We start from the raw sequence: 56,597 nt of genomic DNA, 5'->3' as shown, positions 1-56,597 counted from the left end.
AATTTGGTGATTTTCCAAATGGAATAAAGTGATTGTTTTTCAGATATTTTACAGACACGCTGCCTCCATGGAATAAAAACACTGGTTGATAGACGCAGCAACATGTAACTCGCTACTTGTAACTCAACATCATCATTAATGCCAAAAATTATGTTAAATGTAATGTGATAGTGGTATAAATGTTATATTTTTAAGAATTTGTAAATGTTTAATCAAATTAATAAATATCTAAACAAACGTGTTTTACTCGACCACAATGAATCTTTTACAACTATCTTAAAATGCACTTTTTCTGATTGTTTGGAGGGTCCCTTATTCCCTGCCAGCATTTCAAGGTTTGTTTTCATCGCTATCCTTTTCACGGACGCCCAACAGAAACGTTTGTCAAGATAATTCGCGATAATTCGAAAATTACAAAAACAAAATGTTTACAATCGTAATGGCGACTCATGTATGTATGTTTTCAGCACTGTCATTCCAGTAACTGTTATGTTCCCATTAATGTAATAAAGTATTTGGTTAGTGTTTCGATTTCATAGTGCACGATTTCTTTTATAAACGATTTATTTTATAAACCAAAACCAACTGTAAGTATATTGTGAATATTGAAGTGTTTATTTTATACAAGTATAAGCAAAGAAAGCAATCTGGTGATATTTTAAACTAAAATTACAAAATTTGTGGTGTGCGTGTTCCAAAGAATAAAATTAAAAGAAATATCTTCCAGATGGAATTTACCTTTTCACCGTATTGTGTTGAAAGGTATTTTATTAAGTGCCAATTGTTCATGGAAACAAAAGTTATAAAAAGTAAAAGACTAAAAATACAGCTTATAACATGAACTGATACACATCCAATACTTTCCCTTGTTTTATAAGTTAACACAAATTAAAAAGTTTGCATATTTCTTGTTGTTGTTATTAATAATAATACGCTTTGGTACATCAGCTTGTAGCCAGATCAAGGAGCTCTGTGACTAAGGTGGATGCGTCCAGAGCGATCTGGCGGTAAGTCGGGTTGGTTTAGCAGGACAAGAGAAAAGAAAACCTGCCAGCGTTCTGGCAGGTTTTTTGTTATTCCACTGCGTATCACTAGTTTGCGGTGTCCACACTGGCGCTGTATAGTTTACCACTGACCGGCCAATTGCCTTATAGGTAGCATAGTAAATTCAGTCTCTCTTTTGTTGGAGGTTTGGTCAATGGTGTGGCAGTAAGGACCTAAGGTTAATTTCATTTACATTTGACTTGACCCATAACAAGTTGTAGTAATCACACTTAATACTAGCCATGATAAAATTTAAAAGATATCAGTTTATCATAACATACCTGATCCCTCACCAACCTTTTTTAATAGTCCCATAGAAAAGGACCTATAACCTAAAATTTTGTAAATTAATAGTAATTTTGTTTTACTTAGAGCATGTGTTAAACCCTTTTCGTTTTAGGGCTTTCGTTGTTGTTAATAAAGTCAATAGATGGACAAAATTTCTAGTTTTTAAAATGTTTAAAAACCTAAAAACTAACTATATTGCAGTTCTCTAATATAATTAAAATACTCTGAATGCGACTAGCCAACAAAATGTTTGCAAAAATTTTGCTTGCTGTTATAACTTAATTTGAGAAAGTTTTTAACAAATTGTTTTCTTATATTACAGATTAAGTTGTTCGCTTCATCCAAACTAAAGCATATTTTAGCGCAATTTCCTTGTTGTCATAACTTTATTAAAATATTAAATTCGAAAGCCGTTAATTTTACACAATTGGTAAGTACGATGTTTTTCATTTAGATTTTGTAAAGACTTAAGGTGTGTATTAAGGTCGAATTTAGCCGCTAAAAGCAAAAATAAATCTATAAAACAGAATAACATAACTTGTTTTTCAAATTTGATAATAACTTCAAGGTGAATGATATGAGGAAAAATTGATTTAGCGCGATAAAGCGAACTTAATACCTGCCTTTAAGTTGAACATGTTTGTATTCATGTATGTATGTATATATACATACCTATGAATATTGACAGTGGCAGCGAGAAGATATCAAATTTTTTTGCCCAAAATGCAAGAGTTTGGCAAGCATGGCATGTGGTTTAAACAAGACGTTATATATATAACAAGACGATATATATATATCGTCTTGTTTAAACCACATGTCATGCTTGTTAAGCTCTTGCATTTTGGGTAAAAAAATTGGATATCTTCTCGCTGCCACTGCCAATATTCATAGGTATGTCCTGGCATTTGTAGCTTTTGCAATATGTCTGGTATTGTTTTCACTCCAAAATCGAAAATTTACATGTTCGTTGACGAAAAATGAGCTTTGTGCTGAACACAAATTTGAACTTCCTTACTTACTTTAATGAAGGTCGACATATAAAAAGTTAGTAAATTAATTTTCCATTTATACATATATATTAAAAAATGATAAGTTTCATAAAACACGTGAAATTTGTTATTTTGCAAGTTGCGGTAGCTTGGATTACCAAATACTATTTACAAAGTAATACATTAAAGCATCAACATTGGGATTCGTATTTAGGTAAGGTGTGTGTGTGTGTAAAGTACATTATATATAATTTAACAGAGATATATCAACTTAAAAAGTATAGAAAATATAAGGTGTATAATTAAGGAAGCATTTCGATTAATAAACGAATAACTAAAATCTATATAATTTATTATTATTATTATTATGCATTAAAGTTCAAGTTTTCAATTCCGCCAAAATTAATCTATCAAAATAAGCAATGAAGCAAGAAACCAACATAAAACTATTCATTAGCCTGGTTGGATCTAATACGCCAATTATATTCGACCAATTATACAATTATATTGTGCCCTTATTTTACTAGGCTATGCCATCAAATGCATACTTGAACAAAGTAAATAAAAATAGGATTTGCGAAAGATTCGAGGCATCCAAAGAGTGAGAGTTACGATGTATGACCGTAGCCGCTGGGGGATTGTTTGTTGCAATTGTTGGCCACATTTGTTAGGCATAACATTCGATTGCTGTTGTATGTGATTAGCATTGGGGGTGTTTTGCAAAATTTGACTGGGACAAGAGCCGGACCTGAAGATGTAACAAAAAGAAAAATTAAAGATTGTAATATTAACTTTATATGGGTAGAGAAAGATACCTAACATGCACTGGAGTAATTGTTGATGTGAGTTGTTGTGTTCCGCTTTGTGATTGTTGGTGTTGCTGCTGCGTAGGTTTACCTGTGTTTGCTGTGGAATGCTGAAGCAGCCACTATTGCTGCCCCTGGCGAGTTTGATCTTGATTTTATGTGCGTTAAAAGTTTTTTTCAATCCCGCCGAAGCGGATGATGTTGATGTCGATGATGATGATGAGGATGAAATACAACCTGTAGTTGTTGGCTTCTCTTTGAGGGCTTCTTTATCCGTGTTTCCTTTGAAGACAAATTTTGTTGTGGAATGTTTGAATTTCCAGTGCTTGCCGCCATATGATGTGGTGGTAGATCAGGCGGCAATGCTTGGGGAGGTGTTAAATTTGCCAAGGTAAGACGGGCGTTTATATTCTCCAAATCGTGACGCATTGAAGATGAATAATTTGATTGTTGTTGTAGTGTTGGATTACCGCTAAATGTGTGATTACTCATTTGCATATGGCTCGATATGGTGGCACAATTTGCATGTGGAATTAACTTCCAACTATGCATTAGGTGCTGTTGATCCCTGGCTCTTAAGGGTGTCACATAGTTTCCCGGAAATATTCCACTCACATCTTTCCAATTATTGCCTTTAAAGCAGCCATCCAAACATCTTTCAGTTACCATATAAACACAACCTTTTTTCAATTCCAATTCATCGTTCTTTCGTGGTTTGTATGGGTACAAAGCCAAATAGCCCCAAGGCAAAGAAGGTGGGATGTTCTGTTGCACACACAAAACATTATGGCGCGGTGTTGATGCCGCAGTGTTTGATGCCTGCTGAGATTGATTTTGTTGCGGCGAAGTGTTTTGACTAATGTTAGCAGCTGATAAATGATGTTGTTGCTCTTGGGCTGCTGTAGTTTGACCTGTAGCCATTGAAGTACTTGGTCCCATTTCGGGTTCAAAGTCATTTGGAACACTTAAGATTTCAGCTGAATGTCGATTTGTGCTTTGCATAATATTTAAGGCACTGCCATTATTTAATAAAGCATTTAGTGAACCTAATGAAAGAAATGGAAGCTTGTTAGATAAAATTTCTTCTAAGCCTTGGTGTCAACTTACCTGTACATAATTGATGGGAAAATTTCCTTCCACACCAACTTTCAATTGACCAACATTTTAACCGCATACATTGGGGAACAGACCTACTTATTAAATTTAACCATCGACAAATTTTCATAACTTTTGCTTCCTCCTTTCTTTCGTAAATATCATACCGAAATCCAAATAAATACTTTCATACATGTTTGAACCAAACATAATCAAAGAAGAAGACGTGAAATGGGCATGTTGTTATTCTTTTTTCTCAAGAACCAGAGATTAGCCCCATACATGTTCGATAAGTAGTTACAACTTTTTTTCGGTTTCTCTTTTAATTTTGCATTCGTAACAAAATCTAATTCGCTTATTTTAGCAATTTGTTTAACTTTTAAAAGAACCAAAACACTTTATGAAACATTTTATTAATAATTTAGTGCAATCAACACAGAAATTTTCGGGAACTTTCGAGAAAATAGCAAAATAAAAATTGTCTACATCAAACCAGTAAGTTCGAAGTGCTTCTCCTACAAGTATGGGGCTAATCTCTGGTTCTTGTCACTAACACTATCAAAGCCCAATTCATGTCTTCCTCTTTGATTGTCTTTGGTTTGAACATGAACTCATGCACCTATCGGCAAGAAAGAACAAGCGATATGTACTTCTTGGGAAATAGATAATCTTTGGGCAACACCGCCAGTGAAACAAAACACGAAACGTACGTCAGTTGTTTAAATCAACACAGATACTCCAAATGGGATTTGGAGTATGCCTATTTCCCTATAAACACGGGAATTCCAACTCCAAAGGGCTACAACAACAACACAGATGGGTAAAAATCACATTTTAAATAGAAACAGTCGTTTTCAACTGACATGTCCACAATTTATTTATTAACGGCAAGATTCTCATCCTCCGATTAATATTTAATCGGAAGATAGACCACTGGTTACTATTTTTTTTTTTGTATGGGATTTTATCGACACGATAAATAATAATAAGACATTGAGAAACTGGACCTAAGTATTTATTATACCCTCCACCATAGGATGGGGGTACATTAACTTTGTCATTCCGTTTGTAACACATCGAAATATTGCTCTAAGACCTCATAAAGTATATATATTCTGGGTCGAGGTGAAATTCTGAGTCGATCTGATCATGTCCGTCCGTCTGTTGAAATCACGCTAACTTCCGAACGAAACAAGCTATCGACTTGAAACTTGGCACAAGTAGTTGTTATTGATGTAGGTCGGATGTTATTGAAAATGGGCCATAGCGCACCACGTTTACGTATAGCCCACATACAAACGGACCCCTAAATTTGGCTTTCGGAGCATCTACGAGAAGCAAATTTCATCCGATCCGGCTGAAATTTGGTACTTTACTTTTAGTTAATTTTTTCTTCTATGAGAGGATGTAATTTCGTCAATTGCAGTTAAAAAGTACAACAGGCCATTAAAATTTCCTGGTTTTAACAACGCTTTGTGGAAATTTCAAAAAGTGGAGTAAAATTTAGTTCAATTTTCGTGCGAGGTAGTTCATTCTTCCTATAAAACAACTCACTTTTTTTTCTGTGTAGTAAATTTTGTCAATATGTTATTTCTATAGAAAATTTTGTCAAAATGTTATTTCTATAGAAAATTTTGTCAACACTTTATTTCTATAACAAATTTTATCAAAATTTTATTTCTATAGAAAATTTTGTCAAAATTTTATTTCTATAGAAAATTTTATGAACATTTTTTTTTCTATAGAGAATTTTGTAGGTCCGTATAAATGCATATCGGGCGAAAGATATATATGGGAGCTATATCTAAATCTGAACCGATTTCAATCAAATTTTGCACTCGTGACTATACTACCAATTGTACTCCTAGTGCAAATTTCAACCAAATTGGGGTAAAACACTGGCTTTAATGGCCGTATAAGTTCATATGGGACGAAAGATATATATGGGAGTTATATCTAACTCTGAACCGATTTAAAAAAAAATTGGCACACTAGACTATACTACCAATTGTACTCCTAGTGCAAAATTTCAACCAAATTGGGGTAAAACTCTGGCTTCTAAGCCGCATAAGTTCATATCGGACGAAATATATATATGGGAGTTATATCTAAATCTGAACCGATTTCAAAAAAAATTGGCACACTAGACTATACTACCAATTGTACTCCTAGTGCAAAATTTCAACCAAATTGGGGTAAAACTCTGTCTTCTAAGCCGCATAAGTTCATATCGGACGAAATATATATATATATATGGGAGCTATATCTAAATCTGAACCGATTTCAATAAAATTTTGCACATTTCACTATACTACCGATTGTACTCCTAGTGCAAAATTTCAACCAAATTGGGGTAAAACTCTGGCTTCTAGGGCCGTATAAGTGCATATCGGGCGAAATATATATATGGGAGCTATATCTAAATCTGAACCGATTCCTTCCAAAATCAATAGGGTTCTATTCTGACCAAAAACACATACTTGTGCCAAATTTGAAGTCGATTGGGCTTAAACTGCGACCTAATCCTTTGATTACAAAAATGTGTTCACGGATAGACGGACATGGCTATATCGACTCAGAAGCCCACCCTAAGCATTTTTGTCAACGACGCCATGTGTCTATCTCGTCTCCTTCTGGGTGTTGCAAACATATGCACTAACTTATAATACCCTGTTCCACAGTGTGGCGCAGGGTATAAAAATTTAAATTTGTTTAATCATATCATGTGGAATTGCTAAAATATTTTAGTAAAACTTTTCTACTATAAACCTACATTCTCTTTTTAGGTGTAGTTTTTGTAGCGATAATATTAATTTATTTAATATTTATGCATTTTCAGAAAAATTTAATACAACGTGTTGGGGGAAGTGATATGCCTTCCTTTATGCGAGCCGCAATTAAATCTGTGATAAGCGACAAACTAGCAGTAAATCTAACATGGCGTGGAACGCCAACTAAACCAAGTATACAAAATTTCGTTTCATTCAAAATAATTAAAGGTTTGTTGATTACTCTTTTTACTTAAAAACGTACTAATGTTTTGCTTTCTTACTTAGATATCTGCAACTTAAAATATACACATTGTACAATCACGGACATCAACAGAGTATGTCAGCAGCATGTTCTTCATGCGAGAGATCGCTTAATTAGCCGTAAAAACAAAAATTAAAGCAAATTTTTCAAAACGTCAAATCATGGTCCATTTCGATTCGTATATTTAGCAGCATCAATACAACGATAAATTCGTTTTTAAAAATTATATACATTTTAAAAAAAATCTCATTATCATATTATATGCTACAGCCTTAACGTGAGTATTAAGTTCGAGTTTAGCCGTTCTGCCATTAGCCATTTTGTCAAATGACTTTTCTTTAATAACCAATTTTAAAGAATATAAACTTTACGAAAAGTTGTTTTGGACTGTTCCCCATCAAGTTATAATAAGATTTGCATCTAATAGTTATAACTTTATTATTTTTTACTGATTTGCTTTTGATTTTAGCGGCTAAACTTGAACTTAATACCCATATTTAGAAGAAATCTAGCAGTACAAATAATATTTAATTTAAGTACTGGTACACCGTTATGTTCAATGTGAGTTTATTCGTATAAATTGCAATAAATCTATTTTTATTCAAATTAATAAAAATCAAAACAATCGTTTTACTTGACCATAACGACTCCTTTTCAATTCCCCTAAAATTCACTTTTTAGACCCTTTTTAAACTCACCTAAACGATCCTTTCTAGCGGACCTTGTCTAACACTTTGAAGGGGCTCCTGTTGGCGTCGTTATAAATTGATTAAAAAAGACACCTAATAATTGCACTCATGCGAAACCTTTTTGTAGTAACTTTTACGTGGAACAACTTCTCAATAGTGACGGCGCTTTTCCGACGAGTTTTTGATATCGTATACGATTGTTTTCGACGTGGTGGAGATTCCCAGAAGTGTCGTCAAATTCCAAAAATGTTGGCAGGGTTGGCGTCGTTCTAAATTGATCTATAAAGGCACCTAATAATTGCACTCATGCGAAACATTTTTGTAGTAACTTGGCGTGGTACAACTTCTCAATAGTGACGGCGCTTTTCCGACGAGTTTTTGATGTCGTATATGATTGTTTTCGACGTAGTGGGGATTCTCAAAAGAGTCCCCAAATTCAAAAAATGTTGGCAGGGAAGGAAGGTATAGACATCTCAAGTGAAGTCACAGCGCTGTAGTTTGTCTGCACACCGTAGATGGCTCTTTTTCGTCTGCAATTGAGTGATTCTTTAATTTGGCTTTAATTTGTTTTCTTTCCTTTGTTCTCTCGTTGAAACACCAAATATTGTAAAAGCATATAAAATTCTATACATCCACAACTTTTTTGTAATGCAAATTCACTGATTTGTACGGTAATTCTCGTTTTTAAAAAAGAAATTGAGTCACTTGACTGCGCAATTGAGTGGAATGACTGCGCACTGCAAATAAACAAAATCATGGTGAATTATCAAGGTATGTCTCTATATTTTCTTGGTCTATGGCCATACGATTCTTTTATCAGCTGATTTTGACTTCTTACCATAGACCAAGAAAATATAGAGACATACCTTGATAATTCACCATGGTTTTGTTTATTTGCAGTGCGCAGTCATTCCACTCAATTGCGCAGTCAAGTGACTCAATTTCTTTTTGGAAAACGAGAATTACCGTACAAATCAGTCAATTTGCATTACAAAAAAGGTGTGGATGTATAGAATTTTATATGCTTTTAGAATATTTGGTGTTTCATCAAAAGAACAAAGGAAAGAAAACAAATTAAAGCCAAATTAAAAAATCACTCAATTGCAGACGCAAAAGAGCCATCTACGGTGTGCAGACAAACTACAGCACTGTGAATTGACTTGAGATGTCTATACCTTCCTTGGTCTATGCTTCTTACATAGACCAATTAAATATAAGACATCTCAAATGAATTCACAGAGCTGTAGTTTGTCTGCACACCGTAGAGGGCTCTTTTTCGTCTGCAATTGAGTGATTTTTTAATTTGGCTTTATTTTTGTTTTCTTTCCTTTGTTCTCTTGATGAAACACAAAATATTGTAAAAGCTTATAAAATTTTATCCATTCACACCTTTTTTGTAATGCAAATTGGCTGATTTGTACGGTAATTCTCGTTTTCCAAAAAGAAATTGAGTCACTTGACTGCGCAATTGAGTGGAATGACTGCGCTCTGCAAATAAACAAAACCATGGTGAATTCACTTGAGATGTCTATACCTTCCTTGGTCTGGTCTATGGTTTTATCATAGACCAAGAAAATATAGAGACATACCTTGATAATTCACCATGGTTTTGTTTATTTGCAGTGCGCAGTCATTCCACTCAATTGCGCAGTCAAGTGACTCAATTTCTTTTTGGAAAACGAGAATTACCGTACAAATCAGTCAATTTGCATTACAAAAAAGGTGTGGATGTATAGAATTTTATATGCTTTTAGAATATTTGGTGTTTCATCAAAAGAACAAAGGAAAGAAAACAAATTAAAGCCAAATTAAAAAATCACTCAATTGCAAACGCAAAAGAGCCATCTACGGTGTGCAGACAAACTACAGCACTGTGAATTGACTTGAGATGTCTATACCTTCCTTGGTCTATGGTTTTATGATGTCTATTGTGAATACATTTCGAACAGCTGGTCCACTTTTCTGCCGGAGAATTCAACATCATCAATTATTGCCTTCTTGTAAACATCTATATTAAATTATGGCTTCAAAGGAAATAAAAAATTTATTAAAGGAAATACGAGAAGCTATTAAAGCGGGTACATACGACGAAGCCATTAAAAAATGTGAAGTATGAACTTTGGGAATAGATTTGATTTCATATACAATATTTTGCCTATTGGCTTTCAGGATGTTCTAAATATTGATCCCAAACATTATATGGGTCATATATTAATGGGAGCTTCATATCAAAACTCCAATAAACAAGAGGCTGCAAAATATTTACGCAAAGCTGTGGAATACTCATCACCACAACCACCAACTGTTGCTCTTCAAGGTTTGGCGAATTGTGCACCATATGATGAATTACCCAAAATCTATGAACAGTTGATACAGCTGGTTCCGTAAGTAGTGATGATGAATTTAATTGGAAATATAAGTGGCGTTGGTTTAAATTGAGAAGTATTAAGCATCAGGTAACTTTTCCAAGTATTCAAGACGTAGAAGTTCAAGAGCTAATGTAGAAAGGATTCTTGTCTTGGAATCCAATAGGAAGAGTTTTCATATATTTAAAATTATGACTCTAACGGCCCAAAGAGAGGAACTTAGAAAAATTCTGCTAATTGGTGATAGAAAGAAAAATTCAGAAAAATAGGGCCTAAATTTGCCCTTGCGAATAAAATGGGGTTTTTTGTCAAAGGGCGTACTGACTTGAATAACGTCCTTTTACCGACTAAATATTTATCTTTTTAGGGATAAGCAATTGGATTATTTCGAAAAGCTTTATAATGTATCCACATCGCATGCTAAAATCGCTCCTAAATGCTTCAATATTTTCAAGAGCCTCTTAAAAAATCCAGAGTTCGAAACTCATAAATCTGTTCTTTTGCGATATTATGGTAGAATATTAATACAGCAAGACTTGCAAGTTGAAGCAGATAGTGAAGATGTGGTAAGTATGCAAAATGTTTTTATGTATAACACAAAAATTATCTCTATGGTACCTTCAAATTTATTTCTAGTATAAATTATGTCTGGAAGAGCTAATCAATGATAATACCATAGATGTATATCTCTCAGCTTACAAGCGTTATCTAAAGCTTTTGTACAAACAAAAGAGCTTGTCCGAATGCTTGGAATATGCCTGCAAACTAGTTGATTTTTATCCTGATGATATTTATGCTTACGAATGGATTTGTAAAATTTATTGCGAAAATTACGATACCGAAAATAATAGTATTTTGGAAAAGCTTAAGCAACCCATTGAAGTTTATGCATCACAACTTTCAGTATTAAATCCTCAATCTGGTCTGGTTTTATTAATTCAAGCAATTGATAAATATAAACTCGAGCAATATGTAGCTGCACGTGATTGTTTGTACAAAGCTCTGGCGATACAACCCAATTACTCTATTGCTATTCATAAGTTAGCTCGCACTGAAATGCACTTGGAAGCCTATGGCTTGGCTGATTCGTTGTGGCAGCAGTTGAGTGATAAAACTAGTATGGAGTATGCAATTTGCATGTCTTATGGAGATGATCCGGAGAAGTTAAAAGTTGCCGTTGATATTTTAAATGCCCTGGAAAAGTCTGAAGAAGTTGTAAGAGCTTTAGCAAGGTTAGTTTTTATAACATCATGATTTATGGCTCTATGAAATAACTACCAATGGAATGAATCTCACATAATCGAGCAATGTAGAGAAAAAAGTGGAAAGGTCCAACTTTTTTACAATATTTTGGAATAGTTTTTACCCACGATTTGTCAAAAATTAACAAAGAAATAAGTACCACATATGAGGGTATTCCGATAAGTGTATAGCCTAACGCCTCGCGTAAGAAAGCACCAGGGTCTAAGGATTATAGAAGGGAGAAAAAGAGGAATACAGATAGCTTATTCGATATTTTTAAGAAGGTAAATCACGCAGCAGTATTAAACTGCTTTTGTGTGGTGTGTACGGTGCTTTTCGGTGGCTATCTTCAAAAAATTGTTTAAGGAGTCGAAAGCAGATCCCATGTTGGGTTTTGATAGGTAACGTCCATGTGCTCAATATCAACTATATGCATTAGAAAGCGCAGAAAATCCACGATTCCGTATTGACAAACCGCTGATGGTTGCGTGAGACAGCTGAGACAGAGGCGGATTTGGTCACTGGGTACAAAAAGCGTTTGGTTTCTGAGTATTCTTCCTCGGTGGTTGCTGTTAAAAATTGGATTAACAAACTTCAACTTGGTCAAACATAAGTTTTTAGTGAAACACTTTAACTCGGGTATCGCATTGCCGGACCGCCGTGCGATCCACTTAATCCAAAAAATTAAGTGGATGTGAGAATGCTGTCGGCGCATTGTTCTCCCACCATCTATCAAAATTTGAAGTAAATTGCACCAAAAAACTACCAAACAAACAAATCTTATTTTTCAAAATTTTAATTATATTTGTAGAAAATGTCAAAATTTTATTTCTTTAGAAAATGTTGTCAACATTTTGTTTCTATAGAAAATATTGTCAAAATTTTATTTCTATAAAAGATTTTGTCAAAATTTTATTTCTATAGGTTGGTATTAAGTTCGAGTTTATCCGCTAATTTTCACTAAAGTGAAAACTAAATGAGTAAAAAACGTCATAAAATTATACATATTATACAAATTTTCACAAAGTTTATATTCCTTAAAATGGATTATTAAAGAAAAGTAATCGTGAAAAAATGACGATTTTAGCGGCTAAACTCGATCTTAATACCCACCTTATAGGAAAATTTGTCAAAATTTTATTTCTATTGATAATTTTGTCATAATTTTATTTCTATAGGAAAATTTGTCAAAATTTTATTTCTATTGAAAATTTTGTCAAAATTTTATTTCTATAGACAATTTTGTAAACATTTGATTTCTATAGAAAATTTTGTAAAAATTTTATTTGTATAGAAAATGTTGTCAAAATTTTATTTCTATAGAAAATTTTGTCAAAATTTTACTTCTATAGAAAATTTTGTCAAAATTTTATTTCTATAGAAAATTTTGTCAAAATTTTATTTCTATAGAAAATTTTGTCATAATTTTATTTCTATAGGAAAATTTGTCAAAATTTTATTTCTATAGAAAATTTTGTCAAAATTTTATTTCTATAGACAATTTTGTCAACATTTTATTTCTATAGAAAATTCTGTCAAAATTTTATTTCTATAGAAAATTTTGTCAACAGTTTATTTCTTTAGAAAATGTTGTCAAAATTTTATTTAGAAAATTTTGTCAAAATTTTATTTCTATAAGAAAATTGTCAAAATTTTATTTCTATAGAAAATTTTGTCAACATTTTATTTCTATAGAAAATTTTGTCAAAATTTTATTTCTATAGAAAATTTTGCCAAATTTTATTTGCATAGAAAATTTTGTCAAAATTTTATTTGCATAGAAAATTTTGTCAAAATTTTATTTGTATAGACAATTTTGTCAAAATTTTATTTGTATAGACAATTTTGTCAAATTTTTATTTCTATAGAAAATTTTGTCAACATTTTATTTCTATAGAAAATTTTGTCAAAATTTTATATCTATAGAAAATTTTGTCAAAGCTTTATTTCTTTAGAATTTTTTTTTCGATTTATGAATTGCCTTTTAGTTATAGAGAAAAATTTTGCAAAATCTACGAAAACATTAAAAATTCTTCCAATCTACCAAACAGCACAATATGTGCCATTTTGCGTAAAATTTTACCAACTGTGGCAACCACAAAACTTATTGGACTACACTCGTAATTGTTTTTGGAATTTATTTAATTTTTCTACTATTTATTTTAAATACTTTGGTTTAATGTCGACCTAACAGGTTGGCTGATAAGTCCCCGGTCTAACAAAGAAAAACACATTTTTTGTCAAAATTGGTTTTTATTATTCAACATAATTCACTTCAAGAGCGATATAACGATTATAACGACCTTCCAATTTTTTGATACCATTTTGATAGTAATCCTTCGGTTTTGCCTCAAAATAGGCCTCAGTTTCGGCGATCACCTCTTCATTGCAGCCAAATTTTTTCCCTGCGAACATCCTTTTGATGTCTGAGAACAAGAAAAAGTCGCTGGGGGCCAGATCTGGAGAATATGGTGGGTGGGGAAGCAATTCGAAGCCCAATTCATAAATTTTTGCCATCGTTCTCAATGACTTGTGGCACGGTGCGTTGTCTTGGTGGAACAACACTTTTTTCTTCTTCGTATGGGCCGTTTTGCCGCGATTTCGACCTTCAAACGCTCAAATAACGCAATATAATAGTCACTGTTGGTTTTTCCCTTCTCAAGATAATCAATAAAAATTATTCCATGCGCATCCCAAAAAGCAGAGGCCATTACTTTGTCAGCGGACTTTTGAGTCTTTCCACGCTTCGGAGACGGTTCACCGGTCGCTGTCCACTCAGCCGACTGTCGATTGGACTCAGGAGTTTAGTGATGGAACCATGTTTCATCCATTGTCACATATCGACGGAAAAACTCGGATGTATTACGAGTTAACAGCTGCAAACACCGCTCAGAATAATCAACACGTTGTTGTTTTTGGTCAAATGTGAGCTCGCGCGGCACCCATTTTGCACAGAGCTTCCGCATATCCAAATATTGATGAATGATATGACCAACACGTTCCTTTGATATCTTTAAGGCCTCTGCTATCTCGATCAACTTCATTTTACGGTCATTCAAAATCATTTTGTGGATTTTTTTGATGTTTTCGTCGGTAACCACCTCTTTCGGGCGTCCACTGCGTTCACCCGTGCTCATTTCACCACGCTTGAATTTTGCATACAAATCAATTATTGTTGATTTCCCTGGGGCAGAGTCCGGAAACTCATTATCAAGCCAAGTTTTTGCTTCCACAGAATTTATTCCCTTCAGAAAACAGTATTTTATCAAAACACGAAATTCCTTTTTTCCATTTTTTTCACAATAACAAAAGTTGCTTCACAAAAGACGCTCTACCTCACAAACTAATTGACTTACAGACGTCAAATTTTGACACGAATCATTTGAAGGTTGGTACTATATAAAAATAATATGCATTTAATACTAGCGACGCCATCTATATGTCAGACCGGGGACTTATCAGCCAACCTGTTATTTTGAGGGTTTATTTTCATTGGAATTTATTTCATTGGTAATTATTTCAAAGAACCCTGGTTTAACATAACTTCAACCTGTCTATTTATGTCTAGGTGCTACTTCAAATTAAGTGACGCCCGTAAACTCAATAGTTTGCAAATGAGTGACTTGTGTAAAGCTGAATTTCTTTAGTAAGTTCCATAAAAATATTCAAATCCTGATATTCTACTAACGCCTCTTTTCGTAGTTATGATTCTCCTGATGAAGCTATACAATTCTTGTCCTCCACTTGGGAAGATTTAGAAACTTTTCCAGCGCTTGTTATTAGGGGCAACTATTACTATCAATTACAAGACTACAGTACAGCTTTAATGTGTATTTTGAAAGCTACCCGCCTTCGACCATATAGTTCTGAATGTTTTTATCATTTGGGTAGAATATATTTGGCCACAAATGACTTGGTGCGTTCTCGTAAATGTTTTGAGAAATGTGTTACATTAAATCCTTTGAATGAGTATGCTGTAGAAAATCTATCGGCTATTTATCAACAATTAGGTGAAGAGGTTTGTCTATTGATGAGTTTCTAATGTGAGATTTATGATTTTTATGAAATCATTGTATTTTCAGGAATTGAATGTAGCGTTACTTTTGAATACCTTGAAACGCGTTAAAACACCATCGAAATTTAAGCACATCCACTATAAATTGGGTTTACACTATCTAAATGTGAAGAACTGTGATGAGGTAAGTTTGGAAATTATTTGATAAAAAAAATTAGAGGATAAAAAGGTAAGGAGCCATCGTGTATTTCCACAAAAAGGGTTCTAGGCTTAACCACAGTTTCTACCGAAACGTATCTTTTTTCAGAAATACTTGTTACATTTCTGAGTGTTTCTAAGTTTCTCTACGTGAGACACGTCAAAATTTTCTAAAAAAAATTTTGACGAAATTTTCTATAGAAAAAAAATGTTGACAAAATTTTCTATAGAAAAGTTTTGACAAAAAAAAAAATGTTGACAAAATTAGCTATAGAAAAAAATTTTGACAAAATTTTCTACAGAAAAAAAATTTGACAAAATGTTCTATAGAAAAAAATTTTGACAAACTTTTCTATAGACAAAAATTTTGACAAAATTTTCGGAAGAAAAAAATTTTAACAAAAGTTTTCTTTAGAAAAAATTTTGACAAAATTTTCTATAGAGAAAAAATTTGACAAAATTTTCTATAGAAAAGTTTTGACAAAAAAAAATTGACAAAATTTTCTATAGAAAAAAAATCTGACAAAATTTTCTATAGAGAAAAAATTTGACAAAATTTTCTATAGAGAAAAAATTTGACAAATTTTTCTATAGAAAAAAATGATAAAGTTTTCTATAGAAAAAACTTTTGACAAAATTCTCTATAGAAACAATTTTGGGAAATTTTTTTTCTATAAAAAAAAATTGACAATTTTCTAAAGAAACAATTTTTGATTTTTGATTTTCTATAGAAAAAAAAAATTTTGACAAAATTTTCTATAGAAAAGTTTTGACAAAATTTTCTATAGAAACAATTTTGGCAATTTTTTTTTATAGAAAAAAAATTTGACAAAATTTTCTATAGAAACAATTTTTGATTTTTGATTTTCTATAGAAAATAAAATTTTGACAAATTTTTCTATAGAAAAAAATTTTGACAAAATTTTCTATAGAAACAATATTTTACAAAATTTTCTATATAAAACAATTTTGACAAAATTTTCTATAGACAAAAATTTTACCAAAATTTTCTATAGACAAAAATTTTGACAAAATTTTCTGAAGAAAAAAATTTTAAAAAATGTTTGACAAAATTTTCTATAGAAAAAATTTTGGCAATTTTTTTTCTATAGAAAAAAAATTTGACAAAATTTTCTATAGAAACAATTTTTGATTTTTGATTTGTTATAGAAAAAAAATTGACAAAATTTTCTATAGAAAAAAAATTGACAAAATTTTCTATAAAAACAATTTTTTACAAAATTTTGTATAGAAAAAAATGTTTTCTATAGAAAAAAATGATAAAGTTTTCTATAGAAAAAACTTTTGACAAAATTTTCTATAGAAACAATTTTGGGAAATTTTTTTTCTATAAAAAAAAATTGAAAAAATTTTCTAAAGAAACAATTTTTGATTTTTGATTTTCTATAGAAAAAAAAATTTTGACAAAATTTTCTATAGAAAAGTTTTGACAAAAAAATTTGACAAAATTTCCTATAGAAAAAAATTCTAACAAAATTTTCTATAGAGAAAAAATTTGACAAAATTTTCTATAAAAAAAATTGACAAAATTTTCTATAGAAAAAAATTTTGACAAAATTTTCTATAGAAAAACAATTGATAAAGTTCTATAGAAAAAAATTTTGACAAAATTTTCTATAGAAACAATTTTGGCATTTTTTTTTCTATAGAAAAAAAATTTGACAAAATTTTCTATAGAAACAATTTTTGATTTTCTATAGAAAATAAAATTTTGACAAATTTTTCTATAGAAAAAAATTTTGACAAAATTTTCTATAGAAACAATTTTTTAAAAAATTTTCTATAGAAAAAAATTTTGACAAAATTTTCTATAGACAAAAATTTTACCAAAATTTTCTTAGACAAAAATTTTGACAAAATTTTCTGAAGAAAAAAATTTTAAAAAATGTTTGGCAAAATTTTCTATAGAAACAATTTTGGCAATTTTTTTTTTCTATAGAAAAAAAATTTGACAAAATTTTCTATAGACACAATTTTTGATTTTTGATTTGTTATAGAAAAAAAATTTGACAAAATTTTCTATAGAAAAAAAAATTGACAAAATTTTCTATAGAAACAATTTTTTACAAAATTTTGTATAGAAAAAAATGTTGACAAAATTTTTTATAGACAAAAATTTTGACAAAATTTTCTGAAGAAAAAAATTTTAACAAAAATTTTCTTTAGAAAAAAATTTGACAAAATTTTCTATAGAAAAAAATTCTGACAAAATTTTCTATAGAGAAAAAATTTGACAAAATTTTCTATAAAAAAAATTGACAAAATTTTCTATAGAAAAAATTGATAGTTTTCTATAGAAAAAAATTTTGACAAAATTTTCTATAGAAACAATTTTGGCAAAGTTTTTTTTTCTATAGAAAAAAAATTTGACAAAATTTTCTATAGAAACAATTTTTGATTTTCTATAGAAAACAAAAATTTTGACAAAATTTTCTATAGAAACAATTTGATACAAAATTTTCTGTGGAAAAAATTCTATAGAAAAAAATGTTGACACAATTTTCTATAGAAAAAAAATGTTCTAATTGATTACAACTTTTTATAGAAAATAATTTTGACAAAATTTTCTATAGAAAAAAATTTTGACAAAATTTTCTATAGACAAAAATTTTGACAAAATTTTCTATAAAAAAAATTGACAAAATTTTCTATAGAAAAAAATTTTGACAAAATTTTCTATAAAAAAAATTGACAAAATTTTCTATAGGAAAAAATTTTGGCAAAATTTTCTATAGAAACAAATTTTGACAACATTTTCTATAGAAAAGTTTTGACAAACAACAAATGTTCTATAGAAACAATTTTGGCAAAACTTTTTTTCTATAGAAAAAAAAACTTTGCCAAAATTGTTTCTATAGAAAATTTTGTCAATTTTTTTTATAGAAAATTTTGTAAAATTTTTTCTCTATAGAAAATTTTGTCAAAATTTTTTTTTCTATAGAAAATCAAAAATCAAAAATTGTTTCTTTAGAAAATTTTGTAAAATTTTTTTTATAGAAAAAAAAAAATTTCCCAAAATTGTTTCTATAGAAAATTTTGTCAAAAGTTTTTTCTATAGAAAACTTTATCATTTTTTTTTCTATAGAAAATTTTGTCAAATTTTTTCTCTATAGAAAATTTTGTCAGAATTTTTTTCTATAGAAAATTTTGTCAATTTTTTTTTGTCAAAACTTTTCTATAGAAAATGTTGTCAAAATTTTTTTTCTATAGAAAATCAAAAATCAAAAATTGTTTCAATTTTTGACAATTTTTGACAAAATTTTCTATAGAAACAATTTTTGACAAGATTTTGTATAAAAAAAAATGTTGACAAAATTTTCTATAGACAAAAATTTTGACAAAATTTTCTATAGACAAAAATTTTGATAAAATTTTCTGAAAAAAAAAATTTAACAAAAATTTTCTTTAGAAAAAAATTTGACAAAATTTTCTATAGAAAAAAATTCTGACAAAATTTTCTATAGAGAAAAAATTTGACAAAATTTTCTATAAAAAAAAATTGACAAAATTTTCTATAGAAAAAAAATTTGACAAAATTTTCTATAGAAAAAAAATTGATAGTTTTCTATAGAAAAAAAATTTTGACAAAATTTTCTATAGAAACAATTTTGGCAAGGTTTTTTTTCTGTAGAAAAAAAAATTTGACAAAATTTTCTATAGAAACAATTTTTGATTTTTGATTTTCTATAGAAAACAAAACTTTTGACAAAATTTTCTATAGAAAAACAAAAATTTTGACAAAATTTTCTATAGAAAAAAATTTTGACAAAATTTTCTATAGAAACAATTTGATACAAAATTTTCTGTGGAAAAAATTCTATAGAAAAAATGTTGACACAATTTTCTATACAAAAAAATGTTCTAATTGATTACAACTTTTTATAGAAAATAATTTTGACAAAATTTTCTATAGAAAAAAATTTTGACAAAATTTTCTATAAAAAAATTGGCAAAATTTTCTATAGGAAAAATGTTGACAAAATTTTCTATAGAAACAAAAAAAGAAAGTTTTCTATAGAATAAAGATTTTGATAAAATTTTCTATAGAAAAAATGTTGACAAAGTTTTCTATGGAAATATTTTGACAACATTTTCTATAGAAAAGTTTGGAAAAAAATTTCTGACAAAATTTTCTAAAGAAAAAAATTTTGACAAACAAAACAAAATTTTGACAACGACGTTGTGTCCGGATCTATGGTGTTAGGAAGGCTAAAGTTAAAAAAAAAACTAAAGTATTTAGTACTGCCGGACGACCATCGATTGAAGTCCGATCGGGGGACAAAATTTTTTATAGAAAAAATTTTGACAAAATTTTTTATAGAAAAAAATTTTGACAACAACGACGGTGTCCGGATCTATGGTTTTAGGAAGGTTAAAGTTAAAAAAAACTAAAGTATTTAGTACTGCCGGACCATCGATTAAAATCCGATCGAAGGAGTTTCTGACTTGTTTCGTGATCAAAAATAAAAAAATTATAGGCTGGCTGGCACTTTCGCAAAGAGTCGTGTATAGGGGTCAGAATTGATCTTTTTCAAATTAACATAATAATTTGAAATTTCCTATGGGGTAAATTCGAAAACCTATTGAATACTCCATTTTGTTTATTTCTTAGGCGATACAGTTTTTCCGCAATGCCATCAAACAAGATGTAAGCTGCATGATATATTGGGAATCGTTGGGCGATGCTTATGCTTTTAGGGGATCATATAATTCGGCTATAAGAGTTTTTGAGAAAATTTTAGAAATGGAACCAAAAAATTTGTATGCCAAATTGCAAATAGCAGTAATGAAAACCACTATACGAATGTATTCGGATGCCATAGAAGATTTCGAAAATTTACTGAAGGACCATGAAGATTATTTGCCAGCTCTAAAGGGCAAAGCTGAAGCTCATATTGGTTTGGCAAATTATCTAATTCAAGAACATCGTTATGGACGAGCTAAAGATCATTTTCAAATGGCTGTCAATATGTTACAGAGGTAATAGGTGTGAGGTTTGATTGAAAAAAAAAAAATGAAATAATAATTTTGTTCCCCCCTCCAAAGATGTTTTTTGAATCCAGAAAATTTGAATATGATATGGTTGTGGCGTTTAACTGCAAATGTATTTGTTGCTACTGCTCAAATGCCAGAAACATTAGCAAATTTAGATGTTTCTGGAAAGCTGGCTAAAAGAGAAACAGATATAGCGTTCTTAACACGCAAGGACTTGCTGGCATTAGCTTTGAGGTATGAAGGTACATTTTTACATAGTTTATTTTTTGAAACACTTGTAGTCTCATTCATATAGATTTTATACATGTGCCCTGAAGATAAAACAAAATACCTTCTTGTGGTATGAGCTAGCTCTATGTTCCTACTATTGTGCAAATATCTTAATTGAAGAGGCTGAATCTCATTTGGATATGGCCATCAAAGCATGTCAAATGGCTATTAAGGAAGATCCAAATAGATGGCAAAACTGGAATTTATTTGGCGTTATACATATGCATAACAGTAAGCAATTTGCTCTATATATTTTGGAAGACTTTTAAAGAAGATTTTTTTTGCTAGTTCGAAACAATTTACCTATGGCCCAGCATTGTTTTATTCAAGCCTTGAACTTGGAACGCAAGTCCTATACCACTTGGACCAACTTAGGGGTTTTATATTTGAAATTAAATGAAATTAAGATTGCCAATCAAGCTTTCCAAAGAGCTCAACAATCGTCACCTGTGTATGGCAATGCTTGGATTGGCCAAGCCATGATCGCTGAGTGCATCAACGTAGAGGAAGAAGCTGTTGATTTATTCCGCCATTGTCAACAATTTGACTATCATCCGGAATCGTCTTTGGGTTATGCCCATTGGATATGTCATATTTTATCGGACAAGGAGAAATGTAAATTGCCTCATTACAAACATGCCATAGAATCCATGTATGCTGATGTTGTAGCCTTCGATGCAATCAATTGGTATACCATAAACGAGGAAAATGAAGCACCATCCTGTGCATGGTCATTTTTGGGTTTCTTGTGTTATCATCATAGACTTTATAGGTTGGCCACAAAAGCCTATAGTAAAGCTGTGGAAAAGTCCAGTGGCAATGAACGCGATTTAATGTATACAAATTTAGGTTATACCCATTTACGGTTGGATGAACCCAATCAAGCTATATCGGCCTTTAACAAAATTGCCCATGCATCGTTTAAACCCATGATTGGATTAGCTTTGGCATATTATAAAGCTGGACAACATCAGGAATCGTATTCGGTTTATAAGTCCGTATTGAATACTGTGGCTGGTATAGAGGATGATAAGGCTTCAAGAATCCTAGTGGCAATGGCTTCAATGGTCTATGCGTTTCAGGGCGAAGCGGATACAAAGACAATATTGTATCAATGGTAATTTTTAGGTTTTCCCCTAACATATTTTGGAATTATACTAAAATTTTTATCTTTTAGTATTCTTCTAAAGGATTCACCCATTCAAGCTTTATTTTCTGCCTGTGCTCTGGGCATATTACATCAGGACAATCAATTATCCGAAACTATATTATCCGAGTTAAAGAAACGAGAAAATTCGGAAAAGCATGTTGCGGATATTGCCTATTTAACAGCCCAATATTATGTGGCGAATGTAAGTTTGTGTTACAACTTATTGTGAAATCTTGAACGTAAACCAATACTATGTTTTTTTTTTATTCCACAGAAACAACCTCGCAAGGCCTTATCCTATTTGATGACACGTGTACATGTATTTCCCAATTGTTCACAATTACGTAAGGTCCTAGCCAATTTTCTTTTGGATAATTATGGTGGTAATCGTCAATATCATAGCGCAACAAGTCAAATAGCATTGAGTGCTATATCTTTGGTACACTCGAATAAAACAAAGAAGTAAATAAACATTTTAAAAAGGATTTTATAATATTTTAAGTTTACACATACATAAATTATTTTGCCATTTCAGAAGCAACGCTATGGACGATTCTCAAACATTATTGGTAGCAAGCAAAGCTTTGGAGCCCATCGATAAAACTCGATCATTGAAATTAATACAAAAGGCAATATTGTTGCATCCTAGAAATGTAAATGCATGGAATGCTTTATTGGCAGTTCACTAATTAATTATTTGTATCAATGCTGAATGTGATTATTATGTTCGAAGGGAAATTAATAAAGTTTTACATTTTTATACAATGCCATTTTTAGACTTTAATAATTAGGTTACTAATCTCAAAGAAATTTGATAGAGGATACATCAGAAAATTCTGTTAAAACAGCAAAATATAATATAAAAGTGGAAAGCAGTAACTGTTTGCTATGTTCTATTTCCCTAACAGCCTATTTCTGATATCCGAACGAAAGCAATTGCGAACGAACGGTAGTCATAACGTTAGTGGTAACGTTACGTTTTCGTTCGCATTGATTTTCGTCTCACTTGTCGTTAAGATAGATCTTAGACTATATTTCTTGGGCTTCTAGAATTAGTAGTTTTTTACCCAATTTGTCTGAAATTGGAATTCTAGAGGTATTTGAGGACCATTAAGAGGTGTGTTGAAAATGGTGAGTATTGGTCCATGTTTTGGTATAGCCCCCATATAGACCTACCTCCCGAATTTATTTCTAGAACTTCTAGAATCCGGCTGACCACAAAAAGGTCAACCAAAAAAGGTCAACGAGCCAAAACATGGTTCGACACACACACCATAAACCGATCTCCCGATTTAACTCCTTGGGCTTCTAGAAACCGTAGTTTTTATCCGATTTGCTCGAAAATGTAAATATACTAGTATTGTAGACCCTCAAAAATCCGTATCGCATTTATTTTTACCGGTCCATTTGGTAAGGCATCGATATAGACCGATTTCTCTTCTTGACGGTACACCAAATAAAAAATATTTTGCTCCGGAATGAACTTTTAGACAAACGATGTTCCCCTTTTGGATTTGTTTTTTTATTGGATTTGTTTTTTTATCAATGACATATCAGATGTTCTTCTATATGAACAGCTTCCTGTCGCCTCTTTTTCCAAACGTGACTTAATCTTCCTCACTTACAATGTACCAATGTTGCATAGTGAACATATAACTTCATACAGGGATTACAGTAGGTTGAATTATGATGTTCTACAAAGTCAATTCGATCAAATCGACTGGAGTAACATATATCGATTGGAAGGGGTAGACGATCAAGTGTCATTTTTGCGGGACAATATAAGGGATTTGTACGATTTATGTATTCCGGTGAGGATCAGGAGAACCACGACAAGAACAAGACCTTGGTTTAGTACTGCGATTAAGGAAGCTATTCTTGAACGGGATCTTATTTATTCGAGGTGGAAGCGTTTTAAAATGGAGACGCTAAGGGACGAGTTTCGAGCGGCTAGGAGACACGTGAATTCGTTGATTAGTAGTGCTAAGATAGAGTATTACTCTAATCGTTTTAACGCGGTTTTAGGAGCTAAGGAGAAGTGGAAGACAATTCGTGATATTGGTGTTGGCAGAACTAGCGGGAGGGATTGTCACTTGGATGCCAATTCATTAAGTCAAATTTTTACGGATCTGCCACGGGCTACAGTGGACTCTGATTTTTACACCGGTCCTAACGCTTTGCCATGCTTTGATAGCGGGGATGTCTTTGAGTTTCGATGCATTACTCAATCTGATGTTTTACTCGCCTTTGCCAAGGTTAAGTCGAACTCAATTGGATATGATGGCCTAGATCCTAAGTTTGTCAGAATTATTCTTCCTCTATTATTACCATTTGTCACTTTTATTTTTAATACAATTTTGACTACTACTTCCTTCCCGAGGCCTTGGAGACATGCTAAAGTCATCCCCATCCCAAAGAACAACTCTGAATATCGTCCCATATCACTACTTCCATTTCTTTCGAAGGTATTTGAAAATATAGTACATGCACGCTCACAAAAAATCGCTTCTGTAACATATACTCCCAAACATATTTTGCTTCAAGCATACATATTTTTGGGTATTGCCCAAACATTTATATGTTTGATCTCTTCCAATATATAATATGTTTGAAAGCATATTGGTCTAAACAATATATGTTTGGGTAGTCTAAGTTCCAAACATTTTGTATTTTTGCATCCAAATTCAATAATGTTGTCTTCCAAAAAACAATATGTTATGTTTGGAAGCATTTTGCACCCAAAAATATTATATGCTTAAAAAAATTCTCCCAAACAATATTGTGCTCAAAATTTTATTTATTTATTTATATATTTACAATCATAATGAATTATGAAAATAAACAGGTAATATAGGTGCTAACATGCTCAAAATTTTGTTTCTGCCCAATTGTATATTCGCCGACATCTTTCTCACTTCCACGAGATTTTTTAGTTCTTAGCACCTTTTTCTGTAATACAAACATTGTAGAAGAAATTATTCAATTTTATGATTTTTTTTATTTTAATTTTACCTTTTGCCGGACGGGGATTCGAACAGCGGACCACACAGTTTGTAAGGATCAAAGAAGTAGCTGATCAATTGCCCAAGGAAAAATAAAATGTTAATTTTGTAATAACAAGCAACAACCACCAACTTAATTCAATATCGCTCCCTGTTAAATAGCGCTCCAAGCTACTAAACACATATATGTTTATAGGCTATTTCTAAATTAATATATGTTTGCATCCAAGCATATTATATTTACAAACATTTTATGTCCCAAACATAATATGTTCTAACATATTAACATATATGTCCCAAACATGTTATGCTAGTTTATGAACTTTATATGCTTGCACTCAAAAATATTGTGTTTAAAAATTTGTGTTCCAAACATATAATGTTTATAGCCAAACATATGAAAAACAGTCTTTTTCATCCGTGTGTACAGATATCTGATTTCTTGAACGTTAAATCACTTCTTTCATCAAGTCAATCGGGGTTTCGTCCTGGTTATTGTTGTATTAGTGCGCTAGCTGATGTCTGTGAAGATCTTAGAATAGAAACTGATCTTGGTAAGGTTAGCTTTCTTGTTCTATTGGATCATTCGAAGGCATTTGACACTGTCGATCATTCATTGCTGTGCTTCAAGTTACGCAAATTTTTTAATTTTTCTCCTAGCTCTGTTAGTCTTTCCTATCTGAGTGAAAGAACGCACACTGAAAAAACAGTGAACCCACCAGGAAGAAAAGTTTCGGTTAATTTTAGAAAATTTTGAATATTTGTAGAAAATTTTAACTAAACGTTGGCATCACGCCGATGTCATAAAAATAAGTAAATATTTTTCGACAAATTCAAGAAAATTTATTAGACATAACTAAGTTTTTTCACTTGTTAAAGAAAATTTTGTTGTTTGAAGGAAAAACTTGGAGTTCAAAATTGCAAGAATGTCTTTAGTGACATACGAAGTTCATGATGGACGCATTTTTGGTAAAATTTACAAATTTAAAGAAATTCTGAACTATTTTGTGGAAGGTACGAATTTAGTTAATCATTATGCTTCATTTGAGTTCATTTTTATCTTCGGTTTTAGTTAATTTAACTAACGTAAACAAAAAATTATTAGTGTAAAGGAAACTTTCTCCAAACATAATAATTCCATGAACTAAAATAAAGTTAAATTGGCTTTAGTGAAATAGAGAGTTCAATTTTTTTTGAGTGCAGTCTGTATACACACGTAATGGGATATCTGAGCCTGTACGTTTACGAAAAGGAGTTCCTCAGGGATCCACACTTGGCCCTATTCTTTTTTCTATTTAAAGGGTGATACGGTCAAAATTTGGTCAATATAAACTTGACGTATTTCTTTCAATTTTGCATTTAAAAAACCTGAACACCCCTTATTTTGAAGGGGTGTGTGTGTAGAATGTTGCTCCTATTTTGATTTTGGAATTCACTCTTCAGTTGTTAAAATGCCGTCCAAGCAAGAAGAGCAGCGTATCAAAATTTTGCTCGCGCATCGCGAAAATCCGAGCTACTCGCACGCAAAGCTGGCAAAATCGCTAAAATTTGCCAAATCAACAGTTACAAATGTAATTAAAGTGTTTGGGGAACGTTTATCGACAGCCAGGAAGTCTGGATCGGGGGGAAATCGAAAACCGGAAGCCGCTGAGACGACAAAGAGAGTTGCCTGTAGTTTCAATCGAAACCCTAACCTCTCTCTCCGAGATGCCGCAAATAAGCTGGGTGTATCGTCTACAACCGTGCATCGAGCCAAAAAGCGAGCCGGACTATCGACTTACAAGAAGGTAGTGACTCCAAATGGCGATGATAAACACAATACGATGGCCAAAGCGCGATCCCGGAGGCTGTACACGAAAATGCTGGCGAAGTTTGACTGCGTGGTAATGGACGACGAAACCTACGTCAAAGCCGACTACAAGCAGCTTCCGGGACAGGAGTTTTATACGGCAAAAGGAAGGGGAAAGGTAGCAGATATTTTCAAGCACATAAAACTGTCAAAGTTCGCAAAGAAATATCTGGTTTGGCAAGTCACCTGTACCTGTGGCTTGAAAATCAGCATTTTCATAGCTTCCGGGACTGTCAACCAAGAAATTTACGTGAAAGAGTGTTTGAATAAACGTCTGCTGTCTTTCCTGAAGAAACACGGTTGATCCGTACTGTTTTGGCCGGATTTGGCATCTTGCCATTACGGTAAAAAGGCCATGGAGTGGTACGCCGCCAACAACGTGCAGTGGTTCCCAAGGACAAGAACCCTCCCAACACGCCAGAGCTCCGCCCAATTGAGAAATACTGGGCCATTGTCAAGCGGAACCCAAAAGAAGACCAAAAAAATTGCTAAGGACGAGCAGCAGTTCAAGGCAAACTGGCTTTCTGCGGCGAAGAAGGTGGACAAGGTGGCTGTACAAAATCTGATGGCAGGTGTCAAGCGTGAGGCCCGGCAATTTGGATTTGGAAAAGCGAAAGCCTAACTGAATATTTTTCCTGAATTTTATACTAATTGAACTTGGAAAAGAAATTTAATTTGATTTTTTAAATAAAGGATTTCACCGATTTACACGCGTTTTGCCTTGACCAAATTTTGACCGTATCACCGACCGATTTGATCATGTATCTCAGTTCCGCAGGCTTTTATATGGGATGGATCTTGACGGTTTGCTTGATTTTAGGCTTATGTTGTTTCTCCATCGGATAATTTATTCACACGAACCATTTTATTTATATGATAGGATACGGTTTGCTAGGTCTAACAGAGGAAACATTATTGTTCCAATTCGGTGTCAAAGTCATGTTTCAGATTGGCATTTCTACATAAATGCAGTACGCCTCTGGAATATATTACCTCATGACATTCAACTGACAAGCAACACAATGCAATTTAAAAAACGTTTATTTGATCATTATTGAAATGTACAATAAATATAGTAAATTAAAATCAGTTTCATTTATATTTTTTAATAGTTGTTATCTATCTTCATTTTTCTATTTATATATTATTTTTTTTTTTGATATTAATTAATTAATTAATTTTTCACTCATTTAATTTATTACTTTAATTTATATTTTTAATTTTTTTTAAATTTATTTATACACTTTATTTGTCATTTTTATTTTTTTTTACTCAAACAAACAATTGTTGTAGTTAATTTCATTTCTGTTTTTTTATGTTCAAATTATTTTATTTTAAATTGTATAATATAAGGATGTTATTGTTGGACACTAAATGCCTGTACTGTAATTATAAGAATTAATTCTTGTTGTGCAGGTTATTAAAATACACAAAATACGCAAAAAAATCCCCTTTCGTATAAAGAATTTTCGTTTAAAGCAAATAATCCGAATTTTTGAAAAGCGATTCAACGATTGTCTCAAAAAATGTGTGTCAAAAGGAAACTTTGCTTGTCTAAAATTCGTTCCGCAGAAAATAAAATTTTTCTTTCAGTGTATAGCAGGCGCACTGCTCATGAAAATTGCTTGAAACTGAAAGTACAATTTCCAGATTTTACTACTCGCAATCATTTAAATAATGACAGTAAAAATCTACAGATTTAAAATTTCAAATCAAGGCGTTATTCAAAAAATATGTAAAATTTGAAAAAAAAAAATCTGACTGGTGAATATGTTAAGGATTGTTTTTACTTTTTATTCCACAGTCTAACACCTCCTTAATATTGGGCTCGAAATCTACTAAAATTAAATTTTCCAAAAAAAAAAAAAAAAAAAAACAAGTGAGTAAAGCAGAAAGTCGGGCGGGGCCGACTATATCATACCATAGACCAATTAAAATAGAGACATACCTTGATAATTCACCATGGTTTTGTTTATTTGCAGTGCGCAGTCACTCCACTCAATTGCGCAGTCAAGTGACTCAATTTATTTTTGGAAAACGAGAATAACCGTATAAATTAGTCAATTTGCATTACAAAAAAGGTGTGGATGAATAGTATTTTATAAACTTTAACAATATTTGGTGTTTCAACGAGAGAATAAAGGAAAGAAAACTAATTAAAGCCAAATTAAAAAATAACTCAATTGCAGACGAAAAAGAGCCATCTACGGTGTGCAGACAAACTACAGCGCTGTGAATTCACTTGAGATGTCTATACCTTCCTTGGTCTATGATCATACCCTAAACCACCCCCAGTGAATTAGTAAACATAAGTTTTTGGAGTTGAACCGCATTTCCTTATTTATGAAAATTAAGGAGTACATGTTTATTGTAATTTTATCACAATCTGAACAGAAACGCTATACTTGGTTTTACACCTACCGAATTAGGTTAAGTATAGTGGCAGCCCGATATATCAGTCCATTGTGATACCACAGTGGTGAACTTCTCTCTTATCACTGAGTGCTGTTCTATTCTATGATAACCTCAATAACAAGGGACCTCCTTTTTAAAGCCGAGTCCGAATGGAGTTCTAAATTACAGTGAGACCACTTAGAGAAGCTTCCAAACACTCAGAAATTTCACCAGCATTACTGAGGCGGGAAAATACACCGCTGAAAAACTTTATTAGGGGTAAATTTTTGAAAATCAGACGTTACATATATATGGGAGCTATGTCTAAATCTCAAGCGATTTGGACTATATTTTTCAGTTTTAGTTGATACCACATAAGGTTACCTTCTGCTAAATTTTAGTAAGATCGGTTGATCTTGAAGGTTTTTATGGCCAAATTTGGGAAAATCGGGCCATACATATATATGGGAGCTATAGCTAAATCTGAACCGATTTCGATAAAATTTTGCACATACAGTTAGTGATATAGGAGATTACATTTAGCAAAATTTGAGTACAATCGGTTGATAAATAAGGGTTCTTTGACCAAATTTGGGAAAATCCGGCAATACATATACATGGGAGCTATATCTAAATCTGAACCGATTTCGACAAAATTTTTCAGACTTAAAGGATGATGCAAAAGATTACTTTGTGCCAAATTTGGCGACGATCGGTAAGTAAAAAAGTGCAACGTGACCCTATTTTCGAAATCGGGCGATATATGGGAGCTATATCTAAATTTGATCCGATTTTTCATAGCGTTCGCCCTTGTGCCCAAAAAATAACAAATTTCATCAAAATCGGTTAACATTTGCGACCGGAACCCTGTGAACAACAAATATATGGACGGACGGACACCAAGCGCTAGATCAAGGAGATGTCAATTTTTAATTTGATGTCAAACGTTCCGGACAAACGTTATAATGCATTATAAAATCAAAAAAAAATTTAAAAATTATTTATTCGTCAAAATATCACAAAATTTCTTGATTCACATCCAAAACACTGGATTCGCATCACAACTTAAGAAGTGATGTAAATTCAGTGCAACGGCTGTTGAAATGGTGGACATCCGTCCTATGACAAGCCCATGTTAAATTCATCGCTTCAGTTTTGCACCACTTCCGGTGACAAAAAGAACATTTGGCGACGCTTTTTTTGCTACGATATTGAATTTATAAAAGATTTTATCAAAATTTTATTTTTATAGAAATTTTGTTAAAATTTCAATTCTATAGAAAATTTTGTCAAAATTGTATTTCTATAGAAAATTTTGTCAAAATTGTATTTCTATAGAATATTTTATCAAAATTTTATTTCTATAGACATTTTTGTCAAAATTTTATTTCTATAGAAAAAATTGTCAAAATTTTATTTCTATCGAAAATTTTGTCAAAATTTTATTTCTATAGAAAAATTTTTCAAAATTTTATTTTTATAGAAAATGTGGTCAAAATTTTATTTCTATAGACAATTTTGTCAAAATTTTATTTCTTTAGAAAATTTTGTCCAAATTTTATTTCTATAGAAAATTTTGCCAAAATTTTATTTCTATATAAAATTTTGTCCAAATTTTATTTCTATAGAAAATGTGGTAAAATTTTATTTCTAGAAAATTTTGTCAAAATTTTATTTCTTTAGAAAATTTGATCAACATTTTTTGCAAGATGTGTTCTTGCAAAATTGGGGAAAATTTCGTTTTCTTTGCTTAGACGTCACCTTAATTTTCCTGGAAAATTTCAAGTAAATCGGAGAACTTTAGTTCAACTCATCTAAATAATAAAAAGTCACGTACCCCATATTAATTACATAACCCCCCAGTATACTTTAAATATCAAGTAAATCGGAGAAGTTTAGTTTTTTTTTCTTCACTGTACTTAAAATGACCCCCCGGCTAAATATCGCCAAATAAAGTAGCTGATCTTAGTCTAGACGAAACCTTCAAGCTTTCCTGAAAATTTATAGCAAACCAGACATTTTTGGTTAAATTTTCAAAAAAGATGGCAAGGGGGAGATTCCCCACTGTTCAAACATTAGACAATCAGGTACCCCATATTAATATCAAAACGTCACCCACGTCCTCTGTATATGTCAAGTAGATCGGAGAACTTTGGTCAAAATTCGAAAAGCCGAGCAAGGGTAGGCCCCCCCCCGACCAAATACCACAAATGAGGTACCCTATATCCACCACTTGATTACCCTCTAAATTTCAAGTAAATCGATTCAGCCGTTTCCGTTTCAAAAAAAAACATAACTCGGATTTTTTCTATACACACAATAATTTTTTTTTAATTCCCGAAATTAATTGATGCAATTAAGTTTTTATTGAAATGTCTTCAATCACAGAAATGATGACATCAATCATCAAAGTTAATTAAAAAATTGATCCATTTAAACAATAATTGATATAACTAATTTTTATACCCTCCATGGGGGTATATTAACTTTGTCATTCCGTTTGTAACACATCGAAATATTGCTCTAAGACCCCATAAAGTATATATATTCTGGGTCGTGGTGAAATTCTGAGTCGATCTAAACATGTCCGTCCGTCCGTCCGTCCGTCTGTTGAAATCACGCTAACTTCCGAACGAAACAAGCTATCGACTTGAAACTTGGCACAAGTAGTTGCTATCGATGTAGGTATTGAAAATGGGCCATATCGGTCCACTTTTACGTATAGCCCCCATATAAAGGGACCCTCAGATTTGGCTTGTGGAGCCTCTAACAGAAGCATATTTCATCCGATCCGGCTGAAATTTGGTACATGGTGTTGGTATATGGTCTCTAACAACCATGCAAAAATTGGTCCACATCGGTCCATAATTATATATAGCCCCCATATAAACCGATCCCCTGATTTGGCTTGCGGAGCCTCAAAAAGAAGAAAATTTCATCCGATCCGGCTGAAATTTGGTACATGATGTTGGTATATGGCCTCTAACAACCATGCAAAAATTGGTCCATATCGGTCCTTAATTATATATAGCCCCCATATAAACCGATCCCCAGATTTGGCTTGTGGAGCCTCTAAGAGAAGCATATTTCATCCGATCCAGCTGAAATTTGGTACATGGTGTTGGTATATGGTCTCTAACAATCATGCAAAAATTGGTCCACATCGGTCCATAATTATACATCGCCCCCATATAAACCGATCCCCAGAATTGGCTTGCGGCGCCTCAAAGAGAAGCAAATTTCATCCGATCCGGCTGAAATTTGGTACATGATGTTGGTATATGGTCTCTAACAACCATACAAAAATTGGTCCACATCGGTCCATAATTATATATAGACCCCATATAAACCGATCTCCAGATTTGGCTTGCAAAGCCTCAAAGCGAAGCAAATTGCATCCGATCCGGCTGAAATTTGGTACATGGTATTGGTATATGGTCTCTAACAACCGTGCAAAAATTGGTCCACATCGGTCCATAATTATATATAGCGCCCATATAAACCGATCCCCAGATTTGGGTTGCGGAGCCTCAAAGAGAAGCAAATTTCATCCGATCCGCCTGAAATTTGGTACATGATATTGGTATATGGTATCTAACAACCATGCAAAAATTGGTCCACATCGGTTCATAATTATATATAGCCCCCATATAAACTGATCCCCAGATTTGGCTTGCGAAGTCTCCAAGAGAAGCAAATTTCATCCAATCCGGTTGTAATTTGGAACATGGTGTTAGTATATGATTTTTAACAACCGTGCCAGAATTGGTCCACATCGGTCCATAATTATATATAGCCCCATATAAAACGCTGTCCAGATTTGACCTCCGGAGCCTTTTGGAGGAGCAAAATACATCCGATCCGGTTCAAATTAGGAACGTGGTGTTAGTATATGGTCGCTAACAACCATACCAAAATTGAAAATTTTGTCAAAAGTTTATTTCTATAGAAAATTTTGTTAAAATTTTATTTCTGTAGAAATTTTTGTCAAAATTTTCTTTCTATAGAAAATTTTGTCCAAATTTTTATTTCTATAGAAAATTTTGTGAAAATTTTATTTCTATAGAAAATTTTGTGAAAATTTTATTTCTATAGAAAATTTTGTTAAAATTTTATTTCTGCAGAAAATTTTGTCAAAATTTTATGTATACTTTGTCAAACTGAATTATATACGTATTGGATCGATCTTTTTTGATTTAATATATACCACGTATGGACTTACATACAATTTAAAAGATGGTGTTAGGAGGTTTTAAGATCGGCAAGCGTTACCGCAACTAAGTAATTCGATTGTGGATGGCAGTGTTTAGAAGAAGTTTCTACGCAATCCATGATGGAGGGTACATAAGCTTCGGCCTGGCCGAACTTACGGCCGTATATACTTGTTGTGATTGATTTTTGCTTCAATTAAAATTTTGTTTTTTAATTTAATTTTTTATACCCTCCACCATAGGATGGGGGGTATATTAACTTTGTCATTCCGTTTGTAACACATCGAAATATTACTCTAAGACCCCATAAAGTATATATATTCTGGGTCGTGGTGAAATTCTGAGTCGATTTGAGCATGTCCGTCCGTCCGTCCGTCCGTCCGTCCGTCCGTCCGTCCGTCCGTCCGTCCGTCCGTCCGTCTGTTGAAATCACGCTAACTTCCGAACGAAACAAGCTATCGACTTGAAACTTGGCACAAGAAGTTGTTATTGATGTAGGTCGGATGGTATTGAAAATGGGCCATATCGGTCCACTTTTACGTATAGCCCCCATATAAACGGACCCCCAAATTTGGCTTGCGAGGCCTCTAAAAGAAGCAAATTTTATCCGATCCGGCTGAAATTTGGTACACGGTGTTAGTATATGGTCTCTAACAACCATGCAAAAATTGGTCCACATCGGTGCATAATTATATATAGCCCCCATATAAACCGATCCCCCGATTTGGCTTGCGAGTCCTCTAAGAGAAGCAAATTTCATCCGATCAGGCTGAAATTTGGTACATAGTGTTAGTATATGGTCTCTAACAACCATGTAAAAATTGGTCCACATCGGTCCATAATTATATATAGCCCCCATATAAACCGATCCCCCGATTTGGCTTGCGAGGCCTCTAAGAGAAGCAAATTTCATCCGATCCGGCTGAAATTTGGTACATGGTGTTAGTATATGGTCTCTAACAACCATGCAAAAATTGGTCCACACCGGTGTATAATTATATATAGCCCCCATATAAACAGATCCCCCGATTTGGCTTGCGAGGCCTCTAAGAGAAACAAATTTCATCCGATGCAGCTGAAATTTGGTACACGGTGTTAGTATATGGTCTCTAACAACCATGCAAAAATTGGTCCACATCAGTCCATAATTATATATAGCCCCCATATAAACCGATCCCCCGATTTGGCTTGCGAGGCCTCTAAGAGAAGCAAATTTCATCCGATCCGGCTGAAATTTGGTACATGGTGTTAGTATATGGTCTCTAACAACCATGCAAAAATTGGTCCACATCGGTCCATAATTATATATAGCCCCCATATAAACCGATCCCCCGATTTGGCTTGCGAGGTCTCTAAGAGAAGCAAATTTCATCCGAACCGGCTGAAATTTGGTACATGGTGTTAGTATATGGTCTCTAACAACCATGCAAAAATTGGTCCACATCGGTCCATTATTATATATAGCCCCCATATAAACCGATCACCAGATTTGACTTCCGGACCCTCTTGGAAGACCAAAATTCATCTGATTCAGTTGAAATTTGGCACGTGGTGTCCATGCAAAAATTGGTCGAAATCGGTCCATAATTATATATAGGCCCCATATAAACCGATCCCCAGATTTGACCTCCAGAGCCCCTTGGAAAAGCAAAATTCTTTCCATTCGGTTGAAATTTGGTACGTGATGTTATTATATGGTATCCAACAACCATGCAGAAATTGGTTCCTATCAGCCCATAATTATATATAGCTCCCATATAAACCGATCCCCAGCTTTGACCTCCGGTGCCTTTTGGAGAAGCAAAATTCATCCGATCTGCTTGAAATTTGGTACGTGGTTATCGTATATGATATTTAACAACCATGCCAAAAGTGGTCCATAACCCAAGTATTTCGATTGTGGATGACAGTCTTTCGTAGAAGTTTCTACGCAATCCATGGTGGAGGGTACATAAGATTCGGCCTGGCCGAACTTACGGCCGTATATACTTGTTTTTAATTGAATATTTTTTACAACTCAACTAAAATTTTAATTGGAAAAATTTTCGTGATATTTTTGTTCTGTGTATATAGATAGAAGATGGAACTATTTTTACATTGTTGTTAGAGGGAATAGTATACTAACATTAAGTGTCAAATTTCGACGGAATCGCTTGAAATTTATTTCTCCAACAGTCTCAGGAAGTCAAATCTGGGGATCGGCTGATATGGGGGCAATATATATTTATGGACCGCAATCATGCAACTATTGGTATTTGCATGGTTGCTACAGGGCATATACTCCTTATGCTTCCTGGAGGAATTTCATGCGATAAGGTTGAAATTTGGAACGTGATGTTCCAAATTTCAACCGTATCGTTCCAAATTTCAACCGTATCGCATGAAATTCCTCCAGGAAGCATAAGGAGTAAAACTTGGGAATTGGTGTTGGCTGTATAATTTTTTTGTTTTGGCTGTGCGGATTTATGTCAATACTCATAAAAACCGATTATCTCAATCACATTGTACTCTCCTATTTAGTAACTGGGACATCCCAGAACAGTAGTTGATAAAAAACAATTTATTAAACCGCCAAATAAGCTACTATTGTTAATCACGAAATGGCTATGGATAAGAAAAACCAGCAAATTTGTAAACAAAAATATTTCACAGACCAAATGGGAGCGTTCTCACACTGAATGAAGGTAAACAGATTTCACTTTCATTCATTTCACCTGTGAGTGGGTGCAAAGTGTGGCCCTCGCCATAATCAATTTTTTTGAATATCATTAAAAACAGATAACACGATCTAATAACGTCTGATAAGTTAGCCAATACGATAGAGATAAGTTGAAAAAAAAAAACTGTATCTCCTGTATCCTCTTTGTCGCTATTATCTCTGTGACATCGAAAAATCCTTGCATGTATAGGGTTAAACTAAATTGGCTTCATCAGTTTTCATAAAATATTGAAAGAGTTCGGTTCGTTAGTATTGGAGAAATATTTCAATTTCTTTTCGACGCAATTTTAATATTGAAAAAAAAAAAAATCAACGATTATAAGCATATGTATTTAATTTAAATAAAAAGAAAACAACAATACAAATGTATTATAAAATCCTTTCAATAATAGATTTTTATTATAAAGAGTCCCATATAAGTTTAAAGGTGTTTGAAATAAACGATCAATTAGATTGAGTATTGCCAGAGAAATACACCATACAATTTGAAAAGTTTTGACCGTGTTACAAAAAAAAAGCCATATTGGACTTTAATATATTTGGATTGGCATAAAATGATTTCGAAGCATTATTATTTAAGTGTGTGTTTGCATATTCTTGCTTGCCTTAGTTCCATTGAGTGTTCGGAGATCGTAAATTCAGCAAATAAATTGGATATTTTAAAAAATGTAGTCAAATTAACGGATACGCTGTTAGAAGCCACGTGAGTAAAAAAAATCGGGGTTGAAGCTCCTATATCCGCTCCCATGGGTTTGAATCATTTGGCTCGTCCACTAAAAATATTTAATTATTTAACAAATTATTAATTAGTTATTTTACATACTTATTTAACTTCCTTAATTATAAAACAACTCTCCTGAATAATTAATTCCTCGTACGTTTAAGAAATAATAAATAAACAAGTAAGGAAAGTTTAAAGTCGGTCGGGTTCGATTATATTATACCTTGCACCACTATGTAACATAGAACTACATTTTCAATACCATAGGAGAAAATCATTGGCCTCTTTGGTCATAAAAGTGTAAATTGGGCGAAAGATATATATAGCTATATCTATTTTGAAGTTTTTGATCAAAATTTTGCTATTTTGTTCTCTAGAAAATATTTTTTTTTCTAGAAAATTTTGCCAAAATTTTATTTCTCTAGAAAATTTTGCCAAAATTTTATTTCTCCAGAAATTTTAAAAATTTACTTCTATAGAAAATTTTGTCAAAATTTTATTTCTGTAAAAACTTTTGTCAAAATTTTATTTCTGTAAATACTTTTGTCAAAATTTTATTTATCTGAATACTTTTTTCAAAATTTTATTTCTATAGAAAATTTTCTCAACATTTTATTTCTATAGAAAGTTTTGTCAACATTTTATTTCTATAGAAAATTTTGTCAACATTTTATTTCTATAGAAAATTTTGTCAAAATTTTATTTCTATAGAAAATTTTGTCAAAATTTTATTTCTATAGAAAATTTTGTCAACATTTTATTTCTATACAAAACGTATGTCAAAATTTTATTTCTATAGAAAATTTTCCCAACAATTTTTTTAGAAAATTATGTCAACATTTTTTCTAAGAAAATTTTGTCAAAATTTTATATCTATAGAAAGCTTTGCCAACATTTTATTTCTATAGAAAATTTTGTCACATTTTATTTCTATAGAAAATTTTTTCAAAATTTTATTTCTATAGAAAATTTTGTCAACATTTTATTTCTATAGAAAATTTTGTCAACATTTTATTTCTATACAAAACGTATGTCAAAATTTTATTTCTATAGAAAATTCTCCCAACAATTTTTTTTAGAAAATTATGTCAACATTTTTTCTAAGAAAATTTTGTCAAAATTTTATATCTATGAAAGTTTTGCCAACATTTTATTTCTATAGAAAATTTTGGTTAAAATTTTATTTCCATAGAAAATTTTGATAAAATTTTATTTTTTTAGAAAATTTTCTCAAAATTTTTTTTTAGAAAATTAAAATTTTTCCAAAAAAAAAAAATTGTCAAAATTTTACTTCTATAGAAAATGTTGCCAAAATTTTATGTCTATAGAAAATTTTATTTTTATAGAAAATTTTGATAAAATTTTATTTCTATAGAAAAATTTCTCAACAAATCTTTTAGAAAATTATGTCAACATTTTTTCTAAGAAAATGTTGTCAAAATTTTATTTCTATAGAAAGTTTTGCCAACATTTTATTTTTATAGAAAATTTTGTCATATTTTATTTCTATAGAAAATTTTGTCAAAATTTTATTTCTATAGAAAGTTTTGTCAACATTTTATTTCTATAGAAAATTTTATTTTTATAGAAAATTTTGATAAAATTTTATTTCTATATAAAATTTTCTTAAAAAATTTTTTTAGAAAATTATGTCAAAATTTCTCCAAAAAAAAAATGTCAAAATTGTATTTCTATAGAAAAATTTCTCAATTTTTGTTAGAAAATTTTGTCACAATTTTATTTCTATAAAAATTTTGTCACAATTTTATTTCCATAGAAAATTTTGTCAAAATGTTATTTCTATAGAAAATTTTTTGCAAAGTTCTATTTCTATAGAAATTTTGTAAAAATTTTATTTCTATAGAAAATTTTCTCAAAATTTTTTTTTAGAAAAATTTTTCAACATTTTTTCTATAGAAAATTTGGTTAAAATTTTATTTCTATAGAAGGGAGCCACCGTGGTGCAATGGTTAGCATGCCCGCCTTGCATACTCAAGGTCGTGGGTTCGATTCCTACTACGACCGAACTTAAAAAGTTTTTCAGCGGTGGATTATCCACCTCAGTAATGCTGGTGACATTTCTGAGGGTTTCAAAGCTTCTCTAAGTGGTTTCACTGGAATGTGGAACGCCGTTCGGACTCGGCTATAAAAAGGAGGTCCCTTGTCATTGAGCTTCACATGGAATCGGGCAGCACTCAGTGACGAGAGAGAAGTTCACCACTGTGGCATCACAGTGGACTGAATAGTCTAAGTGAGCCTGATACATCGGGCTGCCACATAACCTTACCTAACCTATTTCTATAGAAAATTTGTCAAAATTTTATTTGTATAGAAAATTTTGTCAAAATTTTATTTCTATAGAAAATTTTGTCAAAATTTTATTTCTATAGAAAGTTTTGTCAACATTTTATTTCTATAGAAAATTTTGTTAAAGTTTTATTTCTATAGAAAAATTTTCAAAATTTTAATTCTATAAGAATTTTGTCAAATTTTTATTTCTATTTGTTCTATAGAAAATTTTCTCAAAATGGTTTTCTATAGAAATATTTCTCAAAATGTTTTTCTATAGAAAATTTTGTCAAAGTCGTATTTCTATAAGAATTGAAGTATATCTTATTTGGAGAGGAATATTTTGCAAAATCTACCAAAATATCAAGAATTCTACCAATCTACCAAACAGTAAAAAATCTACCACTTTTTTGGTAGAATTCTACCAACTGTGGCAACCGTGGTTCACAGACAGACGGACATGGCTATATCGACTCAGGGACCGATCCTGAGCAATATTTCCAAAGACACCCTATGTAAAATTGAAATTATCATGTGTCTCGTAAAACACTTCAAACTGATTTATGGCACTCTGGTATTAAGCGCTTATATGGAAATGACTAATCCAACCACTGACGAAATTCCTTTCATTCTAATTTGCTGGATGTGGTTATAATGGTCGTTGGGGTTTAATCCAGTGTAAATAAAATGCAGGTTAACATACTCTTATTTGATGATACCACTTTCATCCAATTGCGTTGTTTTGTATTGTAAATAAACGGAACAATGCAAAACATGCAGTTTTATTATGGGATCATGAACTTATGTTTAATGACGTTGATAAAACTTAGAACATTTTGAAAATGTAGCATTTATTACTGATTTTTTGCACAAAGCTCATTCTGGAGGTCCAATTTTAGACCACCTTTCCATGCATTTGAGGGCGTGTTTCAGCAATGTAAATGCAAGCAACATAAACAAATGACTTCAGGTATACCAACAAAAAATAATCGACTGACGTTAAATCCCTCGAACGCGGAGGGCAATTCACCGGTCAATTTCTAGAAATAAAACAGCAAAAAAAATGGAGCACTATTTCAGCAGGATTGTAAGGGAGAGAGGCAGTACCAACTGCTTACAAAACAACCGAATCAGCGCTGATTTTTGTGAGCGATGTCCCGATTTAGAGCAGCTTCTACAGGCCAACCCTGGGTGTGGGCGAACGTAACTTCTCCGATTATCGTTAAATCCGTTTCAAGTTAGCCGTATGTAATGTTAAGACCAGTTTTCCATAAAATGTGAGAAAAGTAGAATGGAAGAAATATAGCGATTCGCTGAATATGATGGAACACGGGACAGGTTATCGAACAAGATGTTGAGTTGTTAAAGCGCTTAAATCAGCATGTCCTAGAGTAAAACCAAAGGGAAAGCTCGATCGCCATGGATGTCCAACCAATTAAGATAATCTGTTAATAAGGCAAAGTAGGCCTTACAGCCTAAGGTATTAACATACTTAACATTCTAAGATCAATGGACAGCGTCTAAAGGGTGATACGGTCAAAATTTGGTCAATATAAACTTGACGTATTTCTTTCAATTTTGCATTTAAAAAACCTGAACATCCCTCATTTTGAAGGTGTGTGTGTGTGTAGAATGTAGCTCTTATTTTGATTTTGGAATTCACTCTTCAGTTGTGAAAATGCCGTCCAAGCAAGAAGAGCAGCGTATCAAAATTTTGCTCGCGCATTGCGAAAATCCGAGCTACTCGCACGCAAAGCTGGCAAAATCGCTAAAAGTTGCCAAATCAACCATTACAAATGTAATTAAAGTGTTTGGGGAACGTTTGTCGACAGCCAGGAAGTCTGGATCGGGGGGAAATCGAAAACCGGAAGCCGCTGAGGCGACAAAGAGAGTTTCCGGTAGTTTCAAGCGAAACCCTAACCTCTCTCTCCGCAAATAAGCTGGTTGTATCGTCTACAACCGTGCATCGAGCCAAAAAACGAGCCGGACTATCGACTTACAAGAAGGTAGTGACTCCAAATCGCGATGATAAACAAAATACGTCGGTTGACTGCGTGGTAATGGACGGCGAAACCTACGTCACAGCCGACTACAAGCAGCTTCCGGGACAGGAGTTTTATACGGCAAAAGGAAGGGGAAAGGTAGCAGATAGTTTCAAGCACATAAAACTGTCAAAATTCGCAAAGAAATATCTGGTTTGGCAAGCCATCTGTACCTGTGGCTTGAAAAGCAGCATTTTCATAGCTTCCGGGACTGTCAAGCAAGAAATTTACGTGAAAGAGTGTTTGAATAAACGTCTGCTGCCTTTCCTGAAGAAACACGGTTGTTCCGTACTGTTTTGGTCGGATTTCGCTTCTTGCCATTACGGTAAAAATGCCATGGAGTGGTACGCCGCCAACAACGTGCAGGTGGTTCCCAAGGACAAGAACCCTCCCAACACGCCAGAGCTCCGCCCAATTGAGAAATACTGGGCTATTGTCAAGCGGAACCTAAAGAAGACCAAAAACCCTGCTAAGGACGAGCAGCAGTTCAAGGCAAACTGGCTTTCTGCGGCGAAGAAGGGGGACAAGGTGGCTGTACAAAATCTGATGGCAGGTGTTAAGCGTGAGGCCCGGCAATTCGGATTTGGAAAAGCGAAAGCCTAACTGAATATTTTTCCTGAATTTTATACTAATTGTACTTGAAAAAGAAATTTAATTTGATTTTTCAAATAAACGATTTCACCAATTTAAACGCGTTTTCCCTTGACCAAATTTTGACCGTATTACCCTTTATTTCAGGGGTGTTCCAGTTACTATTTAACACGCGATTTCCTGGAAATCAGATAACTAATACTAAATAAAATAGAGGCCCAACGATCATATAAGGCGATTCGAAAACGCCAGTCCAAAATCAGTTGCAATCTTACTGCAAGATCGTCATGTGACCTAGGTTAGGTTAGGTGGCAGCCCGATGTATCAGGCTCACTTGGACTATTCAGTCCATTGTGATACCACATTGGTGAACTTCTCTCTTATCACTGAGTGCTGCCCGATTCCATGTTAAGCTCAATGACAAGGGACCTCCTTTTTATAGCCGAGTCCGAACAGCGTTCCACATTGCAGTGAAACCACTTAGAGAAGTTTTGAAACCCTCAGAAATGTCACCAGCATCACTGAGGTGGGATAATCCACCGCTGAAAAACTTTTTGGTGTTCGGTCGAGGCAGGAATCGAACCCACGACCTTGTGTATGCAAGGCGGGTATGCTAACCATTGCACCACGGTGGCTCCCATTAGTGGGACCATCATACATTTAATATTGCATGAACATTTTATCGTCAAAAAAATTTGTTCGCGTTTCGCATATCTTAATGAAGAATATTTTGAAAAACAATAAAGCCACTCTAGGCTTCATCCCAAACTGGATAATTTTATCCAACTTTTGTTATTGTGAAAAAATGGAAAAAAAGAATTTCGTGTTTTGATCAAATACTGTTTTCTGAAGGGAAAAAATACGGTGGAAGCAAAAACTTGGCTTGATAATGAGTTTCCGGTCTCTGCCCCAAGGGAAATCAACAATAATTGATTGGTATGCAAAATTCAAGCGTTGTGAAATGAGCACGGAGGACGGTGAACGCAGTGGACGTCCGAAAGAGGTGGTTACCGACGAAAACATCAAAAAAATCCACAAAATGATTTTGAGTGACCGTAAGATGAAGTTGATCGAGATATCAGAGGCCTTAAAGATATAAAGACATCAATATTTGGATATGCGGAAGCTCTGTGCAAAATGGGTGCCGCGCGAGCTCACATTTGACCAAAAACAACAACGTGTTGATGATTCTGAGCGGTGTTTGCAGCTGTTAACTCGTAATACACCCGAGTATTTCCGTCGATATGTGACAATGGATGAAACATGGCTCCATCACTACACTCCTGAGTCCAATCGACAATCGGCTTAGTAGACAGCGACCGGTGAACCGTCTCCGAAGCGTGGAAAGACTCAAAAGTCCGCTGGCAAACTAATGGCCTCTGTTTTTTTGGGATGCGCATGGAATAATTTTTATCGATTATCTTAAGAAGGAAAAAACCGTCAACAGTTACTATTATATGGCGTTATTGGAGCGTTTGAAGGTCGAAATCACGGCAAAACGGCCCATATGAAGAAGAAAAAAGTATTGTTGCCACAAGGGCTTCGAATTGCTTCCCCACGCACCGTATTCTCCAGATCGGCCCCCAGCGACTTTTTCTTGTTCTCAGACCTCAAAAGGATGCTCGCAGGGAAAAAATTTGGCTGCAATGATTCCTTTTTCTCCGCATCATGACAGCTCATACAGCAGTCATTATACCTCGCGCCAATAGTTTTTGCAAAATCGCCTAGCAGGCAGCGACCCGTTATAGCAGATATCAGAAGTGATATCTGACGTCTCGAGAACACTAGTGTGCGATTTAAGTTTAAATGGGGCCATATTTGCTTGGTGTCGTTACAACCCTTGCCATTCTCCCATCGAACATTTGCCACAGACCATCTCTGCCCACAGCTTGTCACTCATATATCCTACCAATCAGCTCCTTAAAAACTTTCTTTTGGTCCAGATATAACAGTCGTTCTGTTTTATTGGAACAGTTATGCGGTCTGGTAGGATCTGTCGCTTAGTCTATTGTAACCTGTAGTGTAGTTGGAAAGTGTCTCCGGTCCCGGAATTATAACGTTAGTTTTTATTTCTTTAAGCCTTCTGTTAATAGTCGCTCAGTCTCTAGCAAACTGTTAATAAGTCTTTTCCGATCTGTCTGGGTTTGAACTCATGGAAATTGTCTTCGAACAATTTCTTTACCTCTCTTCCCGTAAAGTATTACTAACTACCAATTTTTGTTATGATTCCTTTAAGTCCTCTCTTAATAATCGAATAATCGAAACTGCAGTGCAATTTCTTGGGTATACTTTTCGATCTCAAGAAATTGTCATTGAACATTTTCTCCACCTCTCTTCTCGTAAAGTATTACTAACATATCTATCATCTCTGGTTTTAATTTCTTCAAGTACTCTGGTAACAGTCGTTGAGTTTAATTTATTTAAATCCTCAGATATTGTCATCCAGTCTCTTGGAAGGTATTATATAGTCTGTTGGGATCTGTCGCTTAGATTCTTGGAAACTGTATTTTAGTTTCTTGGGTATATGTTACCATTCGATTTCATGGAAACTGTATTCGGTGAATTGCTTCAGCTTTCAACCCGAAAAGCATTTCTAAGTATCAACTCTAGATTTAATGTCTTTCAGTCCTCTGAACAGTCGTTAAGTTTCACTGGAGATGTTATTAGGGAACTGTAGCCTAGTTTCGTGGAACTGTAGTTCAGTTTCTTGAATGAACGATTCGAAAACTATTTCGGGTCAATTTCTTCTTAATTTCTTAAAGTCCCCTGGTAATTGTCGTTGAGTCTCTTTGGGATTGTTATTAGGTCTCTTGGGATTTGTTGCCTCCTGAAAACTTTGTACGTCATTATCAACTATTATCTGTGTTTTTTTTTTGCAGGCCCTATATCAACATAACCATTTCTGCAGCTCAGCCAAATTGCGTACAGATGGCTTGTAAATTTGTGTGCTTCAATGGAAGATCCAGTGAAATTGAACATGACATCAATATTGTGGCAACTAAAAACGTAAGTTCCATCAGGAGAAAATATATAGCTTGCATAAATTTGATATATTTTGATATTATTCCACAGAACTTGAACTGCAATCATATTGAAGAGTTGCGTTTGTACAATTATGAATTTCCCGATAATAAGCTGTACTATGGTTTTCTGGGTTCATATAGCGATAAAGTTGAAACTCTCTACTTGGCATCTTCCAATATAACTGACGTGGCACCGGGTTCCTTTGCCAATGGCATCTTTCAAAAGATCCATTTTGAAAATTTGAAATTGGAGCATATGAAAAAGGATTTCTTTGAGGGAATAACGAAGGACTTTGAAGCTTTATCGGTAGTTCAAAAAGAAGATCCCCTCAAGATGGTGAATGGAGATTTTTTGGATTATGTCAAATATGACATTAAACACCTTAGTATGCAAGTGGGTCTGCGTTGTGTCCGAAATTTGACTGGCAGTGACAATCTCCTCAGCAATTTGGTATATGTGGATTTCAGCTACAACAATTTTGGTGATCGCCTCAGCGATACGGTGTTTAGTCAATTGTCCATGGTAGAACATATGGACTTGTCCCATTCCAATTTGGAATATTTACCAGCTTATATATTTGCCCAGTTCACCTCGACATTGGAGTATCTCAATTTGTCGCACAACAAATTGAAGACAATAACTAGAACCATTTTTGGTTGGTATGAAATACCGAGAGATTTGAAAATCTATGCCAATGACAATGAATGGCACTGTTCGTGTGGATTACAAGAGCAAATGAAGGACATTTTTGTATATCAGACAACAAAATTGGTATGTTCTGAACCTGAGCAATATGCAACTTGTGATGTATTTGATGATCGTATATGTGAGGAAAACTCTGGTGAGAGGGGTACAGTCATTATTTATGAGGATCCAACTACAACAACCCTAAGGTTTAAACCCAGCACTTTGCCTCCAAGGCAAGAGGAGGGATTTGCTACAGCTTCTACAGAAATGACACCGTCTGGTATGCCTCCTATGTTTGGTCCATCCGATAAAGTAACCGTTCCAGCTGTTGTTATAAGACCAGATTTAGTGGAATTGAGATGCTCCTCGGTTTTGGAAAAGGATAATTACACCCAACAACCTCTCAAATTACCATTTATGGATTTCACTTTGCATCCACGGGATCAACTTAGAGTGGATGTAATCATAAAAAGTTCTGTGAGTGATAATATTATGTCTTCCGATTCTAGCTCCAGTTCCTCATCTTCGTCATCGTTGGAGTTGCTAAATGAATCCATTGCTCTCATATGGTTCAGTAAAGTCACCGCTCAATATCAGAAAATGGAAATTAACTATAATGAATATGGATTGGGTTGCTACAAATCGTTGTCCTTTGTGAATACCGTAAACGCATTGCTACCCAATACGGCCTATACATTTTGCATGGTTTTGAACGATCAAATTATATCCCCTTTCAATTGCAAATCCTTACATGTGGATAGTAATTTGTCCATACAGAGTAGTGCTTGGATTACCCGAGATATGAAAGTTACCGGCCTATCCTTGATTATATTTGGCATACTGATATTTTCTTTTGCGGGTATTTTTATGATCTATTTATTGCTGAAACGTAAACCAATTCTATTGAAGGGTAGTAAACGTGTCACTATGGCCAGTTCTAATGGTGGAGATATTGTTGTAATGCCAAGAGCAAAATCTGTGAAATCCATTAAGGAGAAGGAATGCCAACTGGCAGCGAGAAGGTAAGATTGTTGTCGAAAGTCAACTATTAAATAATATCCATTACATAAAAAGCTTCTGGTCAGACCAAGAGACCATCAGGAATTTCGACCATTCGCCGATATTTCGAAAGGTTTTGCTCGTATATAAAATTGTACCAAAAATGAAAATAATATTCCTGTAAGTGTTATTGCAATTAGGTTAGGTCGAAAAAAGAATCCAGGTGTCCCTGTCTCATGTCGGCTGACATACACATAAGCCAATATCGGCTTGTTGTGTGCTCAACACCCTTTTATACCCTCCACCATAGGATGATACCCCCCATCAACTTTGTCATTCCGTTTGTAACACATCGAAATATTGCTCTAAGACCCCATAAAGCATATATATTCTGGGTCGTGGTGAAATTCTGAGTCGATCCGAGCATGTCCGTCCGTCCGTCCGTCTGTTGAAATCACGCTAACTTCCGAACGAAACAAGCTATCGACTTGAAACTTGGCACAAGTAGTTGTTATTGATGTAGGTCGGATGGTATTGCAAATGGGCCATATCGGTCCACTTTTATGTATGGCCCCATATAAACGGACCTCCAAATTTGCCTTGCAGAGCCTATAAGAGAAGCATATTTCATCCGATCTGGCTAAAATTTGGTACATGGTGTTAGTATATGGTTCCTTACACCAATGCAAAAATTGGTCCATATCGGTCAATAATTATATATAGCCCCCATATAAATCGATCCCCAGAATTGGCGAGCGGAGCCTCAAAGAGAAGCAAATTTCATCCGATACGGCTGAAATTTGGTACATGGTATTAGTATATGGTCTCTAACAACCATGGAAAAATTGGTCCATATATATAGCCCCCATATAAAGCCATCCCCAGATTTGAACTCCGGAGCCTCTCAGAGGAGCAAAATTCATCCGATCCGGTTGAAATTTGGTACCTGGTGTTAGTATATGGTCTCTAACAACCATTCAAAAATTTGTCCATCAGTCCATAATTATATATAGCCCCCATATAAACCGATCCCCAGATTTGAAATCCGGAGCCTCTTGGAGGGCAAAATTCATCCGATCCGGTTCAAATTTGCAACGTGGTGTTAGTATATAGCCGCTAATAACCATGCCAAGATTGGTCCATATCGGTCTATAGTTATATATAGCCGATCCCCAATCACACAAAAATTGGTCCATATCGGTTCATAATCATGGTTGCCACTCGAGCCAAAAATAATTTACCTAAATTTTATTGCCAAAGAAAATTTTGTTAAAAGTTTTATACTTCTATAGAAAATTTTGTCAAAATATAATTTCTGCCCTGCCGAAGAGTCTATCAGGATCTGTCCCCTGGAGAAGTATTATGACATCGCCCGCATAACATATGGGTTGAAACGCCTCCTTAGTTAGAACTCTTAAGCCATGTACAGTTGTTACCCACAGTAGTGGCGATAGTATATTTCCCTGTGGAGTTCCCCGCCCTAAATTGGCCGTTATGGTCACATAATGGGATACACAGCCTTCTATTATTTAGCATATGGGCTATCTATCCAACCGTTTAAAGAATCGTTCACCCGAAACGGGTCTAAGAATTTGATAAATATGTCGGTGCTAAACTAGTGCTTAATTTTAATTATTTTTAATGCAAAAATATTTGGTTTTAGTTTAGTTTTTGTTTTTTTATACCACCACCAGAGTATGGGGGGTATATTAACTTCGTCATTCCGTTTATAACACATCGAAATATTGCTCTAAGGCCCCATAAAGTCGTGGGTCGTGGTGATATTCAGAGTCGATCTAAGCATGTCCGTCTGTTGAAATCACGCTAACTTCCGAACGAAACAAGCTATCGACTTGAAACTTGCCGCAAGTAGTTGTTATTGATGTAGATCGGACGGTATTGCAAATGGGCCATATCGGTTCACTTTTACGTATAGACCCCCAGATTTGGCTTGTGGAGCCTCTAAGAAAAGCATATTTAATCCGATCTGGCTGAAATTTGGTACATGGTGTTGGTATATGGTTCCTAATATCCATGAAAAAATTGGTCCACATCGGTCCATAATCGGTCATAATTATATATATCCCCCATATAAACCGATCCCCAGATTTGGCTTGCGTAGCCTCAAAGAGAAACAAATTTCATCCGATCCGTCTGAAATTTGGTACATGGTGTTGGTATATGGTTCCTAATAGCCATGCAAAAATAGGTCCATATCGGTCCATAATTATATATAGCCCCCATATAAACCGATCCCCTGATTTGGCTTGCGGAGCCTCTAAGAGAAGTAAATTTCATACGATCCGACTGAAATTTGGAACATCGTGTTGGTATATAGTCTCTAACAACCATGCGAAAATTGGTCCATATCGGTTCATAATTATATATAGCCCCCATATAAACCGATCCCCGGATTTGGCTTGCGTAGCCTCATGCAAAAATTGGTCCACATCGGTCCATAATTATATATAGCCCCCATATAAACCGATCCCCGGATTTGGCTTGCGGAGCCTCAAAGAAAAGCAAATTTCATCCGATCCGGCTGAAATTTGGTATATGATGTTGGTATGTGATCTCTAACAACCATGCAAAAATTGGTCCACATCGGTTCATAATTATATAGTCCCCATATAAACCGATCCCCAGATTTGGCTTGCGGTGCCTCTAAGAGAAGCAAATTTCATCCGATCCGGCTGAAATTTGGTATGGGGTGTTAGTATGTTATATGGTCTCTAACAACCATGCCAGAATTGGTCCGTATCGATCTATATTATATATAGTCCCCAAATAAACCGATTCCCAATCACAGAAAAATCACGATTGACACTCGAGCCAAAAATAATTTACCTAAATTTTATTGCCAAAGAAAATTTTGTTAAAAGTTTTATACTTCTATAGAAAATTTTGTCAAAATATAATTTCTATAGAAAATTTTGTCAAAATATAATTTCTGTACAGAATTTTATGTCTGTAGAAAATTTTGTCAGAATTTTATTTCTGTAGAAAATTTTGTCAAAATGTTATTTCTATAGAAAATTTATGAAGCATTTCATAGCTGGAGAAGAATATTTTGCAAAATCTTCCAAAACATCAAAAATTCTACCAATCTACCAAACAGTAAAAAATCTATCATTTTTAGTAGACTCGTATTCATAATTGTATATAGCCCCCATATATAGCGACCCCATATTTCAATTCTGGCTTTATAATTACAGCACAAAAGTTCATATCGGTTCGTAATTATTTATTCTCTATATATACCGGTCAAGAACTGATTATATACGTACTCAATCGACCTTTCTTTTCTCTACTATATATCCCGCATGGACTAACTTACAATTTAGAAGATGATGTTAAGAAGTTTTAAGATGCCTTGTCATCGCCCGCAATCCAAGTAATTTAATTGTGGATGACCGTCTTTGGAAGAAGTTTCTACGCAATCCATGGTGGAGGGTACATAAGATTCGGCCTGGCCGAACTTACGGCCGTATATATTTGTTTACTTTATCACTTATTGAATAAAATGTAACCACTTTATTTTTGTCCTTATTTTTCAGTCCACCACCCCGAAATGAGAGACGTAGAAAATCTGTGGATAGTGTGGCAAGTTATCAAAGTTATATGAATGCCAATCTTTATGAAGTCATACCAGCTTACTCACAGATCGAGGATAATGAGGATGAAAGAAGAAGTCCCAATCGGTCCCAAGAAACTGTCACCAATCAGCTACAGTTACCGCCGCCAAATATTTTGCAAAATACCGATATAGATTCGGGTTATCTTACACCATTGCAGACAGTCTCAAGTACTGCAGATCTTGTGAATTACGCCGAGATTCCATATCGATCAAAACGTGTCTCTAATGATCCATTGCCTGAGGTTCCGGCAGATCAGGAACCATTTTATGCAGTATCTCTAGATGGAGATGAAGATAGATCAAATATTGGAGTCATTTATATGTTGGATAGTCAAGTATAGACGAGAAATAAAACCATATTAAAATTCTATTATCCAAACAAGGAACTTTCTTTCAGGCTTAGAAACTATTCAAATATGGTATCATGAAAATTACATATTCAGCAAATATGCAAATATAAACTATTCAGCAAAAAACATTGGTTGTTGTGCCACAAACGTTTTATTATGCACATCCTGCTATCCTGGTATTCCATGCAAACTTTGTGTCAAATTTCATATAACCATATGAAAATCGAGATTATATATAAATCTAAGTCGACGTATTCGGTTAGTATTTTGTGTGCTTAACATACACGTTGTAGATTTTTGCCACGACAATTTTTACAGTTCCAACAATTTGAGAACTCATTGCATTTAGAAATTTTTCAAATGCCAGTTTCTCTAGAAACATTTGCAAATTACTTTTGAATAAAAATTTCAAATTATTATTATCAACAATTCTAAAATTCTTCAATATCCCTTAGAATATTAAAACAAGTATAAACGGCCGTAAGTTCGGCCAGGCCGAATCTTATGTACCCTCCACCATGGATTGCGTAGAAACTACTACGAAAGACTGTCATCCACAATCGAATTACTTGGGTTGTGGTATCTTAACTCGTTTTCTAAATTGTGAGTTAGTCCATACGTGGTATATATTAGACAAAAAAGTATGTGTAGGTAAGTCTACAAATAATTACGAATCGATATGGACTTTTGCACGCTACGTAGGGAGCTAGAATTGAAATATGGGGGTCGCCTACACGCTCGCAAAAAATCGCTTCTGTAACATATACTCCCAAACATATTTTGCTTCAAGCATATACATTTTTGGGTATTGCCCAAACATTTATATGTTTGATCTCTTCCAATATATAATATGTTTGAAAGCATATTGGTCTAAACAATATATGTTTGGGTAGTCTAAGTTCCAAACATTTTGTATTTTTGCATCCAAATTCAATAATGTTGTCTTCCAAAAAACAATATGTTATTATGTGAACATATAATATGTTTGGAAGCATTTTGCACCCAAAAATATTATATGCTTAAAAAAAATTCTCCCAAACAATATTGTGCTCAAAATTTTATTTATTTATTTATATATTTACAATCATAATGAATTATGAAAATAAACAGGTAATATAGGTGCTAACAACATAGGTTTTCGACCTGAATGCTCAAAACTTTGTTTCTGCCCAATTGTATATTCCCCGACATCTTTCTCACTTCCACGAGATTTTTTAGTTCTTAGCACCTTTTTCTGTAATACAAACATTGTAGAAGAAATTATTCAATTGTATGATTTTTTTTATTTTAATTTTACCTTTTGCCGGACGGGGATTCGAACAGCGGACCACACAGTTTGTAAGGATCAAAGAAGTAGCTGATCAATTGCCCAAGGAAAAATAAAATGTTAATTTTGTAATAACAAGCAACAACCACCAACTTAATTCAATATCGCTCCCTGTTAAATAGCGCTCCAAGCTACTAAACACATATATGTTTATAGGCTATTTCTAAATTAATATATGTTTGCATCCAAGCATATTATATTTACAAACATTTTATGTCCCAAACATAATATGTTCTAACATATTAACATATATGTCCCAAACATGTTATGCTAGTTTATGAACATTATATGCTTGCACTCAAAAATATTGTGTTTAAAAATTTGTGTTCCAAACATATAATGTTTATAGCCAAACATATGAAAAACAGCCTTTTTCATCCGTGTATATGGGGCTATATATAATTATGGACTGATATGAACCAATTCCTGCATGGTTGTTGGATACCATATACTAACATCACGTACCAAATTTCAACCGAATCGGATGAATTTTGCTTTTTCAAGGGGCTTCGGAGGTCAAATCTGGGGATCGGTTTATATGGGGGCTATATATAATTATGGACCGATTTCGACCAATTTTTGCATGGCCATTAGAGACCATATACTAACACCATGTACCAAATTTCAGCCGGATCGGATGAAATTTGCTTCTCTTAGAGGCTCCGAAAGCCAAATCGGGGGATCGGTTTATATGGGGGCTATATATAATTATGGACCGATGCGGACCAATTTTTGCTTGGTTGTTAGAGACCATATACTAACACCATGTACCAAATTTCAGCCGGATCGGATGAAATTTGCTTCTCTTAGAGACTCCGAAAGCCAAATCGGGGGATCGGTTTATATGGGGGCTATATATAATTATGGACCGATGCGGACCAATTTTTGCATGGTTGTTAGAGACCATATACTAACACCATGTACCAAATTTCAGCCGGATCGGATGAAATTTGCTTCTCTTAGAGACTCCGAAAGCCAAATCGGGGGATCGGTTTATATGGGGGCTATATATAATTATGGACCGATGCGGACCAATTTTTGCATGGTTGTTAGAGACCATATACTAACACCAGTAGCAAATTTCAGCCGGATCGGATGAAATTTGCTTCTCTTAGAGACTCCGAAAGCCAAATCGGGGGATCGGTTTATATGGGGGCTATATATAATTATGGACCGATTTCGACCAATTTTTGCATGGCCATTAGAGACCATATACTAACACCATGTACCAAATTTCAGCCGGATCGGATGAAATTTGCTTCTCTTAGAGACTCCGACAGCCAAATCGGGGGATCGGTTTATATGGGGGCTATATATAATTATGGACCGATGTGGACCAATTTTTGCATGGCCATTAGAGACCATATACTAACACCATGTACCAAATTTCAGCCGGATCGGATGAAATTTGCTTTTCTTAGAGGCTCCGAAAGCCAAATCGGGGGATCGGTTTATATGGGGGCTATATATAATTATGGACCGATGCGGACCAATTTTTGCTTGGTTGTTAGAGACCATATACTAACACCATGTACCAAATTTCAGCCGGATCGGATGAAATTTGCTTCTCTTAGAGACACCGACAGCCAAATCGGGGGATCGGTTTATATGGGGGCTATATATAATTATGGACCGATGTGGACCAATTTTTGCATGGCCATTAGAGACCATATACTAACACCATGTACCAAATTTCAGCCGGATCGGATGAAATTTGCTTCTCTTAGAGGCTCCGAAAGCCAAATCGGGGGATCGGTTTATATGGGGGCTATATATAATTATGGACCGATGCGGACCAATTTTTGCTTGGTTGTTAGAGACCATATACTAACACCATGTACCAAATTTCAGCCGGATCGGATGAAATTTGCTTCTCTTAGAGACTCCGAAAGCCAAATCGGGGGATCGGTTTATATGGGGGCTATATATAATTATGGACCGATGCGGACCAATTTTTGCATGGTTGTTAGAGACCATATACTACCACCACGTACCAAATTTCAGCCGGATCGGATGAAATTTGCTTCTCTTAGAGACTCCGAAAGCCAAATCGGGGGATCGGTTTATATGGGGGCTATATATAATTATGGACCGATGCGGACCAATTTTTTCATGGTTGTTAGAGACCATATACTAACACCAGTAGCAAATTTCAGCCGGATCGGCTTAGAGACTCCGAAAGCCAAATCGGGGGATCGGTTTATATGGGGGCTATATATAATTATGGACCGATTTCGACCAATTTTTGCATGGCCATTAGAGACCATATACTAACACCATGTACCAAATTTCAGCCGGATCGGATGAAATTTGCTTCTCTTAGAGACTCCGACAGCCAAATCGGGGGATCGGTTTATATGGGGGCTATATATAAGTATGGACCGATGTGGACCAATTTTTGCATGGTTGTTAGAGACCATATACTAACACCATGTACCAAATTTCAGCCGGATCGGATGAAATTTGCTTCTCTTAGAGACTCCGAAAGCCAAATCGGGGGATCGGTTTATATGGGGGCTATATATAATTATGGACCGATGCGGACCAATTTTTGCATGGTTGTTAGAGACCATATACTAACACCAGTAGCAAATTTCAGCCGGATCGGATGAAATTTGCTTCTATTAGAGACTCCGAAAGCGAAATCGGGGGATCGGTTTATATGGGGGCTATATATAATTATGGACCGATGCGGACCAATTTTTGCATGGTTGGTAGAGACCATATACTAACACCATGTACCAAATTTCAGCCGGATCGGATGAAATTTGCTTCTCTTAGGGGTCTGCAATCCAAATTTGGGGGTCCTTTTATATGGGGGCTATACGTAAAAGTGGACCGATATGGCCCATTTGCAATACCATCCGACCTACATCAATAACAACTACTTGTGTCAAGTTTCAAGTCGATAGCTTGTTTCGTTTGGAAGTTAGCGTGATTTCAACAGACGGACGGACATGCTCAGATCGACTCATAATTTCACCACGACCCAGAATATATATACTTTATGGGGTCTTAGAGCAATATTTCGATGTGTTACAAACGGAATGACAAAGTTAATATACCCCCATCCTATGGTGGAGGGTATAAAAAGGGTTTGGAATCAAATCTAAGTATGCTGTAAGCATTTTCAACATTTACTTCCTAGCAAAAAACAATTGGAAGTTGTTCCACAAACATTTCTTTTATCGATTTTTTCCACTTCAGACGCAGTCCTTTTGAACAAGTCCACAAACATTTCTTTTAAAGCGCATCTCGCGATCCCCTATCGATTTTTTCCACTTCCGATGCAGTCCTTTCGGAAAAGACTTATAAAGTACGGAATTAGGAGGTTTTAAGTGAAAATTTAAGTTTTGGACAATTAAATTTCGTAAAAAAGAATAGAAAATTAATAAAAATAAAAAGTAAAAAAATCATCCCCGCTGGGATTTGAACCTGTACAGTTTGACTTTTTTCACTTCCGTGGATGTTCTTTTGAGAAGGTTTTGCAAATTGCGATATTTTTTAATTTTTTTTTGTAGATTTCTAATGGAAAAATATAGAGAGCCACCGTGGTGCAATGGTTAGCATGCCCGCCTTGCATACACAAGGTCGTGGGTTCGATTCCTGCTTCGACCGAACACCAAAAACCTTTTCAGCAAAGGATTATCCCACCTCAGTAATGCTGGTTTCAAAGCTTCTCTAAGTGGTTTCACTGCAATGTGGAACGCCGTTCGGACTCGGCTATAAAAAGGAGGTCCCTTGTCATTAAGCTTAACATGGAATCGGGCAGCACTCAGTGGTAAGAGAGAACGCCGTTCGGACTCGGCTATAAAAAGGAGGTCCCTTGTCATTGAGCTTAACATGGAATCGGGCAGCACTCAGTGATAAGAGAGAAGTTCACCAATGTGGTATCACAATGGACTGAATAGTCTAAGTGAGCCTGATACATCGGGCTGCCACATAACCTAACCTATGGAAAAATATAATTATACAAAAGTATATGTCGAAAAAAAAAAAAACAAAATAAAAACGATGTATAACATAAAAAAAATATTTTTTAGAAACATATTTAATAAAAAACTTTCCGCTGGTGAGATTTGAACCAGTGTCCTTTATTTTTCCATTCATAATAATAAAGATCATCTCAGGAAGTATGTTAGTTAGAATGTCATGCCTTCGTGTCATATTAGGTTCATGTCACAAATATTTTAATAGACTTTTTGATGCATCGTGTTCAATGGCGTTGGTGGTTGAATGTGCTAAGACGTTCTGTTATGGTGCCAACAGACCCAGTTTCAATCCCCGGTGGAAGCGAAGAAGTTTTTCAATTTTTAAAAACCAGTAAGGAAAGTCTAAAGTCGGGCGGGGCCGACTATATTATACCCTGCACCACTTTGTAGATCTAAAATTTCGATACCATATCACATCCGTCAAATGTGTTGGGGGCTATATATAAAGGTTTGTCCCAAATACATAAATTTAAATATCACTCGATCTGGAAGAATTTGATAGACTTCTACAAAATCTATAGACTCAAAATTTAAGTCGGCTAATGCACTAGGGTGGAACACA

The 56,597-nt window shown here is 33.9% G+C and overlaps 4 protein-coding genes and 1 long non-coding RNA gene across 9 annotated transcripts; 3 read left to right on the top strand and 2 right to left on the bottom strand.

Moving 5' to 3' along the window:
- The first annotated feature begins 318 nt into the window (after positions 1–318).
- LOC142238464 (uncharacterized) lies at positions 319–7,880 on the top strand. Of its 4 annotated transcripts, none has more exons than XM_075310110.1 (4): positions 319–451; positions 1,655–1,762; positions 7,062–7,221; positions 7,279–7,880. In XM_075310110.1, exons 1-4 carry the CDS (start codon positions 425–427, stop codon positions 7,389–7,391), a joined length of 408 nt encoding a protein of 135 aa, XP_075166225.1. In that variant the 5' UTR covers positions 319–424; the 3' UTR covers positions 7,392–7,880. The 4 variants fall into 4 exon arrangements, with proteins under 4 accessions (XP_075166225.1, XP_075166227.1, XP_075166224.1 ...); XM_075310112.1 differs by having other exon boundaries at positions 435–455; XM_075310109.1 differs by having other exon boundaries at positions 435–518.
- On the bottom strand, positions 2,386–4,317 carry LOC142238463 (uncharacterized). The gene is made up of 3 exons (XM_075310108.1): positions 4,235–4,317; positions 3,137–4,173; positions 2,386–3,069 (listed from the first exon to the last, which is right to left on the bottom strand). Exons 1-2 carry the CDS (start codon positions 4,299–4,301, stop codon positions 3,305–3,307), a joined length of 936 nt encoding a protein of 311 aa, XP_075166223.1. The 5' UTR covers positions 4,302–4,317; the 3' UTR covers positions 2,386–3,069; positions 3,137–3,304.
- Positions 7,881–9,897: 2,017 nt separating the features above from the next.
- LOC142238485 (tetratricopeptide repeat protein 37) lies at positions 9,898–22,971 on the top strand. 2 transcript variants are annotated; one of them, XM_075310141.1, is made up of 14 exons: positions 9,898–10,054; positions 10,114–10,328; positions 10,678–10,873; positions 10,947–11,542; positions 15,121–15,198; positions 15,255–15,570; positions 15,635–15,751; positions 20,399–20,766; positions 20,833–21,015; positions 21,077–21,282; positions 21,340–22,168; positions 22,229–22,403; positions 22,476–22,663; positions 22,737–22,971. In XM_075310141.1, the coding sequence occupies exons 1-14, from the start codon at positions 9,965–9,967 to the stop codon at positions 22,888–22,890; spliced, it is 3,711 nt and encodes a 1,236-aa protein (XP_075166256.1). In that variant the 5' UTR covers positions 9,898–9,964; the 3' UTR covers positions 22,891–22,971. The 2 variants fall into 2 exon arrangements, with proteins under 2 accessions (XP_075166256.1, XP_075166255.1); XM_075310140.1 differs by having other exon boundaries at positions 10,678–10,876.
- Positions 22,972–24,978: 2,007 nt separating this feature from the next.
- On the bottom strand, positions 24,979–25,280 carry LOC142238752 (uncharacterized). Its single transcript, XR_012722808.1, has 2 exons — positions 25,214–25,280; positions 24,979–25,150 (listed from the first exon to the last, which is right to left on the bottom strand). It is a non-coding gene; the product is annotated as an uncharacterized LOC142238752 (long non-coding RNA).
- Positions 25,281–36,780: 11,500 nt separating this feature from the next.
- On the top strand, positions 36,781–50,844 carry LOC142238792 (uncharacterized). Its single transcript, XM_075310514.1, has 4 exons — positions 36,781–37,079; positions 44,899–45,025; positions 45,092–46,752; positions 50,287–50,844. Exons 1-4 carry the CDS (start codon positions 36,931–36,933, stop codon positions 50,705–50,707), a joined length of 2,358 nt encoding a protein of 785 aa, XP_075166629.1. The 5' UTR covers positions 36,781–36,930; the 3' UTR covers positions 50,708–50,844.
- The last annotated feature ends 5,753 nt before the right edge of the window (positions 50,845–56,597 follow it).

The sequence above is a fragment of the Haematobia irritans genome, chromosome 5, assembly GCF_050003625.1.
Source record: "Haematobia irritans isolate KBUSLIRL chromosome 5, ASM5000362v1, whole genome shotgun sequence".
Taxonomy (NCBI): Eukaryota; Metazoa; Arthropoda; class Insecta; order Diptera; family Muscidae; genus Haematobia; species Haematobia irritans.
The sequence above is the reverse complement of the archived record's forward strand: the minus strand, read 5'-3'. Positions and strand labels throughout refer to the sequence as shown.

Coding starts and splice junctions, on each gene's coding strand:
- LOC142238464 (XM_075310109.1), top strand. CDS start 450: ATGTATGTATGTTTTCAGCACTGTCATTCCAGTAACTGTTATGTTCCC. Junction 519..1,654: donor TTAATGTAATAAAGTATTTG/GTTAGTGTTTCG, acceptor CTTATATTACAG/ATTAAGTTGTTCGCTTCATC. Junction 7,222..7,278: donor TTCATTCAAAATAATTAAAG/GTTTGTTGATTA, acceptor TTTCTTACTTAG/ATATCTGCAACTTAAAATAT.
- LOC142238463 (XM_075310108.1), bottom strand. CDS start 4,301: ATGCGGTTAAAATGTTGGTCAATTGAAAGTTGGTGTGGAAGGAAATTT. Junction 4,174..4,234: donor TTCCCATCAATTATGTACAG/GTAAGTTGACAC, acceptor TTCTTTCATTAG/GTTCACTAAATGCTTTATTA.
- LOC142238485 (XM_075310140.1), top strand. CDS start 9,965: ATGGCTTCAAAGGAAATAAAAAATTTATTAAAGGAAATACGAGAAGCT. Junction 20,767..20,832: donor GCTGTCAATATGTTACAGAG/GTAATAGGTGTG, acceptor CCCCCTCCAAAG/ATGTTTTTTGAATCCAGAAA. Junction 21,016..21,076: donor TTGCTGGCATTAGCTTTGAG/GTATGAAGGTAC, acceptor TCATTCATATAG/ATTTTATACATGTGCCCTGA.
- LOC142238792 (XM_075310514.1), top strand. CDS start 36,931: ATGATTTCGAAGCATTATTATTTAAGTGTGTGTTTGCATATTCTTGCT. Junction 37,080..44,898: donor GATACGCTGTTAGAAGCCAC/GTGAGTAAAAAA, acceptor TTTTTTTTGCAG/GCCCTATATCAACATAACCA. Junction 46,753..50,286: donor TGCCAACTGGCAGCGAGAAG/GTAAGATTGTTG, acceptor CTTATTTTTCAG/TCCACCACCCCGAAATGAGA.